General features: G+C 35.9%; 7 protein-coding genes across 8 annotated transcripts in view; 2 read left to right on the top strand and 5 right to left on the bottom strand.

The window, feature by feature from the left end:
* The window catches only part of LOC149384016 (putative fatty acyl-CoA reductase 4), a 7,780-nt gene extending 2,589 nt beyond the window's left edge, over positions 1-5,191 (bottom strand). The window contains exons 1-6 of the mRNA XM_089627970.1: positions 5,113-5,191; positions 3,590-3,693; positions 3,263-3,468; positions 2,541-2,641; positions 2,256-2,451; positions 1,946-2,110 (exon numbers count right to left, since the gene is read on the bottom strand). Coding sequence (XP_089484096.1) covers positions 1,946-2,110; positions 2,256-2,451; positions 2,541-2,641; positions 3,263-3,468; positions 3,590-3,693; positions 5,113-5,191 — 851 coding nt within the window. The remainder of the gene's footprint in view (positions 1-1,945; positions 2,111-2,255; positions 2,452-2,540; positions 2,642-3,262; positions 3,469-3,589; positions 3,694-5,112) is intronic.
* Positions 5,192-20,617: 15,426 nt separating this feature from the next.
* LOC149384017 (cytochrome P450 89A2-like) lies at positions 20,618-23,126 on the bottom strand. 2 transcript variants are annotated; one of them, XM_089629282.1, is made up of 3 exons: positions 22,969-23,124; positions 21,808-22,821; positions 20,618-21,353 (listed from the first exon to the last, which is right to left on the bottom strand). In XM_089629282.1, exons 2-3 carry the CDS (start codon positions 22,804-22,806, stop codon positions 20,802-20,804), a joined length of 1,551 nt encoding a protein of 516 aa, XP_089485408.1. In that variant the 5' UTR covers positions 22,807-22,821; positions 22,969-23,124; the 3' UTR covers positions 20,618-20,801. The 2 variants fall into 2 exon arrangements, with proteins under 2 accessions (XP_089485408.1, XP_089485407.1); XM_089629281.1 differs by having other exon boundaries at positions 21,808-23,126.
* A 3,882-nt stretch (positions 23,127-27,008) lies between these two features.
* On the bottom strand, positions 27,009-29,264 carry LOC149384018 (maltose excess protein 1-like, chloroplastic). The gene is made up of 5 exons (XM_089628107.1): positions 28,379-29,264; positions 27,812-27,913; positions 27,615-27,733; positions 27,470-27,532; positions 27,009-27,380 (listed from the first exon to the last, which is right to left on the bottom strand). The coding sequence occupies exons 1-5, from the start codon at positions 29,069-29,071 to the stop codon at positions 27,236-27,238; spliced, it is 1,122 nt and encodes a 373-aa protein (XP_089484233.1). The 5' UTR covers positions 29,072-29,264; the 3' UTR covers positions 27,009-27,235.
* A 4,285-nt stretch (positions 29,265-33,549) lies between these two features.
* On the bottom strand, positions 33,550-36,495 carry LOC149384019 (cysteine-rich receptor-like protein kinase 44). Its single transcript, XM_089628527.1, has 5 exons — positions 36,188-36,495; positions 35,047-35,257; positions 34,713-34,950; positions 34,081-34,231; positions 33,550-34,002 (listed from the first exon to the last, which is right to left on the bottom strand). Exons 1-5 carry the CDS (start codon positions 36,389-36,391, stop codon positions 33,640-33,642), a joined length of 1,167 nt encoding a protein of 388 aa, XP_089484653.1. The 5' UTR covers positions 36,392-36,495; the 3' UTR covers positions 33,550-33,639.
* Positions 36,496-42,288: 5,793 nt separating this feature from the next.
* On the top strand, positions 42,289-48,047 carry AMSH1 (associated molecule with the SH3 domain of STAM 1). The gene is made up of 14 exons (XM_089628526.1): positions 42,289-42,568; positions 44,389-44,453; positions 44,561-44,636; positions 44,758-44,892; positions 45,117-45,211; positions 45,437-45,539; positions 45,611-45,657; positions 45,866-46,208; positions 46,317-46,406; positions 46,483-46,545; positions 46,631-46,705; positions 47,146-47,208; positions 47,489-47,541; positions 47,623-48,047. Exons 1-14 carry the CDS (start codon positions 42,455-42,457, stop codon positions 47,795-47,797), a joined length of 1,497 nt encoding a protein of 498 aa, XP_089484652.1. The 5' UTR covers positions 42,289-42,454; the 3' UTR covers positions 47,798-48,047.
* A 12,550-nt stretch (positions 48,048-60,597) lies between these two features.
* On the top strand, positions 60,598-62,195 carry LOC149384021 (uncharacterized). The gene has a single exon (XM_089629649.1). The coding sequence runs from the start codon at positions 61,197-61,199 to the stop codon at positions 61,887-61,889; it is 693 nt and encodes a 230-aa protein (XP_089485775.1). The 5' UTR covers positions 60,598-61,196; the 3' UTR covers positions 61,890-62,195.
* Positions 62,196-64,264: 2,069 nt separating this feature from the next.
* Positions 64,265-71,230, bottom strand: part of BTS (zinc finger protein-like protein) — a 9,209-nt gene continuing 2,243 nt past the window's right edge. The window contains exons 3-14 of the mRNA XM_089629647.1: positions 70,919-71,113; positions 70,465-70,829; positions 69,849-70,077; positions 69,033-69,201; positions 67,724-68,944; positions 67,207-67,378; positions 66,891-67,109; positions 66,672-66,809; positions 65,627-65,864; positions 65,448-65,507; positions 65,024-65,095; positions 64,265-64,768 (exon numbers count right to left, since the gene is read on the bottom strand). Of these exons, the coding sequence (XP_089485773.1) occupies positions 64,634-64,768; positions 65,024-65,095; positions 65,448-65,507; positions 65,627-65,864; positions 66,672-66,809; positions 66,891-67,109; positions 67,207-67,378; positions 67,724-68,944; positions 69,033-69,201; positions 69,849-70,077; positions 70,465-70,829; positions 70,919-71,113 (3,213 nt within the window). The 3' untranslated portion in view covers positions 64,265-64,633. The remainder of the gene's footprint in view (positions 64,769-65,023; positions 65,096-65,447; positions 65,508-65,626; positions 65,865-66,671; positions 66,810-66,890; positions 67,110-67,206; positions 67,379-67,723; positions 68,945-69,032; positions 69,202-69,848; positions 70,078-70,464; positions 70,830-70,918; positions 71,114-71,230) is intronic.

Raw genomic sequence — 71,230 nt, forward strand, 5'->3', positions numbered from 1 at the left:
ATGGAAGAATGGGGTCCAAACATTTCTTCCATCCACAAAAGCAATCTGGACAGCCCTAAAAATGACGAATGCAGATCTTGGAAGGCCAACTTTTCCAAATCATAACCTAATCGAGGAAGGTAAAATAGAGAAAGAAAATGTTCGCTTCTATACTAGAGTGATCTCAAAATTCTATGGTAGGAGCTCGATCTCTACATCAATTACGAATGGAGCTGATCAAAAGACAACACCTCCTATCAAAAGACAATCATGGAGGACATAGTCTTTGATTTCTTATTGGTTTGAAAGCCGATCTTTATTATTCCTTGCGGAAATGGATATAACATCGGTTATAATTAGTTTGTCAAAATCGGAGCTATAATGAATAAGAAATTGATGCTCAAAGTGTGTTTAACGAAACACATTAATTGTGTAAACACTTAGTTGTGTAGGAATTGAAATGCAAGAGTCACACATGGAGTGAGAATGGATAAATGAGTAAGCTTATATATGCAATTTGTGTCAAAGGGTTCGGGTTCCCAAGGGTAACCCAATTTTATAGAGAGACAATGGCTTAGAGAATCTCAAGTCCACCACGTACGCGCCGTCGTCGACGTCCATCCGGTCAGTCGTGTCTTGCCGTGCCGGGCCGGGGCTTGGGCTTGGGCTTGTTTGTGGTAACCCTTATCTTTTTATTAAAAATTTCACTTCCAAAGTTTATTATTCTATAACTAACACTTCTGTGATTAAATAAAAATTATTAAAATGTTTTTGCATTAATAGCATTAATAGGCTACGATCTTGGTCTGTATTACGAGATAATGCCAACAGTTTTAGTATTAAACATGATAAGACATCCGTTTGCATTAGTGGGCATTGACTTGGCTTGGAATGTCTTGCCAGGAGTTACAATTCATGTGTAATCGAACTGAAGCGTGGCTATTAAATGAACACCAACCTTCTCATTCGAAGACACTCGAAAATCGAATCTCCTCTCTCTACTTTCTCTCCAAAATTTGTTTTTTTTCCTTAATAGTTCGGTGATAGTTTTTGTCAGAGGTTCGATTCGCCAGAGAAATATTGTTGGTGTAAAATTCTTTTCAACGTTGTTGTATCCTGAGAAGCTTATCGTTCATCAAATCCAACACTCGTGTGAGAGCGATATAAGCTTTAAGAAAACCGTTGAACGGTCCTCAATGTGCTCCATTTTTCCTTTCTTTCTTGTTTCAAGTTTTAAGGTTTATTTTTGTTATTCTTCTTCTTGTTCGTTGATTTTCCTCTATCTTGTTTCTGAAATAAAATAACAATCGTTTTCATTCTTGTTTTAATTATTTTTCGTGCAAATTTTCTTTATTTCTTGTATTATAAATATTATTTGTTGTAATATTTTTAACAATTATTTGTGGATACCATTAGTTAGGAAGTTAGTTTCTCCTGTATCTCTAATAAAACTGTGAATAATTAATAGAGAAGTATTATGCTCTATCGGTTATAATATATATTTATTAAAAAAAAAAAGCTACCCAAGAATTCATGTTTATAAATTATAAGTGACTATTTTTAGTGTCCATACTGTATGGATTCAAATACCGTTATCGATTATATACCGATAATCTACTTTTATTGTGAGGTATCCTTTACCAACGGAGATATATATTTGAAATATTGCTACTGATTGACGATTACAAAATTTATTGACATACCAACCGAGATAGGTTAAAACCATCAACTTGCCCGCCTGTAGGCTTACGTTTCTTAAGAGATCTTGTTAAATAATGTTGCTTGCTAAAAGATCTTATAAATAATGTTGTAAGAAATCGAATTGAAAATTCTACTATTCTAATTCCTGCTTTATTTTCCAAGTATAGAATATTAACTCGTAAAGATTAAAATGAAAATAAGACACGCTTTACTTATGAAAATTTGAATTAGGTATAGAAAATAAGTAAACAGTCTAAATACTTACTTCAAGCCTTCTATCCAACCAGGAAATGGATCCTTGTAAGTGCTGAGAACAACTGTTGGACGAATTATGACAATTGGGAGATTATGATCATTAAATTCCTCTAAACACATTTCTCCCATTGCCTTTGTAAAATTGTATGTATTTGGCCATCCAAACTCCTTAGCCCTGATAATGATCAATACATTATAATTTAAAAAATATCAGTAGATCACTAGTATTAATGCACTATATATGCCTCTCTCTCTCTCTCTCTCTCTCTCTCTCTCTCTCTCTCTATATATATATATATATATATATATATATATATCACCTTTCCATGCCCATATTCTTTAAAGCAAGAGTGATGTGTTTCTCTGAAGAACCTTGTGCTCTTAGTTCTCTCAATTTATTTTCCACCAATTTATTTTCAAACTCAATATCTAACTTGGAAGAAGTAGCTTTCAGTGTATCACCCATCTTGAATGCTTTCTCTTGTATGAGTCCTTCTTGTACACCACAAACATAAGCTGAAAAGTAACGTATGTAACAATTAATCATACAAATAAATATAAAATTGTTATAAATTAAATAAAGTTACGGAAATATTTTAAGGAACCTGTTGAGACATGGAGAAGAATTTTGAGCCCAGTACACTTCTTTGCAAATGCCAGAAGATTTAGAGCTCCCATTGTATTAATGGCCAAAGAAGCATCATATCTGCCAGACTCAGATTGAATATATCCTTTTATTTTAATAAGGTTATAAACGGTAGCAAACCATTAAAAATAAAGTTCATCAGGTAAATAATCAACTAAAATATTTGAAATTGCTATATAACCAACGTTTTTTAAATCTTAGGTAAATAGTCATGTTCATGTATTTACACGTGTAAATTGACGTAAATACCACACCATTTTATTTCAATAAAAGAGCAAATTAGGAATGTCACGTCATCTTTATGACTATTTACCTGAGATTACGAACGTTGGCTATTTAGCACAATTCCAAACATTTTAATTGACTATTTACTTAATTTTTTTTGCTAAAAATAATATAATATGGTGTTTAAACTTAATAGTCATAAAATTAGTTTAATACTCAAAATTTAATGAACAAGTACCAGATGTCAATATTTGACAGTGTGGTTAATTTCTTAATATTTTTACTAATAAAAAATAAAATAAAAATTAGACAATATAATTTTGAGTATTTTTACTGCAAAAAATATAAATGTTTGACTATTTTATTCATTAGTTAATTCCAAATGGTTATTTTTATATATATATATATATATGTACAAGATATATATATATATATATATATATATACAAGAGTTACCTTTCATTGAAGTTAGTTGTTGCAGCAGAGTTGACAATAATGTCAATGTCGTTACACATCTCTTCCATCAAAGTGGAATCTCTGATTCCGAGATTCTCATGACTAATATCTCCAGCTATTGGGATCAGCTTTCTTAGTATCACTGACTCAAATCCAGTTTTCTCCCACTTTTCTCTTAAAACCCTAAATAATTCCTTGTCTATTATCTGGAATATATATATATATATATATATATATATATATATATATATATAATATTGAAAATCAGAAGATCAAATATTATTTTCAAAACATTCTATATGAAGACAATAATTATTAATTACGTACCTCGGAGTGCAGTCGTTGCGTCGCCGAGTCACAATCTGTAGCTCTTATTAGAAGATAAATCTTTTTCACATTCGGTTGAACATTCAGTATTTTCTCCACCAAAACTACAATAACAACATATATTGACAAATACATCAAAGCAATAGCAGTGTACCATAAGTAGTGATATATAGCAACAAAGTTAAAAGTTATTAATTAATAATTGTTGTCAGTGGAAGATGAATTTGGCTCTTCTCTCAGTGGTAACTGGTAACCTATGGTTTATTCACAATTGTATGGTATGTATTATAATTTATTTTATTTGTTTTAATGATGGGATCCAGTAACTCCAAATTTCTCTAATTCTAAATTTGATTCCATATTTGGTGTGATATATGAGATATTAATAATGGCACTCAATTGGATAATGGTATTTTAAAGGGTAATTTAGCAAAATAGCCAAATCAAACCTTTAACATTGCTAAATAGCCAAGGTTTTGTAAATACTAAGTAAATAGCCAGATATCATTTAAGACACTTCTACATTTACTAAAAAGTCCAGGCATTTCCCGCCCATAAGCACATGGTTTACTTAATAAAAAAAAAAAAAAAAAAAAAGAGGTAACATGTAAACGAGAATCGAGGAAGTAATAACTGCAAATTAATTACCGATTATCTCTCCACCAATATTCAATCTGCCATTAAGAAAAAATATCTGTTAATGTATCTTGATGCGTTGTAAAATGTAATCATGTTTCAGTGTTAATGTATGGGAAAAACCATTGTGAATGCGTTTAGAATTTTGGGTGTTTGGATGTTAGAATGAAAAAATAGGTGTTGACATATTTTGCAATAAATCTGAGTAAATATTGGGCAGTTTAAATTTTTGTCGTGTAAATCTTTATTTACACATTTACACCGAGTATGTCAATCCTTGGATTTTACAACAATGTATGGTTGTTAATATCTGTAGTAAATGTGTGTAAATATTAAGTACTATTATATTTGGTTATCTGGAAGTGTTTATTTACGCATATTTACTGCATAAGTTGTTATAACCTTAACTTATTTACATATATTTAAATACTAAACGATACAATATATTTGTGGCCGAAAATATCATAAATAATTTATAAAAAGAAACAAATAAATTACAACTTCCACGTCCATTTAGTTTCTAAAATAAAGGGAATCATAAATTGACTAAATCATGTTCACACTTATATCAGGAAAACAATTCAAAAAATTCCGGGAAAAAATTTAATCCGAAAATTCAAATATGTAATTCAAAATTCAAACGCACATGGGCAATTTTCGGAAATAAAAAAATCTATTATTGGGCCACGTCATCGGCATGGCTATTTACTTAGTATTTACAAAACCTTGGCTAAATAGCAAATCATAAGGTTTGATTTGGCTATTTTGCTAATTTTTTGTATTTTAAATATTATCCTATGTTTTCTTAATAGCATATAGTTTGGAACAAGAATCTTAATCGTAAAAAAAATAAGATAAAATAAAAGGTTGAGAAATTTAGTACGTACCCTTGGAAAGAAAACCAGTCGACCCAGTGACCAAAATAGTTTTGTGTTCTAGAAAACAGTCTACGGTTTTCATCTCCATTACAAAGAATAATATATAGCTTGATACCAAAGAGAAAATATGAATAAATTAGCTTTTTCTTAGAAAGAAAAAATCTAGTCTAGAGAAAGCTTGAATGGTCATGTCTATTTATAGTATCTTTCTTTGACTAATATTTTATTACAAACGCCTGAATTATAGAAATGGTTTTGTTTTATGGTCACGGATTAGGCGTTTTTTGCATTTAAGCCCCCAATCTTATTAAGTTGTCCATTTTTACCCCACAGGTATTGATGAAAATAGCACTAACGGCCAAAACTTATGAGCTTATCTTAGTAAATTTAAATTGTTTTTGGTTTTACATCATTAAAAAATTAATAACATTTTCAAAACATATTAAAACGTGTTTTAGTATAATAGCAAATTAAAATAAGAGCGTTGTAGATACCTAACCAATTTCAAACTTGATTTTAAAGAATTATCCAACATTTCATTTATTTTTATAAATTAACCATTTACCAAAATTAACATATGAAAATGCAAAGAGACAATCATATAAAATATTATATGATTAATAAAGCTACATCTCTTTGTTGTATAATCCACAGTTTGTAATAATGCGACCTGGATTCCTTTGCTGGTGAGAGCATCAATGTAAGCATTATTTCATCCCTAGAAACAAGAATCTTTAAATCCCTTGCCCAAGTTGCCCAGCATTGTTCCCATTCGATAAGAAAAATATCACATTCAAGCTCTACAAGGATCACTTCAAAGACAGCGGAAACAAGGCCAACAACTAAAATGCTGTTGTGCTCTAATGGATTCTCTATTCCGGGAAAATAGTTTTTACAGAGAGAAGAAGATGAAATAGAAAACAGCATTCTATAGAGCAAGCTCTCCACCGAATTTTAATATTTTTTTACATTAAAATGATGCAAGTTTATACGACAGACTACGTAAAAAAAATAAAAATAAAATAAAAAAGCGTCATAATTACTTAAATTTTAATAAACGCACCAATTATGCATTAATAACACAATCAGAGAGCGCCAAAACAGCTATTTTCAAAGCGCCTTGGAAAAGTAGTAATGGCGCCAAATAAGTTTTTTTTTTTTTTGGAGTTGCAAGGTTTCCACGACGGTTTTTACTAACTTGTGGGAAAAACTTGCATGGTCCAAAAAAAAAAATTATATAGACTTATTACCGAAGTTTACCACTATTTCTAGAATATGTTGAGGTCGTTGTCATATCCTTACACCATTTATAATTTATTTGTCAAAAGTCGCACACAAGTTATTTTTATATGAAGTTTAATTGTGTACGTAAAGGAAATAGCCCTACCTAAATTTGGAAAAGAAATCTGAGGTCCAATTAGCTTGGTGATGTATGTATGTACAGTACAAATATAGCTTTACCGACACAGAAACTCATGTATTTCAATACTTACTGAATCGGCGTCGTATTCAATAATTAATGCATGTAAGGTTAAATACGGGAACATGATGAATCGTTTCATCAATAGAGTTCTGAAAACGTTTGAAAAAAGTTCTCAGATTGTCGATCAATTAGTTTTTAAAATTGTGGAAGAGAGAGTCTATGTGTATCGTGTTAATACGATACGACCTATCCTTATTAATAAAAAGGTCTGTTATATCTATATCTATATAATATAATAAGTCAGAATGATAAAGTTATTATTCATAGACTGTTCACAACTTTTTTAACCTATTACATTATGCCACGTCATAGTTTTTTTTTATTGCGTCCATCTATTTTTTTTCTCAACAATTGCGTCTGCCTACACTCATTGCTTCGTAACGTCACAGCCCTTCATCTCCCTCTGTATGCGTTGCGTCTCTTAACTTAATTTTTTCCCTTTCTTCAATGTTTGTCATCTTCGGCTGCATCCCCGCGTTCAATGTTCCCCATCGCCATTGTTGCCCTCTTCTCTCTGATATTCACGCCGTTCCTATTCTTCTTGGGTCGGGGACTCCACACTTCCTCTCGTCCGTTCTCGCGCCTCCTCTTCATTTTCGTTTTCTTTTTCTTGTTTGGATTTTCTTTTTAGTGAGTGTTTTTGTTAAATTATTTGGATCTCAATTCATGTGATTGCCTTGCCTTTTCATTCTTTTGATTGTGTTTGCTTGTTATATGTTTCTTTTTCTTTTTGGTATTGAGATTTGAATTTTTTTCTTTTAATGGGTCCGTTTGGTTCAGTTTTTCAGGGCCTGTTTTTGCTTTTTGAAAAAACCAAATTGAATATGAGCGTTTGGTGAAAGCGGCTTTTCCTAAAAACTTCAAAATCGTTTTTCATATTTGTTCATAACTGCCGAAAGCTACAATTCTTAGCTTTTGCTAAAAGCGATTAAACATCTTGAACCACAATTACTGAAATGTCCTCAGAATTTAATCCCCGAAATTATTTCCTAATAATCCTCTAACAAACAGAACTTACTGACCAAGGCTGCGTTTGTTTTATCAGAACAATTGGTAAACGAATATCTGCTTAAATTTCTCAACAGAATAAAAAATAATTGTATAAATAAATTAACAGATTATCAGTTTCGAATACAAAAATGAATACCCGTAACTACTTACGTATTCCATCACTCTGATCATTAAGCTGGGGAGGGGAAAAATCTGAGAAGAAATTTTTCCAGGTTAGTCTATTTTTTTTGTTTGTTTTTCCAAATAATCTTAGTAGAATTTTAATAAACTGGACACTTTTTATTTCTCGGTTTGAAGACATAAAACATACCTATTTTTCGGTATCAATAGACGTCATCGAGTCGGCCCGGCCGTTCGTCCGTTTCTCCGCCTGCTCCGCGTCGCCGACCACCTCGGCGCCTGGTCACCCTTTTTGTATCGCAAACCCTCTCTTCAGATACTCTAATTCCGAGCTCATCGCCTAGCTCAATGGCTTGAGAAACAAAAAAAAAACAGATCAAAACCCTAATAACAATCCCGATTAGAAATCGATGGCTACAAATCAAAACCCTAATAAATTAATCCCGGATTTGAACTCAAACCAGAAACATATCAAAACCCTGAAACCCCTAAAATCAAAAACCTAGAAATCCCCTAAACCAGGAAACCCAGAAATCAAATACCCCACACTTAAAAATCAGCTCAACGATTTGAAGAACAAGCTAGAGCACAACGGATTTGAAGAAATAATTCAGCTAAACCCTCATTTCCCCGGCGATGTAGGCTCGCTCGCTCGCTCTCTGTCTCTCTAAAAAAAATGTCGTGAGGTTTTGGATGTGGGGAAACAGAAGAGAAAAGTAACTTCGGTTAAAGCGGTGCATGTGTTAACAATTAACTTCGGTTATAAATTTACTCATCTGTATACTTATATGTTATATCTCAAATTATTGTATTATTAATTTATTATATATTAGTCAAAACAATAATATAATTCATTTGGTAGTAATATAATTATCTCTATCTATATATCTGAATTATTTTGAAAGCTGATGTAAATAAATTTCATAGTAATATAATTATATAGATATAAATAAATTTTAAATGTATCTGCCCTATATCATTTGGTAGAAGGAAAAAAGTTGTATATTTTTCTTTCTTTATGGAATTTAAGAGTACTCCCAAAGAAATAGCAAACGATCCAAGATATATGCCACATTTTAAGGTATTATACTCATATTTTTGTTATTTATTTTCATCGATACTTTGTATAAATTAATTGAGATATTTGTTTTTTTTTTTTAAGGATTGCATTGGTGCTATAGATGGTGTTCATGTTCCAGCTTCTTTACCTCAAGCAGATCAAATACCGTTTATCGGTAGAAAGAAGATTCCTACTCAAAATGTTATGGCTGTATGTGATTTCAATATGAAATTCACTTTTGCGTATGCTGGTTGGGAAGGTAGCGCTCATGATTCAAGGGTATTCTCTGCCGCTCTTCGTGATACTAAGATTAACTTTCCAAAACCTTCAGAAGGTATGACTTTAATTTTTTTTGTTATAGCTTTGTCTTGTATACAGTTTAAACTAAATCATTATATTCAACTTGATATGTCACAGGAAAGTATTATCTGGTTGACGCTGGTTATCCTAATTTGCCTGGATATCTTGGTCCGTATAAAGGTCAAACATATCATCTGGAGCATTTTCGTGCAAGAAGAACTCAACCTACTACAAGCAAAGAAATCTTCAATCGTGCACATTCTTCTCTGAGAAGCGTCATCGAGCGGAGCTTTGGAGTGTGGAAAAAAAGATGGAGAATCCTGAATGTCATGCCAAGTTATCCATTAAAAAATCAAGTAAAAATAGTTATCGCAACTATGGCACTGCATAACTATATTCGAATGCATGCAAGACAAGAGATGGATTTTGAAATATTCGACGAGACAGAGGGCGATGTCGAGGGGGGTGAAAATGACACAACTGAAGATCAAGATGAAGATTGTCAGACTTCTTCGAGTAGTATGGACAAGTTAAGAGATGAGATTGCTGCAAGTTTAGTAGAAATGATAAATTTGTAGTTTACATTTTTGTCAATAATCAAAAAACTTTATATTAAAAATAAAATAAATTTGTTTCGTCCATATTTTTCTAGTTTGTAATTATAATTCATATATATGCATATAAATAAGCATATAAATAATTATTAATTAATTTATAAGACCATGTCTATTTTAGTCTTTTGACCATAATATATTTATTTTACCAAACGCTAAATCAGCTTTTGTTACCAGCAACAACTGTTTTATAAACAGTTTACCAAACACCTGTCAGTTTAAAAAAAAACAGTTTTTTTTAAAAAACAGAAACTAAAAGCACTTTTTAAAAAAACAAAGCTGTGCCAAACGGGGCCAATATTTTGTCAGATTTCTGTCAAAAGTTCTTTGTCCTGGCATCATCATGATTCATGACTTCCCCCGTGCACGATCTCTAAGCCATTAATTATTGTTGAAAATAATTCCCCTGAATACAGAGCTTTATCGAGGAAACAAGCAAAAAAAATTTATTTGAAATCTGATTTATGTCTCAGTTTATTCTTTAATCCAACAATAATTTCCAATAGATATGTGCATTTTTCTCAGTTTTGTGTATGTTTAAGAATCCATGTAATTGAATCTAGGTTTTTCTTCATTCATAACAGCATCTATGTGTATAGTTCATCATATGTAATCTTATGATTCGCTTGATTAGGTCAGTTTGATCTTTCGAAACTGATTGATTATTAATAAAGAAATTGCAGAATAGGCGAGTTTACCTGGTTTGAACTTTGAAGGCAGTAAGAAGAATCATTAAACAAATTCGAGAAGACCACCCAACTATCTGGTTCGGCAAATCTTCTCTCTTTCTTCCACTGGTGTCTAATTTTGCATACGAACTTTTTTTTTTCCTTTGATCAAATCAAATTTACAGGTCTTTCTAATTTAGCTCTTGAATTATTTAACTACAATCCTTTGCCAAGCCGCTTTCGCCCCGTCGCCGACCCTCATCCATTGTTGTATTTCATTAGCTGGTTGTAATTTGAAGTAGAATTTCTGATGTTGTATTTCATGGGGTCTACGAATTTTATTTTGTTTTTCATGTAACAACTGGTCTTAATGCATCTAGCTCCAACTTTTGTGGTTGTCCTTGTCTTTCAATCTGAGTTTCAATTTGCATACGTCGTAGTTTTATCAATTTCATTGTAGAAACTGTTTGTGTCAACTCCTTCAATATATAGATTTTTTATTACTTGTAGATTGATTTCTTCAGTTATTACTTAAACTAAAGATTGTAAAGCTATTATGCTTCTAGGACTTCATCCAGTCTTTGCTCATGCTGCTGTGGTTTTTTTTTAACATCAAATCACCAACCTATGGATGAAGATTTGCTTCGACTTCCTGTTACTTTGATTTTTGTGATCTTACAAATTCCCTTTTTTTTATTTGTCTTTTATAGGTTCTGTTGTGAATATTTTTTTGGTAGATATTTTGACGTTTATCGATCTGCGTACCATGTGTTTGTTGAAATGTTTCCAGATTGTTTTTATAATTGGGTCTGTTTTTCAAGAATCTGTTAACGATAAAGCACGGCATTACAAATTACACCAACAGACTTCTTGCTAATCAATCAGAATTTAACAGATGCCCAAATAGTGGCATATGTGGTGAAAACGTGGCATCATGTTCTGATAATTTTGATTTCCATCTCCATTCTTTCTTCTTTTTCTTTGTTCTAAACTTCAGATTATTACTCCGCTCTTCGTCCTCTTCTCTACACTCTTCTGTCGCATCTCTAAGAGAAAGAGTATGCCGAAGTGAATTCGCCGGATTTCGTTCAAGAACTTCAACTACGGAATTGAGAACTTTAGCCGGAATTATCGAGGAAGGCCGAACTCGAAGAAAAGTAAACTATAGATTATTTTCCTCTTCTTTTGTGTCCGCGAATCAAATGGAAGGTTTTTTCATTTATAGTTTGGAATTGAAATTTGATTTCGGGATTGTAATTTTGAAATTGAATGCTTGAAAGAGAAAGTTGCTAAATGGGTTTTAATTCTCTTCATTCCATTCAATTTTTGAAAATGATATATGATATCTCTGGTTCATTGTTCCAGGTATATTGGATTCACATGATTAGAGGAGAAAAGTGCATTGATGAATCATGATGTGAATGTGAAAGGTTAGTTCAGAAGCCTAATTAGTTTGGTACTGCTTTGATATACATGGAAATGTAATGCGATAAAGGAGGTTTAAGTTTAGTGTAGTGTTTTAAGCCTTTGATTTGTGTGTGTGTTTTTTTTACTGTGTTTGGAACTCCGAGTATAATTCTTTTGATGTAAAGTACCACATACCAAAGGCACTTCATCATGTATGCTTTGTTTGTCTATAATTTATAAGAAGAAATTGGGCTCATATGTTTCCTTGTACAGACAAGTTTCTTGGAAAGAAACAAAAAAAAAATATGGAACATATAGGGATATCTTATTTAATCCTTAGAAATGAAGTCTGGTGTGGTAGAATATACTGGATTTAGTGTTGATAAACCTATGCCCAATATCTTGGACTGATATGAGTATTACCCTTCTTGCTTCCATAATCCCATTTTCCATAATCCCATTAGAGTTTCCAGTTTAATTAAATAACCTTTCTCCCAAATGTAACCACTTTAGTGCCGTTCGCAGATTGTGGAAAACAGTTCAACCTACGAATGATGGCTCGAAACACAATGGAATCATCGAGGTCCACAAGCTAGGGTGAGTTAACAAATTAAATCTGGTTTGCTGTTCTTGGATTACTTTGATGTATGTCTGCTTAAATATGAGAATCGGTCTTGTCTCGTGTGTTCGTGTCTCACTTAAATTGAAGCTCATTCTGAAAATGTCAAGGTCTTACATAGAAGTATTTCTTCAAGGTCTTTTTTTGTTTTACCTCATAAAAATGTCAGTGTTTGATCAAATTGAAGCTAATGTATGTTCAAGGTCTTTATATAGTTCATAGAAATATCAATGCTGGAAAATGGGTTAAATTGATTAAATCGAAGGTAATTAATAATGCACTATAGTCTTTTAGTTCATAGGCATGTCAAGTGTTTGATAATGGGGTTACTTTTGATTAAATTGAACCCGGGTCCGCGACCTATACGCACGCCCTAGGCCTCGAGCTAGACTATTCGGAAAAAAGGACTCAGGATTCGGTATAAACAAATTGAAGCATCATCACCCAAGATTCCATATAACAAGCTAGCAATTTCGGATGAAGTTTGAGAGCAGGTACTAAATTTTTTTTATTTGTTATATAAGAACTAAAGTCGATAAGATGTTAACATAGAAAGAATAATCTTGCTTTTTTTTTAATTTATTTATGTGTGGCAGTCCGAGTTTGGTTTCCATATCAGGAAATATATGGTTTCCATAATCAATATAGCTGACTCTCTAAGTATTATGTATGGTTGAAATATTTGATATCTTAATATTCATTTATAACCTCATGCTTTGAAGAAAAACTTGGTAAATTAAATCATACATATATTTATTATTCACTGATTACAACTACAACCACCACGTGCGAAGCACGTGTTTCAGACTAGTATATAACATATATAGCTATATTTATATTTATGTTTTGCTATTTGACGAATCTTTAAAAAAAATTGGTAAATAACCATGACTCATTATTTACACACGTAAATTAATTGAAATGCACTATTTCATTTCCCGCCTAGCGTTATTTTATATTATTAATCAGAGTGATTATTAATTCGAGCGGTTATAAATGACTATTTACAATTATTAATTTACCGATTTGCATCTTAATAACTATTATCAAGTTTTTGGGCCTGGTTTCGCAGTCGTGATTCTCAGATTTGAAGGGAGCTCATATTGTAGTTCATTGAAGATTAGAGAAAATGGCTGTTTGAGAAGTAATATGCAAACTTGAGTTGTTGTACCTTTGATTATTATAGTGAATTGATTTCCACTATCGGGTTATCAGTCCTGCCCAGTAGATGATTTATCACTAAACATGGATACCTATTTCGAGTGTCCTTTTATTACTATCTGTTTATCTGCTTTTTTGATCGCTTGCTTAATTTTTCTTGCACCAGCAGAATAGTTGTTCAACCTGTTGTTCAAACCGATGTAGTTGAACAACCTTCACTGTACACGTTAGTAATTTAAGATTAAACAACTCCAAGCTGATACTATTTGTTGGATAATAAGAGAAGCTTCTTCCGTCTTAATTTTATCAGTCTTGCATGATTCATCTTTACTTGACACTAATTTGAAAATTCTTTTCTTGCACTTTATCACTACAACAAATAGAGCCATTACCGACGATTTTTTTCGTCGGTAATAACCCCTTAATCGTCGCTAAATCTTTTTAGCGACGATATTAGCGACGATTTTTATTGTTGCTAAATGTCCGTGCCTAAATATATTTAGCGACGAAATATTCGTCGCTAAATATTTACCGACGACATTAGCGACGAAAATGTCGTCCCTAAATGTATAAACGAATTTTTTTTTTTTTTAATTTTGTGAAATATATTTAGCGACGATTTTATTGTCGCTAATTATTAAATAGTTATTTTTTTCGTTTTTGAAATTATTAATTTTTTTCATCGTTAATTATTAATTTTTTTTGGTTTTTGAGAAACATAGAAAACACTAAAACCGAGAAATTAAACGTTAAATTAAAGCTGAGTTTTAAATCCCAAAACTCATAAACGAGTCTAAATCACAAAACCATATAGTCACGCCGCAAGGCCTTGACGAACAAGCATTACCAAAACTGAAATAAGATTCAGTACATAACAAAATCATTCTGAATCCTCAGTTCAATTAAGGAAATCCAAAATTAACACCATCTCAAGCTAACCAGCACGGAAACATCAACGTTCACAAACTCACAGCCAAACGCCAAAATTTTTAAACCAAACTCGTCCAAAAATCCATAACAATCACAAATTTAATCATAAACCAACCCAAGAATCACTAATACACGTCCGGGACTAAAACCCCCAAATAAAAAATCCACATAAACCCTAACTTGTTGTAAATTCGGCCAAAATCTCAAGAAAAACTCCAAACAATGTTCTTAATCCATGAATCCGAGTAACAACATCACAATCCATAAATATTTATACTAAATTATGTAAATATAACTAATTCCTTTATATTTATAACTAGTATATATATATATATATATATATATATAAACTTACCGTGCAGGCGGAGGAAGAGCCGGACCGAGAGGACGAGGACGAGGACGGCGTCGGCGGCGGAGGAACGGCGGACACGCTACAGGCAAGAGAGAGAGAAAAGTGAGGAGAGAGAGATGTGAGGAGAGAGAGAAGTGAGGAGAGAGAGACTAACCGGGGAGGACGAGGACGGCGTCGGCGGCACACGGCGGAGGGCGGCACACGGTGGACGGCGGGAGAGGAGGAAATGGGCGAGAATTCGGCGGAGGAGAGAGGGAAAATCATATTTAGGTCGCGAAATGAAATGGGGGAAACTGATACGCGACCTGGTATTTAAACACATTTACCGACGATAAAATCGTCGCTAAATGACTAACTTTCGTAGCTAAATGAACTTAAGCATTTAGCGACGATTAAATCGTCTCTAATATTTTCCTACATATTTAGCGACGATTTAATCGTCGCTAAATCATTTCGTTTTAATTAAATTGGAGGGATTTTTCTCTCTTCAAAATTCGTCAAAATTTAAAATGATTTAGCGACGATAATATCGTCGCTAAATCATTTCGTTTTAATTAAATTGGAGGGATTTTTCCCTCTTTAAAATTCGTAAAAATTCTAAATTAATTCGAAATTATTAGCGACGATAATATCGTCGCTAAATGAATTCAAAACAATTTAACGACGATATTATCGTCGCTAAATATATTCCCGCGAACTTAGCGACGACAAGAAATAATTAGCGACGAAATTATCGTCGCTAATTATCTTTGCCGCCAAACTTTAAAAGTTTTGGCACCAAATAATTAGCGACGATAATTTCGTCGCTAAAAGCATGATTAGCGACGATATATTAACGACGATTAAGTCGTCGCTAATAGTTTCGTAGCTAAATATCATATTTCTTGTAGTGCATCTTCGATCAAGCTAAAATATGAAGATCAATCTGATAAAAAATTCCAAGAAAGTCAAGTGTTAAAATGGGGAAACGATACTATGCATGACTTAGATTACAAGCCATATAAAATTGCAAGCCGAGTAATGTAATATTATTATGCATGTAATTTAGATTACAAGTGATTTCAGCCAAAAACGGAAAAAATACCCAGCGGCAACACCGCGGTTCTCCTCTCTAATGTATATATATATATATATATATATATATATATATATATATATATATATATATATATATATATATATATATATATGCGCGCGCGCGCGCGTGCGCGCAAAGTAGAAAATTTGCATATGCTAGTTTTAAAAACTTGCCTGCTTTGCCTATATGTCACGAGAAGAAAATGGACTTCTAGAAGTTGTATAAAGATCATAAATTCACTTTTAAAAGTCTATTAGAAACAAGTTTAATTCGAGGCGACTAACTTCGTTTCTAAAAGTTCGTTTCTAATGGACCTGAAAGAGAACAATGGCTTCTAAAAAGCAACTTCTCACTTCCGGTCCAAATACTGAATTCCTTTGTTTGGATTTATGCTCACAAAGAGGTTCAGAATACACATACTATATTATGTATTCATTACACATATTATGTAATATGTGTATTTATTACACATATGTATACTAATAAAATAGAAATATGTATTCTATCAGTACTGTATGTAATAGTCTAGATAGATCCTGATCACTAGTCACAACGAAAGAAAAGTTAAGTGCAGACTTGCAAGATACATCCTGTGAGTTAGTCTTTTTTTTTTTAGGAACGTGGGCGGTGCCACGGAGATTTCATAAAAGCCCTCACGTATGGCGGAGGAAAACCGTGGTTACAAAAAGTCATAGTAAACATACAACCACACAACCAATCACACGAAACCAAACAACAACAAAAAAACCTATCCCGACATGTGGGATTGAATCTCTCTGTCATCGGCTCTAATAGCCTCTTCCGAGCAAGGAGGGACAAGCCCCAACCATCTCGAGTTAGAGCTTTGAGTAACGGCAAAACGGGCTAAATTATGGGCCGCGATATTACAGAGACGAGGAATATGCAAAATTTTAAACTTAATCAACTTACTTACCTCTCTCTTGATGTGATGCAGAATCGTCCCGAGCTCAGTCGCGGGAATCTGGCCCCCGGCCACCGCCTTGACCACCTCCGCGCAATCCGAATGAAGCTCCAATCTCGACCCGCCGATGCTACTAGCCAAAACTACGCCTTCGAGAACCGCAAACGCCTCCGCAAGCTGGGGGGGGGGAACCCCCTAGCTTGGGAAAACGTTTGCGAGGCTAACACCCTTCCGGTGTGGTCACGAGCAATGCACCCCACACCGAACCCTCCCTGGTCCCGATCTAGCGCAGCATCCACAGTCACCGAGATTGTTCCTTGCGTCGGAGGGATCCACCTAGGCTTGGTCTTTCTCGTCTCCTCTCCCCGAATAGTAGTCTTGTTCGCGTCTCTGAACTCTTCAAGGAAACTCCCAGCCCACTGAACTAGCTCAGACTGATTCCAAGCTTTCTTTCCCGCAACGACATTGTTCCTGTGGTTCCACAATTCCCAGGTGATAGTGATATAGAATTCAAAATTACTAACCTGGAGAGAGTCCGCCGCTCTGAGAATGTTGTCAAAAGCCTCGCCTTCCCCGTGCGCCGGGAGAATCCCGCCAAAACCCGCCTCCTTCCAGACTTTCCTACTCCATTTGCAGCCCCAGAGCGCATGGTGAACCGTCTCGGCCAATCCGGCACATATAGGGCAGCGATCGTCAGTGATAACCTTCCTCTTAACCAAAATGGAGCGAGTTGGGATCCGACCCTTGCAGACTCTCCAAATAAAGAGCTTCACCTTAGGAGGGACTCGTAGTTTCCAGAATTTTCTCCACCATTCCTCAATCAGTGACTGGTCGGACGAACTGGCTTCAAAGATGGGTTCCATAGCCACCCGGTACCCACTCTTGACCGTGTACTCTCCATCATCTGTGTAGTGCCAACGGCGCCGATCAGGGACCCCTTCGCCGCCGCACGGGACACTCAGGATAGCTCTGGCGTCTTCCTCTACAAACATGGCCCGAATGAGCGGAACGTCCCAATCCCCGTCCAACCTCATAAGCTCCGCAACTCTCATATCAGGGGGGATCAGCGAGGGATCGACCCACGAGAAGGATCTCGGTCTAGGAATCCACTTATCTCCCATGACCATGACCGACTCGCCATCCCCAATGTTCCATCTCGTGCCAGCTAGGATGATCTCCCTCCCCCAAACCAGACTGCGCCACATAAAAGAGCTATTCGACCCGCAGTGACCACTCAAGATGTCCCCGTCTAGGTAGTAACTCTCGCTGAAGACCTTGCCAACTAAACTGTCAGGTCGTCTAAGAAATCTCCACACGTTCTTAGCGATCAGAGCTTGGTTGAACTTTTCCAAGTCTCTGAAGCCCAGGCCACCCTTCAACTTGTTCCGCACGAGGACCTCCCAAGCAACCCAGTGCGTCTTATTAGCCCCGTTACAACTTCCCCACCAGAACTTGGCTATAGCCGAGTGAATCTCCGAAATCAGTGTCTTCGGAAGCTTGAGGCAAGAGGCCACGTAGCACGGGATAGCCTGAAGGATGGACTTAATAAGCACCTCTCTACTGGCCTGTGAGAAGAAAAGGCCATTCCAACCCTTAATCTTCTCCCAGATGCGTTCTCTCACGTACTCGAAGAGCTCTTTCTTTTTCCGTCCTGTGAACGCAGGGAGGCCTAGGTAGCGTTTATGGCATTCCGTCCTCCGGACTCCTAGGATATGGGCAAGGAGTTCCTCTTCGGCCTCCGTTCCGACGTCTTTCCCAAAGCAGACATCGGATTTCTGAAAATTAACCAGCTGCCCCGAGGCCGTAGAGTAGACCCGGAGGATCTCTGCCACCGCCGCGCACTCTTCAGGGCACGCCTTAAAGAACATCAGACTGTCATCGGCAAACAAGAGGTGGGACACACGAACGTGTCCGAAGCGGACCCCACTAATGGCTCCCGTTCGCTCTCCCGCTCTGAAGAGACTCGAGAGGCCTTCAGAGCAGAAAAGGAAGAGGAACGGAGATAGCGGGTCACCTTGGCGGAGGCCTCTCTGAGTTAGTCTAAGGCTCAGATTTTCACAATTTAAAAATAGAGAAAACACTACAAGAGTAAAATGATAATTTTTAAATCTCATCTAATTTATTTATGATATGAAAGTAACACATTGTAAAGGATTAGAGTAATGCTATTTGTCACGGGTCCGACTTTTGATAATCCATTGAATGCGTGACAAGTGGAAGAATCTTAAACAATTTTTTGTGTTTATCACTTTTTGGTGGGTAAGTGTCAGTTCACTCGTGATAAAAAATCAATGCTGAAAGTATTATGTTCCAATGTAGTAGTCATATATTGCATAAAACCAAAAAAAATAATTGCATATGAATCGAGAGATATTCAATGTCGATTTTTTATTAGAGTTTATTGATATAAAAAATAAAAGTTCAGAAAATATTTGTTATTTTTGTAATCCAAATTTTTATTCTTAAGATTTAGTCATACGGGTTTATGAGGTTTCCACACCATACCACAAGGATATGTTGAACTAAAATAGCTAGTAGTCTCAAGTTTTAGAATTAAGCTCAAAATTAGTTTCAAGGTTAAATTACTTTTACGGATGAAATGAGTTTTGGACAAACTTTCTTCTAAGAACTAAATTGGATTTGGGCCTAGAGACTCATTAAAAAGATGGAAAAATATCAACATTATCCTATGAGTTTAATTGAAATGCAAGATTTATATTAATATAAATGACATATATCTCCCCTAAAAAAATGTTATATTACAAATATCAGCCTTTTCGTTTATTTTTTACAAAAAAAAAAAAAAATTGAACTCCCCAAAATACCATTAATGAAATAATTTTTTATATTCTATTTTATATACAAAAAAAATTAAATTAAAGAATTTCTTTATAAAAAGTAAGGATTTTTTTTTTAAAGAGAGATTTTGATTTTTTTTAAATAAAATAGTAAATAAATATTTATTCTACTAAGGGTATTTTCGGGAGTTCAAATTATTTTTTGTAAAAAATAAACGAAAATGGTGATAATAACTTTTTTTAGGAGAGATATCTGTCATTTATATTAAACTGAAATGATATGTCTGATATTTTTAGAAATCGAAGGGATAAATTTCGTATTTCGACTAAACACAAGTAATATTGTTGATATTTTCCTCAAAAAGATTGGTTAGGATGACAAGCGCAGTTGAGATACTTGAACTTTTGAAGAGGATTTCTCACGTGTCAACTCATGAGTCAGTCGAGTCAGTCATGAATTGTTCTGTTAATCAATGACTGTGTATCAAGTCAAGAGAGAGTGCTTTATTATTCCGTTTCCGCCAATATGGTCCCAAAGAGATTTAGATCATATAATACCTTGCAAAATTTTGATCTAATTTTAAAAAATTTGTATTCAAACTAAGGAGAGGGAAAACGAATTAGTTCATTCATTTCTCTTGTGCTCTCCCTTCTCTTTTCTCTTCACTTACTGGTCGAGTTTATATAGGTACTTTGATGGCTCAAAAATTTCATTCAAGCCCATGCTACAATCCTCACCGAACATATTTTGAGTTTATAATGTTATATTCTTCGCTATATTTATCGATATTTATACATACTTCGTAGCATATCTCTCTCTCTCTCTCTCTCTCTCTCTCTGTACATACTTCATAGCATATAGACTCTATCTATACCACTCCCACACATATACATACATGTGGTTCTTAGCATGTGGAGTTGTGGACCAACAGAAACATATACATCTTATGTTTTTTGTGCACAATCCAAATTTATACATGCACATTAATACTGCTGTACCATAAAAAACTATGAAGCAAAAATATCCTTACATATGCCCTTCGTTATTATATCATCAGTTTTATTCTAACAGGAAACAGTCTTGTACCTTCGTTATTATGTTTGTAGAAGCCTTAATCAACCAAAAGAGTGAGAATATATACTTGGTTCTTATGCGGCATTTCCTTTCGAATGAATCAAATCCGAGGAGACAGAGAGGCGCGCAAGGGATGCTTCATGACGATGGTGAACTCCTGCTTCTCGGCCAAATCGACGGGATGGTCGGGGTCGGGATCCCATCGGAACCTCCAAACCAAGTTGGCCACAAAATAGTGCAAGTGAAGCAGCGCGAGGTCGGAGCCGGGGCAGACCCTCCGCCCCGCTCCGAACGGCATCATCTTGATCTCCCCGTTGCCGCTGATGCCGCCGGCTTTGCCCTCGCTGGGGAACCCGTGGTAGTGGTGGTGGTGGTGGTCGTCGGTCAAGAACCTCTCGGGCTTGAAAGCCATGGGGTCGTCCCACACGGCCGGGTCCCACGCCATCTCGGCCACCGTGAAGTTGATGGTGCCGTTTTTTGGGATGCGGTACCCGCCCAGCTCGGTCTCCTCCGTCACCGCGTGCGGCAGCAGGAAGTGCCCCGGCGGGTGCCTCCTCAGCGCCTCCATCACCACCGCCTTCAGGTATCTTAGCCGCCCCACTTCCTCCTCCGACACCAGCCTCTCCTCCTCCGTCCCAGCGCCCACCTCCTCCTGGTAAAACCCGAATTCATTCGTAGATTTCATTACAAGGACTAAAACAGAAGAATTCCTCCTTAGAAGTTCGGTAGATCAAAGAAAATGAAGTTTGAAAGACACAAGACATTTTCAGAGCTTTTTGTTAATGCAATTTAATACGATGGCGGGTATAATTGTTCAAATTATTTTAACATTACAAGGACTAACGAGTGTAGAAAAAAGAAATTTTACTAATTAGACCCACTACTAACATATTAAACTACATAAAAACAGCTTGTTAGATCAAGAGACAGAAAAAATGAAGCTAAAAAAAAAAAAAAAAACTGAAGTTTTTGAAGTTGAGGGCATTTTAGTTGGAAATACCAAAACTCCGGAATTATGAACCGGGAGACTACCCTAGCGGGGACATATAAGGTCCCAAGAATCGCCCTTAGCAGGAACTAGTCAAACTTTTTGTGGTAGTAAATACCTTAATCTCGGCGTACACCTTCTCTTGAATGTCGGGATACTTGACGAGGTTGGCCATGATCCACTGCAATGTGGTGGAGGTGGTGTCGGTGCCGGCGTTGAGGAACTCGGAGCATAGCGTCACCATCTCCCTCTCCTCCAGCTTGCGGGTCCCGCCCCCCTCCCCCCCGGCCGGGACGCTCAGCTGAAGCAGCGTGTCCGCATAACAGCATCCTCCCTCGCGCTTCTCCGCGCGGGCCCTGACGAGGGACCCGACGGCGGCGTCCTGGTCGCGGCGGAGGCGCGCGAGCTCCTCCCAGCGGCCGCGAAGCAGGACCCGCGTGAGGCGCGGGAGGAAGTTGAGCGCGTTGAACCGCCCGAACGAGAGGAGGAGGCGGCGCTGCACGTCCTCGAGGGCGACGAGGTCGGAGTCCCCCACGTCCCCGCCGAAGCACATTGCCGCCAGGAGGCGGAGGACCGCGCGCCGGAAATGGTCCACCACCCGTACGGACGGCGGCGAAGAAGGGTCGTCCTTCTCGTCGAGGCGGGCTAGGAGGTATCGGAGGGCGGAGGCGCGGGCGGGGGAGAAGGAGGGGAGGCTGCGGCTCGGGTGGAGCGTCTCGGAGACGAGGTTGCGGCGCAGGGCGCGCCACGTGGCGCCGTAGGGCGAGGCGTTGATGGAGGTGGCGCCGAAGGTGAGGGCGGTCGGCGGCGGCGGCGGGCGGGAGGCGAAGGCGGCGCCGTTCAGGAGGAGGGCTTGCCGGGCTATGGAGCGGTCGGAGACGAACACGGCGGGGCGGGGACCGATGTGGAGGGTCACCATCGGCCCGTTGAGCGCGTGGAGGCGACGGAGGATGGGTTCGAGCTCGTAGAATGATTTCCGTAGCCACATCATGTTTCCGATGATCGGAACCGTCGCCGGCCCCGGCGGAAGCCGCCGGGGATTCTTCTTGAGCAGCCATAGCCAAACCGCGGTTAAGGCTGCTATGGATGCCCACGCAACGATCAGCCACTTTTCCATGTTCTTCTTTTCTCTCTGCTTTTACAATTACTACTTCAATTCGATTATGTATTTATCACAGACCCACACACACTGTGGACGGCGAATTGGCGGGAAAGTGACCCGGGATCGCCGGAGTGTCGTTAAAGTTGTGTGAGGAAGGAAGAGAGTGAGTGTGTGTACCTGAAGAAAGGGGTTCCGGAGTAGATGATAATTATCGGAAATTTTCAATTTCTCTATTCGTTTGTGTTTAGACTTTAGATTAGAACTAGTCTATGGATTTCCACTTTCCACGCATATAAATATAAGTAGCATCAAACCGATAATTGTGTCTGGGCAGTGAGCAAAAAGACAAAAGCGAAACGGACACATGGAGTTTGATGAGCCACGCAAACACGCTTACTTTTTTTTCTATTGTTGTTAGTATTGCATTACCTTTGACAAGTTCAAATTCAAAGTCTTTTTTTTTTCCTCAAATAACCCTGAATTAAATTTTAGAAAAATTAGTCGATGTAAGCCACATCAAACGTTGCAATTGTAATCTAACCAACGTTTCGTTTAATTTTCGAATCTAGCCAAATTTGATGACGTGTCATATTTATGTAAGATTGTATTTACTATATTAGCCTTGGTTTGGTTTCAAAAATACTAACCCACGTTTTGAAACTTGGTTTTGTAGCCGAATTTGTTATATTCGGTTTATATTTCGAATTTTAAAAAAAATTCTATATTTGGCAAAGTTTGTTATTAAGCGTTTTTTTCTTTAATGAACATTATAGCCGTGTAAGCAAATACAGTGTAAATGTTCGTAAATTTTTGTTAATCTCTGTTGCTTTGTTAATTTCTGTTAATTACGGTAAATTTACATATGTGCAGGTAGAACCGATTTCTTTCCTTTCCTTTAATACGCATTTAATACGGTATTTTTGTTTTCCAAATTTATTTTCTAATTTTGAACGGGATTTTATCATAATTACGCGTATTCATTATCTTCTTTGACTTATTCAATCAAATAAATATTTCATTTCCCTTTTAATTACATCACCGAATCTCCTATTATGAATTCAAAAAGCTGAAATTAAATTGCTGAAATTATAGCCGTGTAAGCAAATACAATGTAAATGTTTGTAAATTTTTTGTTAATCTCTGCTGATTTGTTAATTTCTGTTAATTATGGTAAATTTTTTGTGCATTTATTGCAAATTTTCTCTTTTAATTACATCACCGAATCTCCTATTAAATTAGCTAAATATCCAATTAAATTGCGAAAAAATCTGAAATTAATTGACTGTATACAATTCAAACCGGTCAAACGTGGGCTAGTGTTTTGATCAAGTAAGTATAAGAAAAAGGGTAAATTAGGTATTTTATATCCGTAAATTTCAGTAAATGGTTAGATTGCAAAATTTATCAAACGTTGGCTAGATTCCAAAAACCATGTTTCAAAATGGTTACGTTGCTAGTTTACCCTAAATTTTATTAGGAGACCAATGGGTAGCTTTAATATTTTAGGAAAAGAACATGAATGCTGTTCTTTTAAAATTCCCTTAAAAACTCATATTTTGAACCTTTTTTTGAACGCAACTCGTATTTTGAACTGGTTTTGCCATTTACATCTTTAATATTTTTTTTTAGAAAAGTGTTTAAATTGATTATAATTGTTGTTTGCATGTGCCTAATTTGTTTACACTTTGACAAATTTAAATATTGACATCTTAACAAATGGCCAATTAAATGTGCTATCCTAATAAGGCAAAAGTCACCTATTTATGAAGTTTTTTTCTCTCGAAATTTTCTTGACAAAATGGGCTGGACAACAAGTAACGATTACAACACTGAATCGGTTTATGTATTTCTCTTAATCACAGTGCATAACGATTATTACAGCACGTGTCTGAGCTATAAAACTCTTTTATGGTCATATAATCGAACTTCATAAGTTATAATTATGATAATCTACCAACGTAACCAATTTCAAACATGGTTTTAAAGATGTTGCAAACGTTTCGTAAATTTTATAATCTAGTCATTTACAGAAATAAACGGTTAGAAAATATCGAAAATACATTTATGTAACATAAATCATAAAAACCAAATACTAATCAACGTTTCAGCCAGTCGAAGTTTATCGTGCGTAAAATAAACGGAAATTAACTGAAATTAATCCAAGAAAACTTGATACCCTTATGTAATATAAATCATAGAAACCAACTACTAACCAACGTCTCAGCCAGCCAAAATTTATCGCATGTAAATTAAACGGAAATTAACTGAAAATAACCCAAGCCGATTTTAATAAAGGTTAATGTAGTAATTTGTCAAATGACTAATAAAGCCACGTCATCATTTGTAACTACATTTGAAACTTAAATGAAACGTTGTCTAGATTGTAATACCAACGTTTCAAGTGGCTTAGTCCATGTAATTTTTCTTCATTAGGTGAACGTGAGATACCTCATTGAAACTGGTCATTTGGAAACTTCAATGAACTTGAGCTCAGTTGAGCTACATGTAAACATGATTTTTAATCACCCAGCAACATATACTATTGACCTGTAAATCAACTCAATTTTCTTCGGTTGGGATGAGAAGAGTATTAAATCAGTTTTATATGCACATAGCTCACTTTCATTTCACTTTCAGGAGGATGGCTACTCATAACCTGACTCTTTTTTTTTTTTTTTTTTTTTTACCGTGTAGATATCATACCTATTATTTTTATATCGAGCTTATATATTAAATAATTATGTATTACAGATCGTCAATAGAATTTCCTGTTGAAAGTGATCCAATACCAATTGTAGATGTTGGACTTTAATGTGTCTAATAGATTATTATGTGCTTCTATTATTTTGTGATGTAAATAGTAGACCGATAAGCGATAACACACGTGATACTTGTCAACTTTTATATCTTGCCATTAGAGTAGAGAGAGATAAATGTGCTCTTTATGGTATACATGCTAATTTAACTCAAAGATTAAAATATGGATATTGATCTAATATCGAAGTTTTGATTTTACTGATTTATCGATTGGTATCCTATAAAAATATACATACCGATTGTATATTGCTGATAGATTTGCTTACCGACAAATATACTGACCAATATCTTATAACAAAATATGATTATAAATATGTTGTATATTTATTTTTTAAATCTATATAATATATACCAACAAGTCTAATAAATATACAAAGATACACAAATAATCGTATTTATATTGCAAATTGTACCACCTAACATGCTTCGAGGAATTTTCTAGCAAAACTACAATGAACTCTGTCAGCTAGGATCCTCCCACTCATATATATTTTTTATATATAGAAATGTATACCTACTTTATATTATAAGAATCCGATTGAATTGTTTACGAGAGAAACAAATTGTTTATTAAGTATTTCTCTAAAAAAGCTATAACATAAACAGAACCACATAAGCATAAGCAAGTTATTAATTAGATCATGTCCAAGGGGTGCTTCTTATATTTTAGTTATGAACTAAAAAAGTATTTTAGAAAGTCTTTTATGTTCATCTCACTCCAATTTATTATTTTAATATTTTATTTAAATTATCAATAGTGAACACATATTAATTTATTAATATTCAACAGCTATATTCCTAACGGCTGTATTTACACGGTTACTTTTTTAGTCTATAAATAAGACTATTTTTTATGCCATATTGTCCATCTAAATTGTGACTCTCAAATTTATATCTCAAAACTATATCCATTGATTCTGGCTACAATTTAAACTAAAAATTCTAGTTATCGACGTTTCAATTATGATCACAAAACTCAAAACTAGATCGTAAAATACTGGCGAAAACTCTGAAATTGAGGCGGCTTTCAATCGAAGAATTAACAAAATGACTAAACTAATACGATTTTTATCGCTACGGACCATTTTATATCAAGGGGTTAGTAAATAGAAAACGACAATTCATCCAAATGTTAAACAGCTGAAAGAACTGGAAAAGGAAGAGCTTACAGGTGATTGTGACTCGGTTCGTGAAGTACGGTTGGTGACAAGTTGAATGGCCTCAAGCAATATCATCCTCCCCAGCTTAATGAATCCAAATTAATTCAGGAAAAAAAAAAAAAAAAAAAAAAAAAAAAAAAAAAAAAAACGTAATGACCTTAATAAATGTTCTACACACCGTCGACAAAAGAAAAATGCTTTGCAGCACAGATTATGTTGGGAGACTCGACTGATGAAGTATCGATGAACAAACACTACTAAATTACTTTTACTTACACGACAAGTGCAACTTACAAATTAGTTGGATTGTTCCAACAAACGATAAGATATCTAAAACGGGAAGAAAAAAAAACCTACAAATACTACTTTCTTACTGCAATCACATGAAAAGGGACTTTTTTTCTTTTATTTCTATTACGAATATATATGAGGACTACACACTCTTATTGCAAAATCACAGGTGTATGTCAAGGTCCAAAAATCAACTCTCTTAAGGAAGTCAAAGGGTTTGAGTGTCCGTGAACTGCCATGTCTTTCCATAGAGCCATTCCGATCCACGCAACTAACCCCACGGTCGCTGCCAAGAAGAACTCGCGGCTAATAATCGTGAACCTAAAAAACCAAAACACGACAACCACCAGAGTTAACCACACAAATCACACCATACATGTCCAAATAACCTAGTCGAAAGGTCACGTTACCAGTACAAGCAGACGAGATTTCCATATCCATAGAAGAAGGAAGCCCACGAAGATCCAACGAACCTGCAATCACATAATAATAATCATACCCAAAACGCTCTGCAAGAGGGATGTGTATATATCCTGTATCTATGAATATACGTACCACATCAAGTCTCGAGTGTAGAGGGCGCGCGGGATCATGAGCCCGTTCCCGATCATGGCGAGCAGCATCGAGATGGACGAGAGGCCTCTGATGTTTTCCGGATTCAAAAAGTTGGTCCACTGATGAAAACACCAAACAAACAAAAATGAATTTCACACAGCCATGATCAATGTCAATAAAGAAGTATGGATAAATACCATTTGGGAGACAGGCATCCACATGAAGAGAAGCGTGGCCGTCCATCCCGAGAGCGCTCCCACGAATTTAACCCCTTTCTCCGGCAACTTTCCCATCCGAGCCTGCCAACAAGATTCAGTCACACTCAATCTTAGAAGCATGGCCTAACTCACACCATCTGAAGCGTAAAGCTTGTAGGAATGAACATCTACGAATTGCCCAACATCAGAACTATGCCCGACTCTAACACCATGTTACAATTGTGGACTAATTTACCCGATCCGAGATATTAAGTTTGTAGGAATAAACATCTACGGGTAGCCCAACATCAAAATTGGGTTCGACTCTGATACCATGTTAGATTTGTCTACTAATTCACCTGATCCGAGGTATTAAATTTGTAGGAATAAACATTTACGAGTGGCCCAACATCAAAATTGGGTCTGATGACTCTAATACCATATTACAAGTGTGGACTAATTCACCTATCCCGGATATTAAGTTTGTAAGAATGAACATCTACAAGATTACAAGATGGTCCAACATTGAAATCGAATTTGACTCTGATACCATGTTAGAAGTGTTACCATGACGACGGCGGTGAGAGCGAGAACGAGAGAGACGGCGCCGGGGAGGACGGTGTTGGGAAGGTAAGGAACAAAAGTTGACCACATGACCTGAGGCAGCACGGAGAGCCCTCCGACGGTGATGAAATCCTCCCATAAGAGCCAGAGCGAGGGCGGGCGGAGGAGGCGGAAGTAGTTCAGGAAGTTGAGGAGAACTCCGGCGGCGACGACGGCGGAGGTGGCGGCGAAGAAAGGGAGCGGCATCGCGTCGGCCATGGCGAGCTGCGCGAAGACCGTGAACTGAGACACCACGCCGAGCGTCTGGACGACGATGACCTCTTTCTCTCTCTTCTTGGCGAAGTAGGAGAGGAGAGAGAGGTTTCCGAGGAGTCCCGTGAGCATGGCCAGCCACGGCACCGCCAGCAGCGCCGCCTTGTTGCCGCTCATTAGATTTCGCGCGTTCAGAACTATCTGCGGCATCTGCAGCAGCAGGAACGGGACGCTCGACGCCCCCGAAAACCGCGCCGTCATCGTGTCCCATTGCCGCTGCTCCGGTGCCGATGCCGATGCCGATGCCGACGCGGATACCGAGATTTGCCGATTCCGTTCGAGGCGGAGAGGTCTGAATTGGAGGGCGGTGGTGTTGTGAGAGCGGTGGTGTGGGAGTGCGAGGAGGCGATGGGGTATATGTGCGACGGCGAACATCGATGCCATTGCCGTATGGGAATCGGAAGAGTGAGTGAGCTGAAAACGACGCTTTTTACTTTTATCGGATTCGGCTTTGGCATGTGGATCTGCACATGTCCCCAGTTGTTATCCGTACGCTACGCCCGAAAGCGACGCCCGAAAGATATTTCCGTGTGGATCCATTCTCTCGATTCACACCTCTTTGATTCTTTCTCTCTTTAAGTTCGTACGACAAGTCATTTTTTTTTTAGCTCAAGTAATCTGTTTCTTCTGAACTTAAAATCACTAATTCCTGGCATAAAGGAACATATTACATATTGTTTTGTTTTTAGTTTGAAGGAGTGATTAATTAAATCACTAAACGAATTTTAAATTTTCAGTGTATATACGTATATATTATGAAAGTCAAAAGAAATATTAAAAGTAAGAACAACACTAATAATTAAGGCAAGAGATTTGGAGAGAGAGAGATGTGTAGAGAGTAAATTGTAAAGAGTGAAAATGGGAAAATCAGTGAAATTTATAGTGAAATTTGGGTGTATTAATCAATAAAGATAATTAATTATTTATTCACTTTATTGACTTTGATGAGCATGTCAATCACAGTTATTTACAATAATATATACATATCCATATATAATATACATACTATGAGAGATCCAAAATGAGGACTCATCCCTGTCTTATTACCACTCTTACCTTTGCACATGGAATTTTTTGCTAAAAAAATGAAGGGAAATGGCCGGTTCTAGTAGTCATTTCAATAATTTGGACCAAAATATAGAGTTTCTTGTTTTGGACACTTTTAGTAGTTGCTTAAGTGAGCAAGTACATATTTGCCCTTGACTTTATTTTTTATTTTAAAAATACCTCATTAAACAATAGCGTCAGTTAATATTTCAAAACTCAAATGAAACCCATTTTCATCTTCTTGGTTCACGCTCTCTCATCTCTCCTCCGACTCTTTCTCTCTCTAAAACCCTCACCCACTTCGCCGAAATCGCGAAAATCCTCATCCACGTCGTCGAAATCTCCGGGTTCGTTGCTAATCTCTCATAAATATCTCAGGTTCGTTGCTAATCTTCATTATTCTTTCAAATCTCTACGAATCACCTTTTTTCAAACGCTAAATTGCAGAAAATGACGGCCAAAAAATGCGCGCCGGTTCGGAAGAATTCGAGGACGACGAAGAAAGGTCCGACGCCGCTGAAGAAAAGTCTCTCCAGCGAAAAAGTCTCCCGCCAAGAAGCCAACAACGTCTCGTCGAGTGAAGAAACCAAAACTAGTCACTGAATTGTCGGCGTCAAATTAAGATGAGACATCGCCATTTGAGCTCCGAAAACGAAAAACAACTGTAAATGAGGTACATCTCTTCACTTTGAGCATTTTGGGTAACTTTTTTATGGCGTGCAAAGCTGAATTTGGGTTATTATTTATGTGATTGTAGAATTCTTTGATTTGCATTTTCTGTGTGTTGAAGATTTCATAGGTTATAATTTATGTAATTGTAGACATTTATAGCTATAGTCACTAGAATTGTAGATGTTTATGTCTAGTGACTATAGCTATAGATGTCTACAATTACATGTTTGTGTAGATATAGTTCTGGTGATATGAGGACTTTTTGTGTAGAGTTTCATGTTTTTTTCTTGACATATGCAGGGATTTGTAAGATTTGTCCCCGAAGAAGAGATTGTGGACCACAACTTCATCTTCTTCGGCGCATTGGACAAGTTTGAGGAGACCATGTGGCTGTGAAACTTGCGACCGGCTACGAATCTGACGACGAGTTTCCGACATCTTTGGGCTGGGATTTTTATGTTTACATGAACTCAAATCTCAAACTATGAAGTTACTTTTAAAACTATGTTTTATATTTTTGTATGGTTTTGTATGACAATTTGAAGTTTGAATGCCTAAACATTGCTATATATTTTCGTATGCTTTTGTTTTGTTTTATTATGACTGTATGGCTTCGGTATGCTTTTGTTTTGTTATGGCTGTGTCTACAGATGTGTACAGTGATGTCTACAATTGTGATGATTGTAGACATATATATCTACAATTTGAACTGATTGTAGACATTAAATGCCTACAATCAGTTTAATTGTAGACAATGATGTCTACAATTTGAACAACTTCTATCATGTAATGCATTCAAGACGTAAAAAAGACATACAACTATAATAATTCAATTCTATCATTAACCCTGTCTCACTGAAATATAACATTGTAAATTCATCACCACCATAACACTGCAAAAGTATCAGTTCAAACCAAAAATTGTCATTGCATTGCATTGAAATCATCTTCATTACATCATTACAAAACCCTTAAAACAGATACCTTAAAATCTGATTCGAGCAGCTATTATCTGACTAACCAAACATATTCAGAGCATGTAAAAAACTACAACAATGACAATGACAACGAACAGAGCCATCTTCAGCTTGAAAATTTGACTTCGAAGTCCCGCATTCTCGGATTCTAACATGTTTTTCCTCCTCAACAAACCGGGAATGATTTGCTTCGATCTATAGCACATTTCCGGGTCTATCCATTTGAAATACCCGCACCCACCATCTTCCTGAGAAAACGAACACGAAGAGGTGACTTTTCGGCGAAAACAAAGACGCGATTCACAATCGTGATTCGAGAGCTTACCTTTTTTGTGATGCAACTGTGGAACCTCCTTCCAGGATTCAAAATTGTCCACGAAGCGCACTCGCGAACAGGAATGCCACAGCAGCAAAGCTCTCCCATGACGGCAAGATCGCGACTTGAAGTTAAGCAGACGAGAGAAATAAGAAGCAATTTGGAGTCCTTTTCTTATTTAGAGATTTCAAATTGTTTTTCTCATTGAGTCAAGAGAAAGAGTTTGATGATTTATGCCGCCAATTCCCTTTGATATGTATAATTGTAATAAAAACTGTGATAAACGGTAGACTTATAAGTCTACAGTTAACAACAATTGTAGATATCGACGTCTACAGTTGTAGTAACTGTAGACCTATAATATCTACAATTGTTACAACTGACATTCATGCATAGCAAAAACGCATATCTGATTGTTATTATCGTGTATGAAAAAAAATTAAATGTCTACAATGAGACTATTTGTATACATGTATATCTACAATTACACCAATTGTAGATATACATGTCTACAATTCTTGTAATTGTAGACATATAGGTCTACAACTTCAGTTGTAATAGACGTATTAGTCTACAACAGCTGAAGGTGTACACCGATATGTCCACATTTACAAGAATTGTAGACATGTATATCTACAATTACAATAACGTTGTATAACGGGGACAGTCTACAATTTCAGAGACTGTAGACATGTATGTCTACAATTCAAGAACGCGAAAAAAAAACTCAAACGTCCAAAAACACGAAGAACAACACACAAACAAACCCAGAAACAAACAACACAGAGACGGCGGGTAATGGCACCAACAAACCCAGAACGACAAAGACCTAAAACCCAGACAACAAGCACACGAAAACAAAGATGACCGACGAAAAAAAAAAGCTTTCTTTTAAGATGCACGAGGATGACGTTGAACAAACATGTTCTCCGAAACCCAGAAACTCAGAAACCCGACGAGGATGAACGAAAACCCAGAAACAAAAAGAGAGGAGAGAAGACGACGACGGCGTGAACGAAAGAAGCTTACTTTTAGACGATGACGAGGTGGCCGAGAGCTGAGCTTCACTTCAAAGACACACACAGCTCATGGAGGAAGTTCAAACGTCCTTCACACGCAGAGAAAAAATAGATGAGAGAGAGAGAGCTGTGATGACACAATAAACAAGACGTACTTGAATTCTTATTGAGCAAGTTTTGGTTTAGGGCTTGAATGAACAAAATTAAATTTTAAAGGGCAAACCGGGTATCAAATTATTATCTCTCCTCAAAACACTATTAAAAGTGTCCAAAATTAAGCTACTCTATATTTTAGTCCAAACTACTGAAATGAGTAGTAGAATCGGCCATTATGCTTCCCATTTTCTTTCCCTACTTCCTAACAAACATGGATACATGTCACATCAATTTAAAAAATCAATCCTCCCCTTCTATTTCTCCTCTACCAAACAAAGCCAAGTAGAGGGTATCATTCATGCTTATAATGTTACACCAAAATTTAGCTCATCTCTAACACGGATAAAGATTACCTAAAATCAAAATCAGACTATGCCCTGAGAGTTCTCACGAGATCATTACATAGCTGGCACCATTATAGTTTCGAACACAAAATAAAGTAGAAGAATTTTCACGTCAAAAGAAGAACCGGCAATCGCAGAAGCAAGAAGCATAGATAAAAATGAATTTATAAATAACCCAGAGATGCAAAAAATAAAAATAAAAATAAATAAAACAAGTGTATGTATATACCCAAGGACGAAGCCAGGATTTTAAAATTAGCGGGACTAATATGCAAAAAAAAAAAAAAAAAAAAAATCAATCAGAGATGGCTGATTTATAAATTTTCAAGGTAAAAAAAAATAAATGCAAAAAGAAAAAAAAAAAAAAAAACTTCGAGCCCCCACAGGTCTCACTTGGCTTCGTGCCTGTGTACCAATCTATCTACCTTCCTTCGTCAATGGAAGAAACAGAGATAGAGTTTCTAGAATAGTCCTCAACGGGTAATCCGGTGCTACCACTACCGCTGGGGTGAGTGGCTGATGAGGTTAAAGGGGTGGAAGTGGAGGCGGTGGTTGACCAGCGGCCGACGCGGCCTTGGAGGGCGGGTTTCGTGGGGTTAGGGAGCGTGAAGGAGTCGCTGGAGAGCATGAGGTGGACCGAGTTCATGTCAGGCCTGTCACCGATGTTGGACTGACAGCACAGCAGGCCCAGCTGGACGCACATCGCCGCCTCGTCGCGGTCGTATTTCCTCAGCCTCGGGTCCACCACGTCTAGCGCTTTCCCTCCTTGGTGCAGCATCCACGTCTGAGGATTCACTTCGTTGATGAATAGAGATACCCAAAACATATGGAAAAAAAAAGGCAATTCATTATTCTTACTTACGTAGCTCAACAGGTCCGATTTCTCGGGGGATAGGCGATCATCGTGGTTCTTTCTCCCGCTCACGATCTCCAACACTAATACCCCGTAGCTGAAAACGTCGGTCTTTACCGATAAATATCCGCGCATTGCGTATTCTGGTGCCATGTAACCGCTGCGCACGTCCAAAAAAATAAAATAATACTCGTTTGTTAGGTTTAGACTATAACTTCAATAGTTCTTTTATGTAGTATAACTGGCCAATATGTGGAGCTTAATTTATCGATAAGACCATAAAGAACTTTCGACCTAGTTTTTCTCTATTTATACTCTATGCACCGATTTTTTTGTATAGTGCAAGAGATTGTAAACACCACAACCGATTTGAATTATTAGTGATATTTGCAACGACCAAGTTGACGTAGCTCTCGCATTGAAAGTGAAACACTATAAATCTGCGTGTAATTTTTGTTCTTTGCTATTACAATTGTTCTCTAATTAGATCGGATTTAAGTTTCTTAGATGATGAATTTGGTTGAAAGTTTAATAATTTGTTACGAAAACAGCTGAAGATCCGTTTCACTCATAAAACTAGTTTAGGGACCAAAACCAAGAGCTGACATGTAAAATATAAGTAAGAGTTTGAGATAACTGACTGAGTCCCGGAAATCCGAAGTGTTTCAACGTGGGTGTCCTCGCCGGGAAACAGCCTTGCGAGGCCAAAGTCGGATATTTTCGGGACGAGATTCTCGTCCAAAAGAATGTTGCTTGCTTTGATGTCTCTGTGGATGATCCTCTCCGGTGCCTCTTCGTGCAGGTACAGAAGACCTCTGGCCACGCACGTGACTATCCGAAACCTCGTTCTCCAATCCAGACACGGACCCTTCTTTTTATCTGAAATGCGTAGCGTACACTTTTTTTTTCTAACAAGTCCCAAAATGTAACTACATATTATGAGGAATAGTGTTAGTGTTACAGTCTAGTTGTTACCAAAAATGAAGTAATCGAGGCTTCTATTAGGCAAATACTCGTAAACGAGCATCTTCTCGGGACCTTCAACGCAACATCCGAATAGTGTGACCAAATTCTTGTGCTGTAGTTTGAGCAATAGTCTGACCTCGTTTGTGAATTCTCTCACTCCTTGTCTTGAATTCAGTGATAGCTTCTTCACAGCTACTTCTTGACCACTCGGCATGAGACCCTATATTTTGATCAAGCATGTTTGAAGATCACTAAACCATTATTTCTTATTTACTCAATACGACCACATAAGCTCAAAAAATTATTACTTAAAGTTCATATTGTTTTCCCATGTCAAGCTCGAAAAAATCAAAATGGGCAGTGTGGAAATAGGCGATAAACGGTAAATGTCGTCTCTGAGTCTCTAAGGTAGTGTTTGGTATTCCTCTCAAAAACAATTTTTTAGTTTTTGAGTTGAAAAAATTGAAAACATGTTTGGTTCAAGTTTTTTGAAAAAAAATTCAAAAAATTTTGAATTTGTTTTGGAAAAAGTAAAGAAAACTGAAAACAAATAAAAGGTGTTTTTGAAAAAGAAATTATTCTCTTCTCTCATCTTTCTCCTCATCTTCTCTTTTCATTCTTTCAAAAACATAAATGAAAACTATACCAAATACTTTTTCTGTTTTTTCACTTTCTCAAAAATAAAAATGAAAACTGTACCAAACAGCTTTTTGAAAACAACTAAAAAACAGTTTTTCAGTACAACTACAAAAATTAGAAAACAGAAAACAAAAACTTTTTGAGTTAACTACCAAACACAACCTAAAATTTTCATGAGCACTCTTTATGTATTATATTACTCTAAAACAACATCTTTTTTTCTTTTTTCTTTTTTTTTTTGTGCTCAGAAACAACATACTGTGTTTGATAATATGATTCCTTTAAATCCACGTCTTTGCACTAAATTCTAACAAAATTAGTAAACAAGAGAATAGCTCTAGATTTACAAAGCAAATAAAAAATTAATGGCAACACAACTTCAAGGGAATCAATGGTTTGAATTTTAGTAATAATAAAATTGGTTTGTATTTAATTCGGACAGCAGAGAACACAACAGGAAAAATATTAAAATAAAGAAAAGAATTAGCTAAGTTGAAATTACGGAAGTCACCTTGTAGACGGGACCAAAACCTCCATGACCGAGCTTGTTGAGGTCGGAGAAGAAATTAGTAGCTATTTGGAGAGAGTTGAGAGTGTAGAAGAGATCGAAGGACTCCTCGCCGTCATCATCTCCGTCTCCGTCGCCGGAGAAATCGCCGCTGCGCCGGAGTTTCACGGACTTCAAGCACGCTAACAGAGCCGACGCAATTCCCATCCAAGCATCAGAGCATCAACAAGTCCAGCGATTGCTCAATGGCTTATAACCGTACAAGGACTGCGAAAGAGAATAGCAACGAGCTTTTGCTTCGGAACCGCGTTTTTTTTTTTTTTTTTTTGCTCAGCAATTGAAATGTATACCTTTTTATTCTTTTTTATTTTTTCTCAGCAATCGAAATGTATACTTGTGGTTGTATTTGCAATTGTTTAAATGTTTTTAAGTTTACTTCACGTTTGACTTTGAACTTTTGACACATTTGCTACATTTGACGAATCTCCGTTCTCTCCCCTGATTAAATACTCTTTTTTTTTTTTTTTGAGAAACCCTGATTAAATACTCTTAATGCCAGACTTCGTTTGGTGACGTAAGCGTAACATTTCTAAACGACGACTAATCTTACGTTCTGAAAAATGTATTACTTCTATATGTTTTAAAAAAAAATAGAGGTTAGGTATGGGTAATCCCTAGAGAATTAGTGATGAGAATTTTATTCATGTAGCCATGTGTCCACCAGGGCCTAGTGATTATGGACAGAATTCGAATAAATGAGTAATGGTAGGGCACAAGTAAAAATGATATAGATATTAATAGAGTATTAGTTTTAAATACCTTTTTTTTAATCAACGAAATACCTTATTTGTTTGAAATTACTATTATATTTATAAATTTTAAGCAAATTTTAGTATACGTATTTATTAATTTAAGTATTTTGTATTTTATTAATAAATCTAATATTAAATGGGTAAAAACATACTCATGAGTTACTCTGACTTTAGGGTTTTACCCAGACCCAAACTCATTAAAAATAAATTAGTATGAGTAGGATATGATTTTAAAATAAATTGTAACTATCGTCTGATTTTACAAAACCACCTATCGCCATCCCTATAGAAAATGCTTCATTAGTGTTTTTTGAGTGATAGACTTGATATTCTATTATAAGATTGTTTCTATATTAATGTTTCATTTTAGTGTAATATTAGATGTAAGTAAATGTGAGATTCTTTTAAGAGAGAACAATATAAAAAAGGCATGGAAGTTATCATCAAAATACGAGAAAATGGTACAATTTTTACTAGGAAAAAAATAAAAAATAAAAAATAAAACGAATTAGGCCACTTGAAAAGTTAACATTGTTATTTAGTCAACGTTTCAAATATGTTTTAAATATAATCACTAAATTTCATGCGATTTAGACAACGTTTCAAATATATTTTTTATATAGCCACTAAATCTGATGTGGCAAAGTTAATTTCAATTATATTTTAGATATTTTTATATCATTAATCTCTGTGAATAGTTATTTTGCAAAATTAACAGAACGTTGATTATTTATCAAAATTTAAGTTCGTACGTGACTAATTAGAACAAAAAAAAAATCCTTTCGTTCGTTCAATTTATTTTGGGTAATTTAGGAAAATGTGTGTTAAAGTTGAGAAAATTTGATTTCTAAAGGGTTATTATTTTGAAAAGTATGTGCATAGTTACAAAATTGCCCTCACAAATACTTTTCGAATTTAGGGTATGTACTTCTCTTCCCTTCACTCTCATCTTGCTCGGAACCAAGACGGCGACGTCACCCGGAACCACGACGACGATGACACTCGGAACCACGCCTGCCCTTCACTCTCATCGTCTATTAGCTACATGTGTGTATTAGGATGTGGTTTTGGCTTAGATTTCGAGTTTTATGGGTTTAGTTTAAATTTTATGGGTTTTGAATGATTTTGCATTGTTTTGCTTGAAATCATATGAATTTGGTTTGATATGTATCTCGTGAGGAATGGGTATATGTGTTTGAATGAGTTTGAAAATTTGATATGTACCTCGTCATGTTAAAATTTGAAAATTTAGAGTAATGGGTATATGTGTTCAGATGAGTTTACACATATACCCATTTTCAAATTTTGTCCACCTTATTTCGTCTTGAGGAACGCCGCATCAACACATATCACATGACGACATAATATAAATCCTCGACAACAAGCTCCGATGTAAAAGAAACAAGCTTTGAAGCACCATTCTCAGTCACAAAATCAATCATTGTGCTTGGATTATTTACCTTCAACATGTGTAGCCATGATGCAATTTTTTAATAATAATCTTTTATAGATCCCCTAACAGATTAAATGGCCGTCTCTCTCTCTCACTCGTCAAGCATTTTCGTAGTTCATCTCAACGACATATTGAGATCTCGCATCCTCTTGAATACTATTTGGCATGTACGAGGTCCCATCAATAGTATACTTGCTCTTTATTAGATGAGCAATAACCCGAGGTGCAACTTTCTTTTGGTCTTTTCCTCAAACAACGAGAGAACAAGTAGAACAAGTATGTTCACTCATGTAAGCTGTTATTTCAAACATCTCGGAGCCCGAAATTCATTTGGCACTCAACCTCCATTTACATTCAGGATCCCTACAGTTGATGTATCACATGTCAGGACTTGATTGTTTTACAAGATAGTTAAATTTGTTCTTCAAGGAAAACACAACAACTTGAGTCTTCAAATCTTGCTCGTATTCGAATAGTTGTCGAAAGGCTAGATCAGAGCTACTGCCTAATAGTTCAAACATAATCTTGTTTAGTAATCATAATAAACAACATATTTTATACATATAATAAGGTTAATAAATGCAAGAGCCGAAGAAGTGACAAATGAATCAAGTTTTATCTCGATGTCTTCAGGTCGAAACTCTAGTGCCGTCCATAATTTTTTTTAAGGATTTCCATAGTTCTTACGAGTATTGCTAGTATTCAGCACATGGGGTTCATCATGTTGAGATGACGGTGAATAAGGTGATACATACGGAGACGAGAAGGAACATTGTGTGGCGTTTAGAACGTGACACGGTCTCAGACTCTATGTAAGTTTGCAAATTGGCCATTTGCACATGAAGACCAACTTTCTGATTCGTTGCAGGAATGTTGTTGTAATGCATGTCGTTAAGACCAAAATCTCCATCATTCCGTAAGTATGTGAACTACTCTATTTCCCTTTTTTTGGCGGACAGACGAACGAACAATGACTACATTCTTCTCGTTGCGAGTAACACATAATGGATAATTCTTACCATATTTAATGTTGTAACCTACTTTCTCATCATCGCAAAAATTATACTTGGAGAACACTGAACATCATCAATCCTGCACGGAACCTCTATTTACAGATAAAAAGGAACTTATCCACATTAAGTAGCTCGTATAGCTTATCCAATAGTTCTAAAAAAACCTTAATTTTCGTCGGAATCTCCATAACATGAGTACTACTTCCTCTAAAAGCAGTCATCTTTCCATAACAAGATCCGTCGAACATAACAATAATACCACGAAAATCTACAAACAAAAACATACACCGCAAGAAACCGCAGGAGACCGTAAGGCCAAAAGCACCGCAGATGCCCGCAGGTAATGGCCTGAACATAGAATGTAAGTTCTCACCGCAAGGCGCCACATGGATATTTAAGATCCGGATTTCAAAAGTTCATCTTTTAGAAATCTCTACAAGATTAATTAAAAATTCTCAATTACATCACAGACTTGTTTGAAATACTGATTCAAGGTAATTTAGAACAAGTTTAACACACTTACATATATATTTTGAATCTTTACGTGACCTAGAGCCGGCGAAAATGAGAGCCAATACAAGAGACAAGTTACGAAGACTACAAAATTGTCAAAAACTTAAGTTTCAATAGAGTTTCGATTACGAGGCTTCGAATTTTCAGGAAGAAAACGAGTTATAGAAAGGAAGAGTTAGGTTAATGGGAATGGAAGAACATTAGTTCGAGGTTTTGAGATGTTATGTGTGAAGAGAACTAAGAGTACTTTTTGCCAAAATGAACATAATTTTCAAATTAAAACTTAGAGAAATTGCCTCAACTGCCATCATTGGATAAGTTTTTTCCAATTTCCCACCAAAGGCTTAATTTGGTAAAAAATACTAGTAAGTCACTTGTACAAATACAATTTTACCATCTACATGATGTCAACTGGCAACTATTGTTGACATCTGTGAGTTTTTGGTTCTCTGTTTGTTGACATAAATGTCAACAATCGACATCTATCGCTGACATTTATGTCAGCAATTGACATAAATTGTTGGTATAAATGGTTGAGGGTAAAATTGTATATGTACAAGTAGCTTAGTAATATTTTTGGCCAAATTAAGCTTTTGATGAGAAATTAGAAAAAAATTATCAAATGGTAATAGTTGAGTCAATTTCTCTAAAACTTACTACTTTTTACAAACAAATAATTGGCTGTTTAAGCCACGGAATGTGTAGCAATTTAATTTTAGCCACCCTTTCGTTAATTTCCCGTAAATAGCCATCTTGCTTACGTGGCAGCTTATTAATTGAATTAGTTTTACATTTTTGCCCTTACGCTATTTAATTAGGCAGTTTTTTTTTAAATTTCGAATTAAATATTGAAACCGAATAGGGAAGTTTTCAAATTTGAATTTTGAGCAAATTTTGAAAGTTCTCAACCATTAATTGTTATGTATTTGGAAATTTTCGGCGTTGACTTTAGGTAATTAGTTTCTATTTTCGTGCAATTAATTATGGATAAAATCTGTAAATATATTCTTCATTCATTGCTATTATTTGTCTTCCATATATTCATAATTTCCATAATTTTCGTGCTCAAAATATTTCCAAATTTTTTTTTCAGTGCAAATACACGATTATACTGTAAATAAGTTTTGTATTTACAATGAATATACTGTAAATATGCTTTGTTTTTACAATGAATATACTGTAAATAAGCTTCCTATTTACACGAATATACTGTAAATATGATTTCTATTTACACGAACATACTGAAAAAAAAAAAAAACTGTTCTTCGCGGAGTCCATAATATCGATCGGGACCTTTGGACGCAGATTCTTCTCTTCTCGGAAAATTCAAACAGGGAGCACGAGAGAAAAAAAAAATCAATCTCTTGAATTCCGACGTTTCTCTTTGATGAATACCTTCTCAATTTGATGAATTTTCACGGGAAATACCTTCTCAATTTGATGAATTCCGACGGTCCTCTTTGATTCCAGCCGAACTCCTCGTCAATCTCTTCTCGGCAACTCCCGGCGACTCCCCGGTCCGAGCGCGCGCGGGTTTTGGGTCCGCTCATGATGGGGTGTTTGGTGGTGGTCCAGTCGAGCGTTCTCTTCTTCCTCGAGCTCTCACTCCCTCGATCTCTCTCTCGGCTCTCTCTTTCTCTCGGTTCTCTTTCATCTTTCTTTTTTTTTTTGAAAAACTATAAATGGGAGCAGTTGTGGTTAAGTGTGAACGCAGCTACACGGTTATAATTACCTCTTTGATATTCGCGAGCATTAATAACCAAATATTTGACTTGATTACGTGTAAATAGCTGATAGAAACTACGTGGGAAAACAAAAGGGTAGTCTAGTCATATTTTGGCTGTAAATAAATCCTCCTGGCTATTTACCATTTATTAACAAAATGTGGGCTAAAAATAAATTGTCTATTTTCAGGAGGTTATATAGCTTAATTACCCTTTTACAAATTCAGTTTTTCAACCTTCAACCATTTTCCCAAATTTCTCTTTATTTTTCTGTAATATATTTATATGATTTTTTTTTAATCTTATTGACATTATAGGTTTTTTTTTTCTCCGAACATTTTAGGATTGATAATTGACCATACGTTGTAATTGTAGCAAGGAATAGTAAGTTGTATCAAATTCGTGAGTTTATTTATTTATTTCTGCTGGAAAGATAAATGTGATTAACATTTAAAACCGAGTTTGCACTATTATATCTAAACGTGGCCCTGTAATACTAATAGAGCCATAGAGGCATAATTAAGTATTTCCAACTTTGTCCTCGCAATAATTCCTTAATTACCACATTACAACATTGTCGGGTCAGGTCTTCTTTTCTCACCCACCGGGCCGCCATTGACGAACACGAACTCTTTCCCTCCTTCGAATCGCTTCCCCATTTTCCAGTTATCGCCGATCACTCAATTCTTGAAAATGGTAATTGGATAGATCAGTGTAAACAAGAAAGGAAAAGATCAAAGTTCGATAGATTGAAGATGAGGTCTTCTTCGGAGTTCATCAACATCTCAGCTAAAGCTCAGAAGCTCGATGTGGACAACCGAATTTCTCTCCGCTATTACTATCGGATTGCCGATAATGTCCTCAGACAGGTCTTTCCCAGCCCTAGACTTGTTGCATATATAATATAACGATCATCGAGGGTTTCAGTTGAGACACCGAATTCGCAATCAGAACTTTCCGTTTTTGTCCTTTCGAATTTATTTATGTCTTGTTTTGTTTATATTACAGTCAATTTTGTGTAGGTAATTACAATTTCTGGAAGGTTTAGCCAAAATAGAACGTCTAGGTTTCAATGTAGAACTTGTTACTTGTGCGTTGTTGGGGCTGGGTTTAGAAATGGATTAGCTTAGTACTATGTTGATGTGGATTCAAGTTTCACGAGCATTTGACAAGAAAGAAAGTATTCACATTCAGTTTATGACTCACTCTCCTGGATGATAATTTGGCTGGTTTTTTCAGTGCTTAATGAGCGTAAATCCTTGCTTAATTGATGTTCCAGTTGGTCAAGATAAGATAGTCATGATGGTGGGAACATTTGTTATCATCACTAGTCCGAAAAAAAGAAAGATTGGATTGAAGTAATATATGAAAGTTATATGAGAGTGTGGAGGAGAGGAAGAATTTCCTTTAGGGAGAGCACAGAACCTCTCAAACTTCCAATTTTTTTTTAGTAGAACCTAAAATTTGATTGAAAAATGAAAAAAAAAGGCGTGGGAAAAACAAAGCGAAACACAAAGCACAGTTTATCAATCTCTATAATGGCAACAACACTATACTTCTGTTAAACTTCGCCCAAATTAACTCCTGTGGAAAAAAAATCTTATGTTCGAAGATCATGAATTGCTTTGATTCCGAATTTCCCAAAAGGTAGCGAAGAACAACGTTTTGCTGCATTCCCTTCTTTTTTTATATTCTTCATTACTACAAAATCAAAATTCTTATCGAATTGTAGTACAGGGGACATCTCAGTAAAAAAAAATAACACGTGCGTTTGAGGATTAAATTGAATAATAACGTCCATGGTATGTTCTCATGTGGTGTTCGATTTGATTTCTCGACACTTTTTTTTTTTTAATCGGTTTGATCATCCTAAGCTGTCGTAGAATTCGGCGGGAGGCCAATAAAAAATGTGTTGATGATCAAAGCTTGCTTAACATTATAACTTGTCAACCTGGTCTTAAGCACGTGGATGTAATTGGGGATGCACTAGAGTTGATCTGTTTATGCTTTTCTGTTGAGATGAGAGACTTAACGAGTTTTAGGCACTTGTTTAGGAATCCATCCTCTTGTTGCTAGAGAAATAAGAAACCGTTTAATGAAATAGAGGCTCGTGTGCCAGATTGCCTGGATAGCATCAACTACGCCATAGCGCTATGGCTTTTCTCTGACATTGAGGAATTAATAACTTGCTTTTTTTAAGAAAATATAAAAATTACTTTTTTATTTCTGATATTGTTTCGAGCTTGGTCTACTCTATTGTATATTATGGATACCACAGCCCCTTTTTATATATATATATATATATATATATATATATATATATATTTTATTGTTGATTTATTCTATAATTGTTCTCTTTACGAGAAATATTGAACAATTTCAGCTGGTTCTCAAGGGTCACTTAAGAAGTATAACTAGATTCTCCATTTTGGTAAACCTGTAAAAGAATTACTTAGGCAAAATCCAAGTACGTAAACATGTTTACTCTCATCCTACATGTAAATTATATATTGATTATTTTCATCACTTAAGGTGTACTTCATGGAAAATCCAAGTACTTCATGGAAAAAGGCATATGTGTTGTTAGTCTTTGTCTGATAATCTATTCTAATTCATCTAAACCTGGAGCTTTTTCATATATCAGCGTGTCACAATCATCTATCATCTTCTTATAATGTTTTATTTGTAGGCCAACATTTTTCGGACAGAGAAGAACATTATAGATCTTTATGTTATGCTCCTACGGTACTCAAGGTAACGAACGTAACTGAAATTGGTGTTTTCCGTTCTTATTCTGAGATTGTGCTGTTTTACAGTTCCAAAATTTGCTGATATTGATTATCTTTTATGTATTGCTTTAGCTTGGTCAACGAGACAATACCATGTCATCGAGATTATAGAACGTCCCCTAAAAGCAAAAAAGATTACTTGAGAAGGGTAACGTTCTCATGTATAAACATTTCCACTGCCCTTTTAAGAAGACAAAAAAAATACCACATTATTCAGAAGATTAGTTTTCACGCCTGAAACTAACTTTTTGGACATTAATTACTTGTAGAATTTATTGAATGCCTTGACTGAGCTAGAGGATTTAAAACCAGCTGTTCAACTGAAGATCATTGAGTTTAACAAAAACTATTTTCGTCCGATGAACGGCTGGACTCAGTCTGCAATAATAAAGGATGTTAACATGGTACGCCTTTAACTTCAATTGATTAGTTTGAAGTGATCTCTCTCTCTCTCTCTCTCTCTCTGTTGTTTTTTAATCAATTTCAATCTGAAGTTGCAGTATTTGGTGTTATGTTCATTTGATGTATCACTGATTCTCTGTTATATCTTTGTTTGTTCCGTGTATATAGTTCGCTTGTCTCTGTGTCTTTTCACCCTTTTCTTCTAATATTCATCTTGAAAATACAGCCAGCAAACTCTGCTTTGCAAAAACCTGTGTACCAGAGTTCACAATCTCAGCAGCTGGCTATACCCAGTCCCGTGGACGAAAGGCTTCGAAAATTGTACGTTTTTTAGATCTAACAATGCTCAAGGCACACATACAAGGCATGCTTAAGAAATTAGATATATAACGATGATTTCTTACAAGTCATAGTGAACCGAGTCTCAATTTGATTATGCACGAGAAATCATACCGTTTCACCTATTTACACCTGTGAATGAAGACATGTCTTGCTATTGATCATTCTTAGTTTCGTATATGAATGGAATCCTTCTACTATCTGTAGATCTTTGAGACCACGACCAAACGACGAAACCCTCTCCAGGCATTCGATTTTGGGCCCAAATGGCCTTCACGGGCAGTGGCAACCACCTATAAGCAATACAGGGGTATGCTAATATTTTTCTACATTTTTAGTCTTGACTTTAAGCTAAAGTTACTTTTGTTTTTCATAATGTAGATCAGGTATCCTAGCATTACAGATCTGAGTCCCGTTGAAATCTTAAGGTCTGATTCTGTTACCCTGTTACGCTTCCTGATACACAGTGAAGAAAATGCTAGTTTAACTATCGCGATAAAGAATAATATTTCTTCCACTAAAAGTAAATTAGATATACGTTATGTACTTCGGGTTTTAGCGATGTTGTAAAGACATCATATTACCTTTATTTAGTAGTCGGTTATACAAATTTAATCATATCACACTATATGACAGCCAGCAAGCCGTGAAAGTGGAGCCTGAGAATGGGGATCATAGAGGGAACAAAGGCTCTATCCAACAAAATGAAGAAAGATTACCTCTTAATGTGTCAAATTCTGCACATAGTGATGATAAGATTAGTACTACTACTGAGGAAGTCTCCCTTATTTCCTTTGACGAAACAACTGAAAATCCGCCTCCCATTAAACTCATCAGACAACCTTCTCCGCCGCCTGTACTTGCTCAAGTACAAGATCTGATCCCTGCTGTCTCACCCCAAGTTTCAGAAACAGATTTCGGTTTGGACTCACTACCAGATGAGGCTCTTCGTGCTGAAAACCCTTTGCAATTACACATTGTTAGATTCTCTTACACTGTTTCGAACTGAAATTCTGTAATTTTATTCATTATATACCGTATGTAGTTTGACTTTGATATTTTTTTTGTGTTTTTGTTTTTTGTGCAGTCTACAACAATGATGGAAACCTTTATGAAACTGGCAAAGTCAAATACCAACAAAAACTTGGAGACTTGTGGTATCCTCGGGGGTTCGCTTGTAAGTTTCTGGAAATTTAGATTGCAGTTTATGAGTAATGTCGTTATATTGAAAACTTCGGGGGTTCTCTGTGCAGGAAAACAGAAAATTTTATGTTACAGCTCTCATCATTCCAAAGCAGGAGTCGACTTCAAATTCTGTATGCGGATATCATTTCTTCTGTAAATACAATAAGCCTAGCAAAAATTTTAAGATTGTAATAATAAACTATATTTTGTGATCAGTGTCAGGCTACAAACGAGGAGGAAATATTTGAAGCTCAGGATAAGAGATCACTTTTCCCTCTCGGTTGGATCCATGTGAGTATCATATACCTTGACTTAATACCTTTACCCTAAACTCTTTTTTATCTTTAACATTTCATCTGTCGGTACTATGAGTTATGAGAGTTACTTCTATTTTACTTTGCAACGGAGGTGTTTTGTAGGCCCAGAAATCCCTTCCGATCAAATATTATTTTTATGGGATAACATGAAGCCTGCACATCACATTTATGTAGAATCGTTATATAAAATGTGTATGAATAAGGTCAAATGCAAGTCTTAGTTGCCTCAGTTTATTCAGATATTACTATCATCATCTTCTTCTTTTTTTTTTTTTTTTTTTTTTTTTTCAATTTTTGTGAGAGAAAGAGCAAGAAATAGGAACCTATCCATGGTTTTGTATCTGTCTCAGCACGATTCTCATTAGTATATGTTGACTTCCATTGACCGAAATTTGTTATTATTCACATTTTCAGACTCATCCTACACAGTCATGTTTCATGTCTTCGATCGATGTTCATACCCACTACTCATATCAGGTGTGTACTCTTTCTGGAATGTTGAGACAAGATTTTCCTCTTAACCTTTAGTTCATTCACTACTAAGAGTCCTGACCAAAACTTGTCATATTCAAGGTCTGATTCTTCAGGTTTTTATGGTCTAATATTTGGTGTCCTAGGAATCCATGTTCTTATCTTTCAATTTCTTTCACTTCATGTTAAAGAAAGAGGCCCTATTTTTAATCACATGACTTGGTAGTTTTATTTATTTATTTTATCACCTCGCTTGTTCTGTTAATATAATTTCTTCCTTGTGCAGATTATGTTGCCAGAATCAGTAGCAATTGTGATGGCTCCGAGAGATGATTCAAGGTAAGGAGATTAGCTTATTTATAATAACGGAGTTGTTTTTATTTGAATTGGAATCGGAATGAAATTGTTATGTGTTGACAGAAACCATGGCATATTTCGGCTGACAAATCCGGGAGGGATGTCTGTGATCAGACAATGCCAGCAACGCGGATTCCATTCCCACGACACCCCTCCCGACGGTGGCCCCATTTACAAGACTTGTACAGATGTTTACATGAACCCTAATCTCGATTTCGATGTCATCGATCTCCGTTGATCATCATTTCCAACTACTCTTATTCATCATAATAGTGTGTTCATATATGATATACAAGTGTGTGCCATTATTGGATTGTTCACGGCCCCAACTATGTCGGAACACTTGTGTCCGCACAAGAAAAGAAAACAAAAACAAAATTGAAAAGAATTAGGAGTGATTGTAATTGTATGGACAGACAAGCAATCCTCTAAGCTCGTATTACTTGATGATAATACATGGCATTCGCTAAGCCAGAAGATTCTTTTCCTTCCCTGCTTCCCTCACTTTGATATTCTCATCTTAAAGTGGTAGATGGATATATACTTGTCTGAAATTAAAAAAGAAAAGAAACGCAATGTATATCCATGTGGTACTTATTTGAATTATTATTCTTCTTTGGTCCCTTTTTTGCTGGATTCTCCAACCAATTTCATGGACATGATACAGAGGCAGAGTTGGTGGGATAATGGTGGTTTGGTCCAAATTTTAAAGAGCTAAAGGCAAAAGGCAATCTGCAAGCTATCTATCTACACAACACACTCACACACATAAAATATATATGATATTTTAACTTAGATTAGTTGGTATCCACTTGCTTTATTATTCGGTTGTGCTTTTTTTTAGCCCCTTCAATCTCGCATCCCTTTCTTCTATGAGGTAAAAAAAAAAAAGAGCTTCTCATCACTTTCGGATCCTCTTTAAGTGTAAGAAACTTCTTAATTTTAGCTAATATGGTCTCATGTTAAATCGTTGCGTTATAGTGATAAATGAATTGATAATGAAAAAAATGTCCCTTTTCTGCTTGGCGTTCCCGAAAAAGCAAACTTATCTTTTTGGTGCTAAAAAAGAAGAAAAGAAGTGGAGGTTGCAAACAAAGATTGAAGACCTAAATTGTTGCTTTGTCCAACAATGACATGCCTTAATGGGCCTACCACCACAACCCATAACACATGACATGATACGATTTGAGATGAGATGGTATTTTACGTTTGTTTCTGCACCAAAAGGGTTAATATTGTCATTTCCATTAGTTTTGGGTCCACGTAGATAAGCACCAAATAGAAATACTGTTCCGTCAAATTCATTTAGCCCAAGGGATCTATTGGAATTGTAAAAGATGGTGATATATCAAAAACTCATGCATCTTCTACTTGCACTCCATTCCCAAGATTCTCTCTATCCTTTTTATTTTTTTTTCCTATTTATAATTTTGGGTGATTAGTAATTAAGGGCAATCAAAGCTGTGTACTTAATTAATTGGTGGTACGACCCCTTTCTCATCTCACGCCTCACAAGCTTCTTTGTTTGGAAAACAATTCAATTCAGAAGAGTTTATTGTCGATACTATCTATGAGATGCTATTCAATAATTGTTGAATTTGTCGTCTATTTCCTTCGCTATTAATTTTAAGTCCATAGCTTGAAAGATAGATGATAATTAATATTTAATAATAGAGTATACATGCATAAGTTTGAAGTTGGGTACATAAACATTAAAAAAAAATCGAGAAAAATGAGCTTCCATTATGTAAGTACACACAACACGATGGTAGACATGTTTATACCTCTTAAGCGTATCCTACGAAGTTCTATATTTCGTCTATGAAGTGTTCATTCATTGTGCATGTTGTGAAGTACAAAGAAAATGTAGTAATTTTTTCCCTTCTTACAACTCCAAACATCTAAAGTGATAACCACACAAGATATCTCATGCTATAAATCCTCAACTTATCTAGTTTTTTTAGTTCAAAATAAATATAATCCCTTATAAGAGGAGGATCATAATCCCTTATAAGATTGAATCCTCGAGCACCGAATCCAGCTGAGTTAAAATTGGGTGAATATTTGCAATAAAATAAAAAATAAAAAAATAAACCTACCAGAAGATATTTGACTAAAATGACAAAATAAAGACATTAACTTAAAAAAAAATCAAAAGAATGTGATTTTTCTACACCTCCTCAGACTTAAAGCTAAGAGTAGGAAGGATGAGAAAAACTCCCTCGAGACATCTTGGTGCATCTGGTGGCGGTAGGGCGGTAAACTGTGGCGGTGGCAGATGTGTCAGTGATGAGCTATAAGTGTTTTTTGTTTTGTGTTTTTACAAAACCATAAATAAGGAAAGACATAAAAAATTTGAAAAACAAAAAGGATAAAAACCTCGTACTGCCTCTCAAGAAGCGCTTGTTTTAACGTGTTTGACCCATCGTGGTGTCAATGTTGCTAGTACAAGTACAATGTCCTTCAATTGTAAACTAAATGCGGCACTACGAATGAATCGACATTGTGAATACCCTCAAGCTTGACATATGATGTTAAAAATGAAAGCATGGTACTCCAACTAATTGAATTTCTATTGCATAAACTACATATGAAATTTAACCCTACAAATGAGAGAGTTAATGTTTGTTCACCTAAGGGCTGATTTCACAACCAATTTATTGTGCACACTTTTCTAATGAGATTGACAAAAGAATATTTTGCTAGGAAGTCAATTGTATTTACATGACTTGAAGGGTATAAAGAAGCCCTTCTTGTTACAAGAGGATCTTGAATGATCAACACTTATGTAGTATGTATATCTACAAATACTCCTATACTTCGAGTGAATATAACACAAAGAGTGCAATTTCGTTTCATTTTTAGAGTGACTACTCCAAAATTGACAAATTGTTTAAATATGAGAAAGAGCAATCGTCTATGTATTTTGATTTAGTAAATTTCTTTATTACGTCCACATGATTTAGAGGAGCTATCGGTAGCTTGTCAATAATGTTACCCCCAATTTGTGAAGGTTGAGGCCACAACCACGATGATTGGAACCAACAGTGTAGAGATAGTCTCGGGATGTGAGAGCAATTTTTACACTTGACCAAAAATAGCTATGTCGTAGAATCTTGTGCCTAAGAGAACTTCAGACAGAATGGTTCCAACATATCCCCTCGTGGATATCTCTGAGAACATGTTCGGACTCCTATCAGTTGAGACATCGATCGCGAAGTAAGGGCTGCTTGAATTGATCCCTATTTGCAGAGGATGTCGTTGCGCATGGTGTAGAGGGTGGCCATGTACTTGTTGGGAAGGTTGAATAAGTCAACTATGAGAATCATCCAATTTTCTTCGCCAGCCGTCTACGGTGTTGACGCTTAGATTCTTAATTGAGAGCGGTGGTTGAGTAGTATGAGATTGAGATTGATTAACCTATTATAATTGTTGTGATACCAATTAGATTTGATATCAAATTTCATTACACACACACACACACACACACACACACACACACACACACACACACACACACACATATATATATATATATATATATATATATATCCTATTTCATATTGGTCGTTGTCCAATGTGAGATATACATTTCTTAGAAATCGTTTGTCCAGACTCAAGGATAATTTTGCAGGTAATATTTATGTTAAGCACGTAGTGATATCACTATTGAAATCAGAAATAGTTTGAAGAAATTTCAAACAAAATGTATTGTAGTATAATGCAAGGACACGTTCAAAGTATATCATCCCCACCTCAATAATTGACCAAAATTATTTGTGAAATTAGATGGCTTCCATGTTTACATAATGCACACTCCTATATCCTTAAGATTATATTTATTTTAAAAACCATAAGTTGTTGTATGGGATCTTACTCTAATATAATGAACTTAATGCAGATAAACCCCACCATGATATTATACCAAGGTTCAACTAAAACACTAATAAAAATATAAATGAAAATTGATGGTCTAGGATTTCCTCTTTGAAAATGTGATTAATGATGTTACATCAGTATTTGAGGAACAAGACTAATATATAATCAAAACCCTAATTTATATATAAAATATAAACTTAGGGTCATATCCGGTCAGGCAAATATCATGCAGGAATTTAAGGAAATATAATATAGATTAACGAAACACAGTCATTGTTTAGATTGCTACGTAGCCATCTAAAACACTAGCAATTTGGTTTTAGCCAACCTTTCGTTAATTTCCCGTAAATAGTCATCTTGTTTACGTGGCAGCTTATTAATTGAATTAGTTTTACATTTTTGCCCTTACGCTATTTTAATTAGACATTTTTTTTTTAAATTTCGAATTAAATATTGAAACCGAATAGGAAAGTTTTCAAATTTGAAATTTGAATTTTGAGCAGATTTTGAAAGTTCTCAGCCCATTAATTGTTATGTATTTGGAGATTTTCAGCGTTGACTTTAGGCAATTAGTTTCTATTTTCGTTGCAATTCATTATGGATAAAATCTGTAAATATATTCTTCATTCATTGATATTATTTTGTCTTCCATATATTCATAATTTCCAGAATTTTCGTGCCCAAAATATTTCCAGAATTTTTTCAGTTTATTTACACCAATATACTGTAAATATACTTTGTATTTACAGTGAATATACTGTAAATATGATTTGTATTTACAATAAATATATTGTAAATAAGCTTCGTATTTACACGAATGTACTGTAAATATGATTTCTATTTACACGAACATACTGTAGGAAAAAAAAAACAGTTCTTTGCGGAGTCTATGATATCGATCGGGACCTTTGGACGCAGATTCTTCTCTTCTCGGAAAATTCAAACAGGGAGCACGAAAGAAAAAAAATCAGAGTCTGCGATTGAAATTAAGCCTTCAATTTTAACCAACAAAAATCAATTCAACAACTTCAATTCATCCAAAGCCGTCAGACCAAACAGGGAGAGCACGAGAGAAAAATAATCAACGACAATGCTTAACCAAGCAAGAACGATACAATCAGCCATTAGTCCCACCCTACACATTTCACCTTCTAAATACCATGACGAACTCAATTTCATCAAAATTACAACACATCAACATAGATCTAGCCCTTTTTATTTTCATAACGTACCTCGAGCAAAACGGAGCATCTCCGACCACCGATCGGAGAAATTTCATGAGGGCTTTTGTTACCCATGTCATGAACTTCATTTTTATACCGACGGTGAAGACCACCTCCCTCCGGTGATCGGAAAACTCAACATTAGGGTGGAGGTCTTTTCCAGCGATCTCCCACGATAATGAACCGAAATTTTTAGCAAGCATGATGGGTGTTTTCTTGAACCTCTATTCGACACGAGTTCATAGCACTTGGAATCACCCAAATCGGAGCTCAAACGATAGAGATATGGTCAATTGAAGTTTTGAGGAAAAAAAATGAAATGAAATTTTGGAGAGAGAGAGAAAGAGAGTGACGGGAATAGGAAGAAGAAGTCTTTTAAATTTAACAAAAAGCCCGGTCAAAGTATGACCAAGAAAAGAGAAAAAAAATTAATTAATGATCTTAATGATGCTCCTCGATAACCGCGAGCAGTTATTATCCGAATTTTTCGTTTTAAATGTTTTTATTTTCAGCATGTTAATGGGCGGGAACAGTTGAGGTTATTTTGGTATTTTGATGTTGTGTAAATAAATGGGTCTGGCTATTAACTCGAAATTAACCAAATGATGGCCAAATCCAAAACCGTCTAAACTGAGAGGCTATAAACTATTACACTACTCACCTACTTAAAATTAAGTATTACGTAAGTTTTAATTAGTGGACAATATTTGTGGTTTAAAATTTTGTTTTTAACATATATCTAAATTATTTGTTGCTAAGCTTCTTTCATCTGACGGAGAGTGACAAGAGCAATGACAAGAATAGCCCGTGAAAAGTTGAAAAATCCACCACACTTTTTTAGACTAAAAAAATGTATTTAAACGCTTTTGTACAAAAATATTTGGTTACTTGCTTGGGATCTTATACAAGTACGGAAACAAAAATTGCTATTGCACCATAGTTAAAGAAAAAAATGGATTGATTTTGCTAATACTATTATGGAGTTGTTTTTTTTTATTATTATTATTATTTTTTTTTGCAACAAATAAAGTTACCCATATGACATCGAGACAAACAAGGACCGATTCAACTAACATCTTAAAAAGGAAAAATCTGAAGTAAATATTATATCCAACCAAGTGAAAGCCTCATAATTAATATGAAACACGGTTTCGGCACTAGTATATGCGTTTAGAATAGAAGAAAAATGCGTTCAATATTGATGAGTATATATGCACATATTTCAAATTCTGTTTTAAATAGCATTGGCGTCATTCTGTTTTCATTTAAATTGGAGAGAGCAAATAACAATAATCAAATCTTGTACTAAAAGCGGTTGTCAAACTCGAACTTTTGGATTTTCAAATCCTTTAACAGAATATGTAACATAAAAAAGTGTCATTTATGGCTTCATGTTATTTCAATTTTAAATGATATTAAACTTCAAACAAAAAAGGCCGGAATTTTTTTTTTGTTTTTTTATTGTTTTTTTTTTCTTCTTCTTTTAATTCAGAAAACCGATCATAGACAGATAAGGAATCTGAACCTGTGGCTTTTCCGTATAAGTGTTGAATAAGGATGAGGATTTTTAATGCCATTTTTAAGATGTATTAAATTTAGTCCTGCAGCTTTTCAATTGTATGATTAGCAAATATATATTATTATATTAATATGTAACGGTAGTTTTGTCTTTAATTTTTTATTTATATTATTTTTCGTTTATTATTCTCAATAATTATGTTGATGTTAGATTTCGTCCTCCATTATTACGCAATTTTTTAGCCCAAATCAGTTGAGATTTGGCCAAGACCCACGAAATTGATCCGCCAGAAGAATCGAGCTGGATAATTGATTAGTCAGCTCGACATCCGTATCCGCGAGCTTACCTTTGGAACAAGGAGAACCAACTCGCTCAGTCAGCACTCTAATTGCCTCATCCTGAAGACATGGACAACACATTCCAACCGCAACACGTACTTTCCAAACTGCCCCTATTAGACTAGGTCTATATCAACAAGTGTCTCTTTAGATGTCAACGAGGTTCGGATTCGGCATGCAACATTTTCTTAGAAGATTGGAGTTAGCCAACCGCCTCAGCCGACTATTAATACGAGATCAAGGACTCAATCTATGCACGCGACCCTTATTTTATATCATTATTATTATCATTTGTATACACAAGCTTGTGTTATCGTCCTAATATTTCCATAATTCAGTTAAAAAAAAAGAAAAAAAAAAGGCCATGAGCCATTTTTTGCCCATTTAAATTTTCTTCACGCATTTGAACTAATTATTTTGGAATTGGATTTAATCTCATTACGGAATTTTGAGGCCCATCTTAATTAATCTAAACCGACCTATTCTTCGCTACGAATACTTTGAAGTAATTTTTCATGTCAACAGTTTGACGCCGTCTGTGGAAAACTATCAGATTTCATCACTCTAAGAGCTTAGATCCATTTCTCCCCACTCAAACCTTTCCGTCCGATCTCCTTCAATCATTATGGCATCCCTACCACTTTCGACCACTGTATTTGGCTTGGAATTAATCCCCGAACTAAAATTCATGTTGGAAGCTTCATGGAAAAGGCTTCCCATCAGGATCAATCCTACTAGACCGTAGTGCGCGAGGTCTCAGCAATCTCGTTGCAGTACAACACACTAGAATCTCGCATGGACGCGAATAGAATCCCCTTTGTGGAATCATATCTGGATGCCGATGGAACTAGCAGGCCAGGAAGGAATCTCACGTCGGACGTTCGCTTGAATTTCTCGGAATTCGAAACAATTACAGACCCTAACAAGATCGAAACTAGTTCGAATTGCCCCCTCCGCCAAGTGAAATTTTGCAAGCAACACATGCAAACTCCAGGAAACATGCCTACCAGGGCCCATTCCCCTATTTTTTTGCCTCGTTGAGTACGTACGAGCTCCGCAGAGCCCGCATCTTATAGGAAGGACATCCTGGAGCTCGATCGGCCTCACCTAAAAATTCAAGGCCGAGCTCACAGCATAGCCGAGTCGAGGACGTTCGGAATTCATACTGGCCGGAACGTCAGGATGGTGAGCCCGCCAAGGGTCGCGAATTAGCCCTGCTCCGATCTTATTATTGTCGGGGATGATTCCCCCATATAACCATATTAATGCGGAAAAGTAATTAATTACGCTAATCATGAGCTAATTAATTCAATGATTATATGACAAGATCTAGATTTACGTTGATTAAAAAATTATACGAGAGCATATATGTCAAGCAACCGAAATAAGAGTAAACGAGTACTTACATTGATTTTTGGTTCACGAACTGAAAGCTTTCACAATCCGTCTTCATCTTGAACGTACAAGCCTCCACACGATCAAATAAGGGACTCTACTTAAAGGACTCGATGTGATGACATCTTAATCTTCCGAAACGTAATCTCCGAGACGAATAAGAAAGATGAGTGGGCACAGCCTTTATCTCACTAGATCACGAAACTAGGTGTTTCGAGATCTCTCTCTTATTTTACTAAGAATGGAAACGAATTTCCGATGGGAGGGAGAGGCAGATGCACGGCCAAGGAGAGGCTAGGATGCACGAAATTTTCACCAAATAATTGCTTATTTTTGCCTTCTCATGAACCCCTATTTATAGTAGTAAAAGGAGATATTCATGGAATCTTCCAGAATATTTTATTTCCTTTTATTGTGTTCACACTAGTGGATTAAATCTAGGCCATTGGATCTCAACAAGTGAATCCTACTTTTTCTCTCATCCATCAGATCAATATCTATGGGATATTATTCTCTATTTAAATAGAGAATATTTTATTTAGTGAGAGAATAAAGAGGAATATATTATTTCCCTTTAAATATATTCTCATATATTCTCCTAAATACTTTCCTTTAAATAAGGAGAAAATATAGGACAATATCCTATATTATTCTCTCTCCTTTATTTAAACAACTAAAGAGAAAATATTGGTAAATACCAATATTGAAAAAAGTCGAATTTTAGGCACACGGCCAAGGGGGATTTGCGCAACTCCTATGCCGAAATTCCCAAATCCGATTTTCATATTTTGTGCAAGGCCCAATTGCTTAAAACTCAATTAATCATTTATTTACTTGGTCCAACAATAAACAAATAATTAATAATTGTTTATTTACTTGATCAAACAATAAATAAACAATTCTACCATAAATATTTATTTAATTCTGCGAATACCCGTTTTTCAGAATTAATGTTGTCAATCACAATTACAGCAAGTGAGATTAATAATGATAAACATTATTATACGAAAGTTCTTATCCGCCTTTATCAGAGCCGAATCGGTGACTATGGACCTAGTAATAGAAGCTTAACAAATCCGATGAAAAAGACGAAATAGTCCTTTCTCTTTTTCCATCGATTCGTTTAATCTTGGTCAAATACTCCACCTTGTAAGCCAAGACTGAACTCTCCTTTATACTAGAATTATATTTACTCATCGTGACGAGTGTCCACTGATATAGTCAGTTCGTGATCAAGATCCTCCAGGTTCAACCCGTGTTAAGAGAAGTCAATTTTTCCGTTATACTTCTCTTGATACATATCAGCCCTAAGCATTATTGCTTCCCCAGCGAAAGATTCTTTCGAACGTTACTTACGTCGAAAGTGCGCGCAATCTATCGGTTCTGGAATCAACCCTTAGGTGAGAGAACATTAACCTTCTTTCAGGAAGGCTGGATTCCGTATCTGTAAATCATTTCCCACTCGAGTTATGCTCTGAGAAAACTCCCAAGATATAAGCTGTGATTAGCATGAATAACCTTTTAGCGAATGAGTCAAAGAGCTCAGTAACATAATCCAGTGTCCATGATCACTTTAGGATTTAGATCAAGTCTCAATGTGACCATCATAGTGGCCTCGGTTAGTGTGTCGTAACGGTCCTTAAACGACACATCTACACCAAGACATGTCCAGGTCATACACTTACCACAAGTGTAGAATGCTCCCACATAGTGATCAACCTTCACTCATGTGTTCCACATATATGAGTTTAGATATAGTTTTCCAGGCGTATATCAGTCATCGACCATGTTTTAGCACACCGCCCGAACTCAGGTGCCCAGCACGTGATTCAGTTAGATACGGAGGGCTATGGAATAATGAATGTTTAATAAATCTCATTAAATAAGAAATAACGCTTTCAATTCAAATAGATAATAAATGTCAAACTTTATTTTATTAATAATTTCAACGAGAATTTACATAAGTATCTTCTCGTGCGCAAGAATTCCTAACAATTATAACCATGATGAGATCGCCTTACTGCAATGAACAACGAGCGACATCGCGGTCGGGCTGCGGGCTGATAGGTCGCGAGTGCATAACGCCACTAGCGCAACCTTTGAAACCGATCGGCTCATCGAAGAAACTTGCAAGACCCCGTTTACCGAGCGTGTAACAAACATTTGGATTAGAGACATGGGCACAGACTATCTTTCTATGAAGGGAATACTGATCCGAAAGCACACATGACCGCATTTCGAATAGCCGTCGGTCGGGCTTGCCTGAACGACGACTCACAGCTCGTAGCCAACCAGCTTAGTGGCGAATTTGAAACCCATGATGAACGCATAAAGAGTTACGTAGTTGTGATACACGACATCGCCTGACAGTTCGCAAGTTTGAGCTAACTTGGGTCCAACGAGGAGAAAACATAGTCGTGGAAGTTCTGACCGAGTATCTCGTTAGACGCTATCGACTCTCCGAGTATCACTATGGAGATAAATTTCATAACAATCGATGAAGATTATTTGCGGACACCAATCACACGATATATCCAAAACGGAGAATTTCCACCCAATAAACAAGAAGCACACAAACTAAAGTCTATAAGTGCAAGATATTGCATCATAGATGGAAGATTTTACAAGAGAAACATATCAGGTTCTTATATGAGATGTCTCGGACGAGCTTAGGCAGATCGGGTCCTGAGCGAAATCCACGATGAAGAATGTGGAAATCATACAAGAAGCCGAGCTCTCACTCTAAAGGCCAAAAAACATGGATACTTTTGGCCGACCATGCTCACGGACAACTCAATATAGGCAGCTAGATTCGATAAATGTCGAAGCCAAGCACCAATAGTTAGACAACATGTTGAAGAGTTGTCATCCGTATCTGTACCGTATCCATTTATGAAGTGGTCAATGGATATCGTAGGACCCGTGCCTTTTGCCCCTGGGGGATGAGGTTTCTCCATGTCCTAACTGACAATTTTTCCAAATGGATCGAGGCCGAAACCTTCCCGAATGTGAAAGACGTCCATGTTGAAGGATTCGTCTCGAAATACATTATCTGCCCCATGGTCCCCCCGGTTGATAGTGGCAGATAATTGCTCGCAATTCATATCCACTTGTTTCGAGGGATTTTGCGATTAATGGGGTATTAGACCAAGCAAATCCATCACTCGCTACCCTCAAGGAAACGGGCAACCAGAGGCAGCCAATAAACCTATCGTCAGGAATCTCAAGAAAAGACTTGAGGACAAGAAGGGGAGATGGGCCGATGAGCTCCCTGGAGCCCTTTGGGCATACATGACAAGTCCTCGGGCCACCGGAGAGTCCCCATTCTCGTTGGTATGCATAATGGAAGTCATAATACCTGCCGAGATAGAGGTACCAGGCTTGAGGAGAGAATTCGGACGGCAAAACGTGGCAAAAAAATGACGAAATGCTCAATACCGAAGAGAAAGCTTCTTATTATGGGATTATACAAGCTCCCAAAGTTTTTCTCATGATGTTCTTCATTGTGGTTTCTTCTCTTAGCTTCCATTCAACTGCACATTACACAACAAATTTTGCTTGGTGAAATTTTTTGGTCTCAATTCTAATTGTATGTTTACACTATGTTTACCAACGAAGACAATCTAAACGAGATTGTCTAATTAAAAAATTAAGGCACTTGATTTGTAAATTTATATTAAATATATGGGTTAACAACGATACTTTATAGGAATATAGGTAGCTTACTATCTTCGTGACTAGCTATACTATTTTCAATCTAAGTACATTGCTGACAATGTTGAATTAGCTCATCTCTTTATGTCTCGCAAAGTTGATACGCCCCTTGAGTAAAATGTTTAATATTCTTCCTCTAGCGGTGTTGCCTCTTCAGGACCTACATTGTATCGTACTCGGGTTGGTATCTTAGTATATGTTGCTATCCATGTCATATATTCGTGATGTAGTTTGCATTGTAAGTTAGTTTGTTGCATCTCTCACTATAGTTCAATTGGAAGTTTTGCTTTGTATTATATGATATCTCTAGGTGATTCTTCAAATGACAAGCTTACCAATGAATTTCTGTATATTTTTGGGTGACTGTACATATGCAAATATTGTGTGAATGTGTTGGTTACTTGTCGTAATAGATATTACTTTTTTCCTATGACGTCTATTCATTGTGATTTGTGACCATATAAGTTCTATTCAAATTACGTACTTATCTAATTCAAATTATTATGTTTAGATCGATTGTCATTTCACTCTTTACCATTATTTTATTATCTGAACGAGACCATCGTTTAATCTTTTTCGCTTTCACTATGCAAATTGCCAACTTGTTCACAAAATGGCAGAAAATTGGAATTTGGAATGAGAAAATATAATTATATACATTTGACTAGACTCTTAGAATAAATTGAGCAATAAGAAAAGGTCAGTTGTTAGGATGGGCACTTCATGAGTCCATTTAATGAACATTTCTCTCCAAATTATATTGATACACAAAGAGCCTCTTTTTAATAATATTTTTTTTGCTGAATTTTTAATATTCATTTGCAAGAGTCTGTTTTATTTTTCATTTTAGAATCCAGTCTCATTTCATCAACATATTAAGAAACACATGTCACAATTGTATGAATGTGCTATTTCCTTTTTTTGCTTTCTATTTTCGTTTCTTGAAGTGAAGTTTTTCATTGAGTTTGTATAAGAGGACTCTCTCTCTCTCTCTCTCTCTCTCTACACAATAATACACAATGATGTTGGTTAGTTATATTCACATGGCTATTTTACTTGTACATTACACTACAATCCTCACATGAATTTTATTTTCTTCAAAAACAAAATATAAGGTTATAATTTTCTCACCCATCTTCCCTCTCTCTTTTGTTGTTTGTGGCTTTGTGCTGTATTCTCGGCAGAAAATCTTTTGAGACAAATTGCCTCGTTATATTATATATCTACATTCTAGAGAGAGCGAAAGGATATTCAAATTCAATCAATTAAACCACCTCTGATCTCTGGATTTCCCGAGTCAGTCACAGCCTCCTCGAAAACTGTGACACACACACACACACACACACAAAAATTAAACAAAAACCTGTTTCTTCTGTCATTCTTATTCATTCCCTCTTATTTGTCTCAGGATTCAGCAAATATCGTGTCTTTGTTTGACTTTTTATCTCTCTCTTTCTTTGAAAAACACAAATTTCCTTCTTTCCTTAAAACTTTAGAAGCCACCATGTTTGAAGTTTGAACAAAATAACTTCGTGTATAAGAAAAACAAAAAAGAAAAGAAAAGAGAGAATGTGTTCAGAAACAAGCTCGCCAAGGCTATCATTCTCAAGAGACGCGCCGATGAGAGAAGAAGAAGAAGAGCTGAGAAGAAGAGACACGTCACTGGTTGACTGTGAAGACTTCGAGTTCAGCTTCACAACTTCGCTCTCGCTCTCACAATCTTCTGCAGATCAGCTCTTCTCCCATGGAATCATCGTTCCAACTCAACCCACCGAAACCATTCCCAACGCTTCATCTTCTTCGTCGTCTTCGAAATCAAACCTTTCAATCTCAAACAAGAACAGCTCGGACGAGGATCAGCAGGCAAAGACGACTCCTCAGTCAAAGACGTCGTCGTTTTGGGGGGGTTTCAAGAGAAGCGCGAGCCTGAACTGCGAAAAGTCAAAGAAGTCAGGCCTTCTCTGTTCTCTGACGCCAATTCTCTCGAGAAGCAACTCAACCGGCTCAGTCCCAAAGAGAACCTCTTCTTCGTCGCAGAAACAGCCATTGATTTCCACGCCGAGATCGTCATCGTCTTCCTCGTTGAAGCCTCCGTTGAAGAAGAAGGGGTATTATGGTAATAACACTAGCAATGGAGTGAGGGTAATTCCGGTAATAAATGTACCGCCACCGTACATTTCCAAAGGCACAGCGAAGCTCTTTGGTTTGGGCTCTTTCTTACATCATGGTAAACACAGACCAACCACTACCATCAATAAATGATCACAATTAATTAATTAATTGTCCCTTTTGATATCATTTAATTTTTTTTTTTCTATTTGTTTGAGGTGAATTCTTACTATTTGCATTATTGTACAGTAAAAAAAAATTACTTAATGAGTTTGCAATGAGATAAGTTAGAGAAGGGCATTGCATATTGAAATGTCATAAGCTTAGGAGACACAGAAACAATGCACCTATGATATGATCAAGGGTTTGTCTCATTCTTCTTCTTTTTATTTTTTATTTTTTTATTTTTAGAGAGATGCTTTACTATTTTGTTCCAAGATTTCTACAGTTTTATGATAATGTGGTGTCACTCTCTACTTTTGAATGACTTCTTGTTTCTTCATGCCATAATGTATTGCTTTTTTGCTTATGCTAAGATTGTAAGATTATTACATTTTTAGACAACAAAATGGTGTGTCTAATTCAATGGTAGTTAGTGGGTTTGAAAAAAACAAAAATAAAATATTTATTAAAAAAACTATAAAACCTACTTCACTTTTCAACTATTTCTTGTCTGTATTTACTTTTATTTTTATTTTTTCTCTTCTGATTTAATTGGTTTAAGAACAAGGACCATGTCTTGTGCTTGTTTTATATGAGTGCCTTTACTATTAATTTTGGCCACCAAATTGGAGTTGGGTTGATGAGACGTCTATAATTATTATTTTGAACCATTCATTTCATTATTTCAATGGTATTGTATTATAGGCGTGACTTGGCTAGGCCAATCCTTTTTTTGCGAAAAAAGAAGAAGATTGAGACCGGTATTTGGGGCAGGTTGTGTACATCTCAAAAGGATAACCTCCCTAATTTTATTTATTTATTTTGGTAAGTGGGTATGAGTAATGTTTATGACTCGTTCAAATGGTTGCGGTTGAGAGAATTTGGAAAAATGGACTTGGATAAAAATGTGACAAAAGGTCAAATGCGGGTGTTTTTCTTGTCTTTTCAAAATGACATGAAAGTTGTTTGAGTACAAAAATATTCTGCTTCCAACTATAAAAAAATACTCTCTAACCCATATGCAATTTCTTTTTCTCCACAAAAACATATTTGCATAGGTAAATAGTATTTTATATCTGCAACTCATCTCTATTTTAATCTCTTTAAAATTTATTTTAAGTATAATTCTTTCTCAATAAACTTTTTTAGAATTTTATAAAATAATAATTCTTCTTCTATTGTAGAAAATATACTAATTTATTGATTAGAAACAAAGTACATAAATTAAAGAATTACATCTCATAATGATAATAATAAAAATACACATATGGGTTGTACTCGAATTAATATTTTTTATAATATTCTATTTTTAAAATAAACAATATATCTAGAATTGTAACACACAAATTGATAACTATGGTCAATTTTTCAATAAATTAAATAGATACACAATATCACATTAGGTAAAACATTATAATTATAAATTAAAATTAGGGTTAATTTTACAATTATTAAAATTATAAGATTAACAAAACAAAGTAAAGCGCAATGGTGGATAATGGTCATGCATATTTGGATCATCATTATTCATTTTTTATGCAAAAATAGATCATGAACAAAATCTCTAAAATAGAGATGCATTGAAACAAAATCTCTAAAATATTCAATGCATTTTCAAGATGGACTGGAAATGATTATTATGACATATGCAAAAAAGATTCATCAATTTTAAAACACCTCTAAGAAAGTCATTTAGAGAAGGGATCTATTTTATATCTTTTGCTTTTGATTTACTCTAATTTGGGTCCATTTTCCAGAGAATTTTGTGGAGTGTTTTTTTTTTTTTAGTTCGGAAGTATGCGTTAGCTCTGTCTCTATACATATGGTTCTCTTAATCTTTTGATCATAGACTCAATAAATTTAAGCAGGTCTCAAAAAATTGACAATGAAATGAGTGACCATATAAACGCGGTTAGGTCTCTTCATTTTTCGGGATCTTTAAATTTAGCACTTGGCCTAAATGAACAAATCTTATACAATTTAATACCAAGTATCGGAATTTGATTTGAGCGTAAAAAACTAGCTTTGGTACCTGAGATCTAAAAGTTCAAACCCTAAATGTTAAAATTCAAGTGAATTAAGTGTTTAAGTTTAAATTCAGGGCAACATGCTCGAGTGAGATTCGAGGTTGTAGAAAAGCTAAAGCTGACAAAGAAAGGTCATAAAGTTGGGGAAATCTCTGAGAAATAGCCACAAATAATAGTAACTTTGATACTTGGATTAAAATAAACCAAATTTATATTTTTGGATACTTTTATTAGTAATTGTAGACATAAAAATATACAATTGTCATAAATTATAGACTTATAAATCTACAAATAACAATTGTAAATATATGTCTACTGTCACTAGTAAAAGTGTCCAAAAACATAAGTTACTTATTTTGATAAAAAATATCAAAGTTGCTACTAATATGTTGATTAAAAAAAAAAAATCCACTTACCAATCCAGTCGGCAATTTTTTTTTTTTTTTTTGGCCGTACCTTGTAACGAGTGCTCAAGTGGCAATCTGTTCTGTACATAACTGTATTTTCAGCAACTCTTTACCTGTCTAAATTCTTATATATAATCCTTGATATCATGGAAAATATGATCTTATAAGGATTACTCCTAGCCGATATATTGTATTGTGCTATGTCTGACCTCAAAAAAGAAAAAAAAAAAGAGGAAAAATGTGGCTATAGATATACATTTAATCTACAAAACAATTTCGCACGAGACGAAACCGGTGGTGGCTAATGCGATGAAGAGCAGTCGGGCTCGGTCATCTTGATGACGCGGGTGTTGTAGGACCCACAAGACCCGCATTTGTGATAGAGCCAGTGGAATCTCGCGTTGCCCTTCCGATCACAGTCGTTGCACAGTATATCCTGAATCACCATTCACACCAACGCCATACATAAACATAAAAAAAATGACTCTCCAATCAATGCCGTTGAGAGTTTAATCTGCTGTTTCAAGAACCCCGGCCTCTTTTTCCAGGTGTCGAATCTCTTATTGCAACCAGCAAAAAGGATTTGTGCTCTCTTTTTTATTTTATAATTCTTTCATAAAAATTAAACCTCTTTGATATATAATAAAAAAAGACAGGTACAAGCGTTTCCTAAGCTGACAACGTTAGATACCTGACAACGATCACGATACTCCTCTGGAAGCTCCTCGGTAGCCAGCAAAGCATCAAGCATGCCAAAGTAGACCTGAAAGGGCATAATTTTTCAAGCTTAAAATCTACATACTTGAAAGAAAAAGTTTCTGATCAATTAGTTCCAGCAAAGTATATGTTGTCCACTATATATTTTTTATAATTAAAATGAATACATACAATTTTTGAATGGCGTTTAATAAAATAAAATAAAAACTTATAGCCACGAATCATCTTGTCAATAAAATAAATATGGCTAATTTCTGTTGAAACTATAGATTATTTTACTTTTGAATTTATTGTATGAAAAATGACTAATGTAGTAATAAAATGCCAAGGATATGTCGTTTCAAAATAAAAAGCAAGGTTATTCAGATCATGTTAAAGAAGAGAGGAAGTTGTCGCACCGCCATGTCCCCTAAAGATTTGCTGCAAATTGGGCAGGTGTAGTGACTGCAAGTGTATGCCTGATAGACATCGGAAAAAAACGACTGATTCAGATTTCGTCACATAAAAGGTAAGGGATCGAAAAACGCATGGGAGTTAATTTTTTTATATTTATATTTTTAATTTTTTTATAAGAGACCTGAAAGCAAGCAGAATGCATGTAGTGGCCGCAAGGTAATCCCCTGACCGCTGCACTTGATGTGAAGAGGAAATCACAGCAGATGGGACAGTTGGTTTCTAAGCTTTTCTCAAGGCATTTGTGGTTGTTCACCAACTTAATTCCAAGGCAACAATTGCATGTCATGCAATGGAAGTAATCGATTCCGAGCCCCCCTCCAACACGGCATAAGTTGCAAAATGGGCAATGGTAGATGGCCCTGAAGATATGCAGAAAATAAATATTAATGACAACCACCTTTTTCCAGCTACAAAAACATTAAACGTTGCAACTTAAGATCAAATAATGCAGCAGCTTAGTTTCTATATTCTTAGTCGGTAATTGGACCCCGGACAAAAAATTATGATGGAAAATCGATTTTCTCTACTGCGTTTGGTAAATGAAATTTTGAGGGGAAAACAAGGGAGAGAGTGAGAAGAGGGACGCGTGTATGGCCATCGCATGTGCAAAATTTGATTTGATTCTCATTGTCCATTTGAATTTAATATGAAAGTGAAATCCTAACTATAGTTATACAGCTTCCCTAAAAAAATTCTCTCTGATTTTCCTCAATCCAAACAAGAAAGTAAACACAATGGATTCTCATTATTTTTCCCTCCGATCACAGTTCCAAACATACGCTTGGGGAATTAGATAACTTTTGGCCTCAATTGTCAATTTAATCTTTGAAGCAGAGGTTTTGGACATTTAAGTGGACATGGGACAGAGAGTAGTTTAAATCATAATTGTTTAGGCACTTAAAGCATCAAATATTCTCGCATGTACGAGTGGGTACTTTATATGAAAAATAAGATATATAGACAAGCCACTACCATTATTCAAGTTCACCGGATGACAACTATGACAAACAGACAAAATCAGTTCTCTATTTTCTTTCCATATGCCTACAGCTGTTTTACCTATATCTTTAGGTACCAAGATTTTTTCTGTTGTAAATATCTGATGTAACTTTATACGTATAAGAAAAGAGAAGATAATTCCCAAACGTGATGACAAATTCTTGTACCTTTCATCATCGAAGAATTTGCAAATGGCGCAATAATATGTTGCCATTGACAGCTCGTTGCAGGAGGGTGTTGTGCATGTTGGTCCGACTGCCTGAATCTTGAGGCAGCTCATGCACATCATTTCTGTAGTCATTTTCCTGCGAAGATAGTTGACAATTTTCAGCAATATATAGTGGCCCATCTTGAAATGAAAGAATCGGCATTGAAGAATCAATTACCTATCCATTGAGTGGTCGCTCACATTGTCATGGCAAAACCTACAAGTAAACAACTTGCCACAGCAAGCAGCAAGAAGCTTGCAGTTCCTTTTGTAGTGCTCACACCCAAATATCGTTTTTTCGGGATCTCGAAACGACGCTGAACATCCTCCTACATCTTCACAGCTGGAAATTTCTCCTGCTCCTTTGAGTGACTTTTGCTGAGCAGCAATCCAGCGACTATAGACACCAAAACACGTCAATGAGACTCGACAGAAAAGTTTGAAATTCAAAGATATTTCCATGCAATGATTGAAGGGCTATGATCAGAACTAACCTAGTCATAAGATTCTGTACAAGATAGGCTTTTCTTCTTGGATCAAGAGTTTCATCACGGTAAACCTTTCTGATCTCTGACTCAAGCTCATTCTGATTCATGCGGAAAATATCCTTCCAGCCTGGCTTAAACATTGGATCACTTTGGTCCAAACTTTCCAGGAAATCAATACCTAGAAAAAAAAAAATGAAGTTTGAATAAGCTCCGGCATATTCTTTTCCTTATCCAGGCTATTTACTATATCAAGAAGAAAACACGACACGGTAACCTATAAATTTGCTATCAATCGTTATAGATTCCTCAAATTACGGACAGCACGAATTTAAATCTTATTATTTTATCTTCATAATGAACTTGTTCTGATTTGTGAATTACTTAAAATCAAGTAAAGAGCATCCCTTTAAACCCCAGACAGATATGGAATACCCAAAAGAGTCCTATCAATCAGAACTCACTAATGTGGTTTGCATTCACATATCAGTGGAGACATAGGAAAATTAAATGCCTTAGGACAAACCTTTTGGAGGAGCACTAGCCTCCGTGGTGTCTGCGTCCGCGGGTGAATCTAGAGAGCCTTTCCAACATTCGTTGAGCCACTCGTTGAACATTGTATTTTTGGCTGCCTGCTTCCAGGTGTCCATCATCTTATTCTGCTCATCCTGAGTAAGAGCAGAAGTCACCCATGGAAGCATTGACTGAAGCACTTCCGCGCCGGTCGTTCCAATGATTCGCCCGACTATTTTGTCTTGTTCGTCTACGGAGAAGTGCCTCCCAAATAATGGCCACAATTCAAGCTCCTCCCTAAATATGTGGTTATCAAGTGATACCTTTATGGACTTGCACATTCCTTGGAGTTTAGTAGACAGCTCATTGTACTTTCTAGTACAATCACTTCCATTAGCTGAAGACAATTCAGTGTCCGTTCGTCTTGAATCCCTGTTCTGTTTCTCCTTCTCCAGGGATTCATGAAGATTTGAAAGCTCGGAGAGAACACGTGAAATATCTTCAAATAGCTCTTCCTCCTGCTTATGGTCTAGCGTATACGAGTGACTTACATTATGAAGGGCCTCTTTGGATTCTAAAGCAGGAAATACTATATCATCCTCAGCATTACTATGAGCTCTGTATAAACCCCAAAGGAGACGAAACCTTCCTATAAACTGCCGAAGAAATGTCTCGTCACAATCAATTAGTTTCCCAGATTCAACATCCAAATACTCCAAGTCTTTGCGTATGGCTTTATGAAACTTAAAAATGGTATCAATCGGTCGCTCCCCACAAGAATTACTAAAAGTGCTATTATCTGCTTCCCAGACAAAAAGACTGGAGTCAAGAGATGGCGCAGAAGAGCTGAAAGACGAGGAGCGCAAAGACTTAGATGCGAAAAGAGCACTTACACCTAGATTTTTGCTACTGACTCCTAACCCTGGGACATGACAAGACTGATCACTACAGCATTGTTCCTTGCCATTTCTAATATTTTCCATGCATGTTGAATCATTATTTTTACATAATTCTGTGACACTTCTCTTGTATGGCCTTGTATTAGCATCACTTTCTTTAGCAGACGATGAAGATGCACATGGGCAAAGAGATGGGGTGGCTTCCACTTCAATACCATTTAGCCTTTTCACAGGACAACTACCAGTGGTTCTTGAAGACAAGCATAAACCCTGGTTATGAGCCTTACAAGCCCATCCCGAGAAGAGCGTTACCAAAGCAGAATCTGCAACTGGAGCTGAATAATAAAACGATATGTTGTTAGAAAGAAATACACTACCAAAAATTAATTCGAACAATAAAACATTTTCAGAGGCAAATATGACCTGCCAATTGAATGTTTTTCAGAATATTAAAAAATTCCTCTTCAGTCAACGATTGCACCAGCCATGGCAAAACACGCTCAATTAACTTTAAAGGCATCGTGCATAAACTTCGGTACAATAGCTCTCGCTGCTTTTTGAAGCTGAAGTTCCTTCTTGCCAGGGGTAGGACCTAGACAAACAACGAATCAGAAACATTTATTAAAATGCAATGCACTGACCACAAGTTCTAGCTCTTTAAAAAAGCAAACGGCTTGCATGTACTTCGTCTCATATCCGGTCCCGGAACTTTTCGTCTCATATTACTTACACAACAATATGATATAATAAAACAAACTAAAATACTTCACAGATCTCTTTTTTTCAACTTTTACCTATGTGAGTTTTCAGAAGAACAGGAAATCTTTTACTTTTATTTTTGCTGTTAGCTATTATTTCTAAATCACGTCCTTGATCACAGGAATAAGACCCTAAGTTTTTTAATTATTAAAAGAAATTAAGATTTTACTATCTCTATTAACATCCTGATAAAAGTATATATGTAATGATTTATATATTTTATTTTTAAGAACTGATTTGTTTGTGCAACCCTCTAATTCTATAACATCACAGCCTCTATGGTCAGATTACTACTGCTTGAAAACTAGTACAAGAGAAAAACAGAGATTATTAAAAGTTCAGGGAAAAGTATGGCTACAGTAAAATTCCAAGGGCAATATGAGACAGGGTTGATAATTCAGGGGGAAGAAGTATAACTAATCCTGGATACTATTATTACTGCAGATCCCAAATGAACTAGAGAACGAAAGGATATATCACCTGAGCTTCCTCATTATTGAAATGCCTCTGTGTGGTTTCCATGATATGATCAGCATGTGAACACAACTTTGAATAAAATTCAGATTCAGAAGTGGAGTTTGCTCCCGCATTTTGAATGGTTTCAATTAAACGTCTAAACTCGTTGAACTGACTTTCTTCTTCTGCATGCTCCTGGAAAAACGAAAATTCCCCATCTACTGCTGGAAATAGCACCTTGTCCTCAGCAATACTGTGACAAAACAAAAAAATAGCCATACTTGAGGGAAGGGACTACATTGAAAATAAGATCGACACATGACCAACTTCATGTGTATGTTTTGAAACATCTATAACAAAATAAGAACTTATGATACTGAACACAGACTGGACAATCAAGTAGACTGGTAAGTTAGGCATGAGTATACACATGCAGATGAGTACTTACAAACGTGCATGGGAAGAGGTATAAAGTTTCCTAATTGAAGAAAATGAATAACGGTGAGAGAACAAAAACTAGTCAACTGATCTAAACAGTATACATGAAGAATAACATGACAAATACATATTATGAACATAAGAAAGATCACACAAAAATATAAATATCTCACAACATGAGACAGAATTTTAAAAATCATACCTGTGAAAGATGCAAACTTCAGCAATAAATTGCAATCTGTCATTGAAAGCTGATAAATTTGTGAAATCTCCCGAGCGTTCTATTTTCCTTGCTTCCTGGGCTAGCTCATTCAATTCCCTTTTAATCGCTTTATGCCAGAGCAATATTTCATTTATCGGATGTATCCCACTGGTATCAGAAACATCTGTGCTTAACTCCACGTGCTTCCTTTTCCCAGTCCTACACTCACATGCACACCGTTCTTTTTCAATGATACCACCCGCGGTGCTAGAACTGGCCTCACTACAACATCTGATTTGAAGGTCTGTGGGAAAATTTTTTGCATGCTTACTGCTGGTTCTCCCTTCCATCCAAGTAAAAATTACCTTCATTGGGCAATAATTTTAGCTATATCTCTGTACTGTAATAACAAGACCAGAAATGACAACCACAAGAGTAAAAGTCAGAACCCAACCTTCTGGAGAAGCTTTTCGTCAGGGACTATCTTATTCAAACATTTCCGTAAATCTTGATATTCATCAGAAGATATAGATGATGAAAGCCATGGAAGAAACTCAGCCATCATATTCACAGGAATGCTACACAAAAATTGCCATACTAAAGAGGCCTGCTCTTCAAGTGAAAACTTCTCAATTAACAATGGAATCACCTGTCATGATCAGAAAGAGAACATTTCAAATATCAAGGAAAAAAGAAAAGAAAAAAAAATACAGAAAAGAAACTTGAATAATCCGCAATTAAAACCTTTAGAAGAGAAGGTGTATTA

The sequence above is a fragment of the Urtica dioica genome, chromosome 10 (genome assembly GCF_054948205.1).
Source record: "Urtica dioica subsp. dioica isolate 48M chromosome 10, U.dioica_male_clone48M_v1_H2, whole genome shotgun sequence".
NCBI lineage: Eukaryota > Viridiplantae > Streptophyta > Magnoliopsida > Rosales > Urticaceae > Urtica > Urtica dioica.

Coding starts and splice junctions, on each gene's coding strand:
- LOC149384017 (XM_089629281.1), bottom strand. CDS start 22,806: ATGGAAAAGTGGCTGATCGTTGCGTGGGCATCCATAGCAGCCTTAACC. Junction 21,354..21,807: donor AGGTGTACGCCGAGATTAAG/GTATTTACTACC, acceptor GGGTTTTACCAG/GAGGAGGTGGGCGCTGGGAC.
- AMSH1 (XM_089628526.1), top strand. CDS start 42,455: ATGAGGTCTTCTTCGGAGTTCATCAACATCTCAGCTAAAGCTCAGAAG. Junction 46,546..46,630: donor AGGAGTCGACTTCAAATTCT/GTATGCGGATAT, acceptor TTTTGTGATCAG/TGTCAGGCTACAAACGAGGA. Junction 47,542..47,622: donor GCTCCGAGAGATGATTCAAG/GTAAGGAGATTA, acceptor ATGTGTTGACAG/AAACCATGGCATATTTCGGC.
- LOC149384021 (XM_089629649.1), top strand. CDS start 61,197: ATGTGTTCAGAAACAAGCTCGCCAAGGCTATCATTCTCAAGAGACGCG.
- LOC149384018 (XM_089628107.1), bottom strand. CDS start 29,071: ATGGCATCGATGTTCGCCGTCGCACATATACCCCATCGCCTCCTCGCA. Junction 27,533..27,614: donor TACACTCGAGACTTGATGTG/GTACGTATATTC, acceptor ATGTGATTGCAG/GTTCGTTGGATCTTCGTGGG. Junction 27,381..27,469: donor AATCTCGTCTGCTTGTACTG/GTAACGTGACCT, acceptor TTGGTTTTTTAG/GTTCACGATTATTAGCCGCG.
- LOC149384019 (XM_089628527.1), bottom strand. CDS start 36,391: ATGGGAATTGCGTCGGCTCTGTTAGCGTGCTTGAAGTCCGTGAAACTC. Junction 35,258..36,187: donor GTTTTGGTCCCGTCTACAAG/GTGACTTCCGTA, acceptor ATCAAAATATAG/GGTCTCATGCCGAGTGGTCA. Junction 34,951..35,046: donor CCTCGATTACTTCATTTTTG/GTAACAACTAGA, acceptor TACGCATTTCAG/ATAAAAAGAAGGGTCCGTGT.